This window comes from Hibiscus syriacus, unplaced genomic scaffold (genome assembly GCF_006381635.1).
Source record: "Hibiscus syriacus cultivar Baekdansim isolate YM2019G1 unplaced genomic scaffold, ASM638163v2 tig00110944_pilon, whole genome shotgun sequence".
Classification (NCBI taxonomy): Eukaryota; Viridiplantae; Streptophyta; class Magnoliopsida; order Malvales; family Malvaceae; genus Hibiscus; species Hibiscus syriacus.
Window position 1 is genome coordinate 782,638 of NW_024062925.1, and position 72,089 is coordinate 854,726.

Consider the following 72,089-nt stretch of genomic DNA (forward strand, 5'->3'; position numbering starts at 1 on the left):
CAAAATCGCATTGCGATTTTCATTTCGCGTTGCGATTTTAATTTCGCGTTGCGATTCTCTCGTTGCGATAGTCATTTCCGCGTTGCGATAGTCATTTCCGCGTTGCGATAGTCATTCTCTCGTTACGATTTTTATTTCAACCAAAAGACAAAACAGTGTTACAAATTTTAGTTTCAAGAATAAACTACTACTCTTTATGTTTATTGTTTTTGGTATATCTTCACAGTGTAGTTTTTGGTATATCTAACTTGGTATGTTTATTGTTTTTGTAGAAAATTTTTTCGGCTTCATTGACATTAAGGAATAAAGTTAGCCTAGCCACTACAATTGCTTCGAAGCTTTCACCTGCACAAAGAAAATTGTTTGAGGAAACCTGCTTCGGGCCATGGCTGAGAGTACATCATCCGGGTGGAGATGCTAATTTGACCCATTTGTGGCTTCAGACCATGACTAGCGATCTACCCGACAATATACAACATGGTGAGGAAGAGATATGGTTTCATTTTCCACCGGCGTATACTTGTTTTGGGCGGAAGGAGTTATGCTTAATCACTGGTCTACGATTCGGACACGATGATGTAGATCGGTACACTCGTCATAGCACCCGCCCATCATGGTTATCCCGGGTTTTTCCTGATGAGTCAATAGAGAAGCCGAACTTACACGTCGACGACCTGAAGAAATTGTTTAATAAGAAAGATGGTTTTACTCGGATGAATGACGTCGATGTTGTCCGAGTATACCTTCTAGTACTTTTGTATGCCGGCTTTTTAGGCAGAGAGGCCAGACAACCTATTGCTCAGGATACGCGTTGCGATATTACGTATTGTCGTTGCGATTTACGGATACGCGTTGCGATTTTACGTATTGTCGTTGCGATTTACGGATACGCGTTGCGATTTTACGGATACTCGTTGCGATAGTCAGAATCGCATTGCGATTTATATGTTCGCGTTGCGATTTTCATATTCGCGTTGCGATTTTCATATTCGCGTTGCGATTTTCATATTCGCGTTGTGATTCTGGAAAATCGCAATGCGAATTTGTACTATCGCATTGCGATTCTTCATAATCGCGTTGTGATTCTGGGAACTGATTTGCGATTCTGGAGATCGCGTTGCGATTTGTATTTCGCATTACAATTTTGTTGGTCATTTTGGCAAATCCAAAAAAAGTTGGTTAAAATCGTATATTATAAGGCATTTTTGGTCACTGAGGTTATTTTCTCTTTTTATATTGCCAAGGCTTCTTTTGTAAAGGCTCCAAGTAATGACGTTAGTGGGAGGGTTGTAGGGGCCGTTGAAGGTTCATCCTATAGTGGGATTCCATGTGGAAAGGGCAATTCGGTGGAAGCTTTAGTGGAGTTGATTAATGCTAGTTCTAGTGCCAAGGCAGTAGGGGGAAGTGTGTTGCTTTCAACGTGGGTTCTGCTCTCTTTAGTGCTAATGGAAATTCAATTAATAAGAAAAAAGAAAAATCTGAGCATGTTAGGTGTGATTTTGAGGAGACGTTGGTCTTGACATACCGATCCTCTAGCAAAAATATTAAGTTGAAGAAATTTGGATCTATGTTGGATATCCAGGGCAAATTCCTATATAAAGTTGAAAGAAGAAGAAGAGATCGAGCACTAAAGAAATTTAATTTGAATAAATCGGATCTTTTATACTCTGAATTATCAGATTCATCTATTTCAGATTCTGTTTTAAAGAAAAGGTGGGTTGAGGCTTTTGTTGAAGTGCAGGAGGCAGTGTTTTTAGGTTATTAAAACGGTTTTGTTTCTTCTTTTAGCTTTTCTGGTTGTTCCTTCTAGAGCTGTTGGATTTGTAGATTGGAGTTTTGGATGATACATTTGTGGCTAGTTTAGCTACCTTGCTATCCAGGATTTTGTTTGAAGTTCGAGGTCGTTCTTTTAGTATGTTAATATTGTTGAGTTTCGCTTTGGGCCTCTCCACAGTAGGTTATGTGGCTAATTGTATTGCTGCTCTTCCTTATGTGTTCTTCTCGGTTGGTTGCTGTCTCTGTGTGTAGTTGTTTTCATAATAGCAGGGTAGATGTTTATGTATTGTCTCTTGTATCCCAGGCAGTGTTGTATCTCATGAGCTAGTTTCCGGCTTTATGTTCTTTCCACCTTATGGTTCACTCTTTTTCCTCCAATAGGTTTAGGGAGGTTTTTTAATGAGGTTATCAATACAAAGTACTCATCTTACAAAAAAATAATGCATATGTAGAAAGATGATAAAACCTTTAAATTTAATTTTGAAATTATATTATTACTTTGAAAGTTCACAATTTATCATACGTCTTTATCTTTTTTTTTTGTTATCAGATAATAATCTTAATTGAAAACTAATATAAAAGTTATATTTTTGACATCCAATGGAGACTACAAGACTGGGGTCTGGAGAAGATTAAGATTCTGAGAATAGGGGGAAAAATTCTTAATTTCAATAGAAGATGAAGACATGTTCATCATGCTTGAGGTCTTAAATTGCTCCTATCTTAAACAGATCTTCGTTGATATCAGTATGTGGTCGGAAATTTTAATCAATGTGGAAAGGGCAACATGGGTGGAAATTTCGGGGATCCCTTTGCAGTGGGGTGTACAAAAAAATCTGATTTTGACCGACTATATTCGTTGATCTATTAATACGATCCGAGAATTCGAATATTCAATCCGGTTTTTGATTTTTGAATAATTCAGATTGGATATAAAAAAAATTGAATAAGAGTATACAAAATTTCAATTTCAAATTATCCGAAAATCCAAAAAATCAGTCCTTTTAATTTTATCCAACCCAACAACCTCAGTCCCCAACCCCCTTCTGCCCCAGTGCCTCTACCTCCTTCCCCATATGCCTCACCCTCTAACCCAGCGCCAGCAAACATGATTTTTTTTTTAGTTTTTTTTTTTCAACTTTTAAATTATTTATTTTTAAGTCTATAAGTGAGATATTAAATATTTATTTTAGAATTATTTAAATATATTTTAATAAATATATAGTGTAATTATAAAATATATTGTATAAAGTTATAAACTATTAACTTTAAATTTATTTATTTTATCAAATTAAAGTTTGTATTTAGATAGGATATTTGATTATCTGGTCTAAAATCTATTTTTTTAGATCGAATACGGATCATAATTTTAATGGTAAAAATTTTCGGATATCCGAAAATGCACACCCCTATAAAGCTGGAATTCATAAACACTCAAAAGAATAGTAGAATTCTGGGGTTCTATGTAGAGATGCACAGAAGCCGGATTTCAATCCGATCCGGATCGGATAAAAACCGATCCGGTTTTTTCTCCCAACCCAAAAACCGGATTTTAAAAAAACCGGTTCGGATCCTAACCGGTTTAGAGGGTCGGATGGTGTAACCGGTGTAACCGGTTTCGATTTGCAAAAAACCGGTTTAAAAAAAAACGGATTTTTTCGGATAAAAAACCGGTTTTTTATCCGGTTTGAAAAAAACCGCTTTTTAATCCGGTAAAAAAACCGGTCGTTCAATTTTTTCTCAAACCGGTTATACTATCCGGTTCTTAAATATCCGATCCGGTTTAAAAAAAAAACCGGTTTTTCCAAAATCCGATTTCGGATATTTTTTACCAAAAATCAGATATTCGGATTTTTTGTGCACCTCTAGTTCTATGGATGCTCTTAGGGGAAAACGCCAATCAAACATCAATGAAGAGAATAAATTTGTTGATCAATACGAACCAGGTTGGGAGGATATATGAAGTGGTTGAAATCGTGGCAGGAGATAAAAACTTTAAGGCAATGGCAATAGAAAGAGGATTTTCGAACATGTTGGCAGATCAGAAAAATCAGTACAAGATCACAACGATGGTGGAGGAAAGCTCGTCGTCGTCTGAAGAATCGAAGAACTTAAAGCGGGCTAATCGAAGAAATGGTACGAAGATTATGAAGAACTCACTGGAAAAATTATCAGTCTCAAAGCCGACCGAGAAGAGGAACAGTCGGGAGAGAAGTCCCTTGGAAGCAGACAAAGCAATTAATGTAATTTTTCCTAGGAAAACCACGCAATGATTTGGAAGCACAAAAAAGTGAAGGCTTGAATATAGGGCGTTTTTTTTATGAAAAATCACATTTTCTATTTAATATTCCCGATCAGACATCGTTCAGACTATATTTCTTGATCTAACACTTTTTGCAGAAAAGTGCGCCCCTTACAACGCGTTTTACGTTGATTTGGTGCCACGTGGGGTAAGGCGCCCCCTACAGCGCGTCTTATACTGACATGGGATACACGTGTGTAAAGCGCGGCCCCTGGAGTGCTCCTTAGGCCACGTAAGGGAATAGCGCGGGACAGGAGCCACGCCTTACCTGTAAATCTGCCATGCGTCAGAAAGGCGCGCCCCCTGTGGCGTGCCTTAGGTATAATTACCCACCTACCCCGACTCTTCACACCCCAATCTCTCCCTATAAATACTCCCATCCTCAATCACTTTCATTACACCAAATTCTCTCAATTTCTCTCAACTTCTCTCAAATACTCTTATAATCTCTATCTAAGGTATATTTTATTATATTTTTAATATTTTGTATTTAATTTATTTAAGTATTTAATTTATTTAATATTTTACTTAATTATTTTTTTTGCAGATATAAAATGGAAGACAGTCTACTTCGCTTGGATGAAAATCATATATCTCAACACTTTGCTGATACGGTAACATTTTAACGTTTTAATTTAATTTAAATTATTAGTAATAATTTGTTGATTTATTTAATGCATGATTATTAGATTAAGAATTAATTTTTGTAATTATTTAATTTTAGGAGAATTGCTGTGTATTAGATCCTTTTATTAGGAACCTTAAGTTAGTGATACTTAGCCCTGTCTTGCCGTATTTAGTAGAGGCTGGATTCAGTTACATAGGTAGATATCAAGGTTACTGTAAGATAGAACCAGACCTTATTTCTGCCTTAGTAGAGCGGTGGAGGCCGGAGACCCACACTGTAACATCCTCAATACCGGGTTAGTGATCAAATCGTAAAGTTTCATAATTTGATGACTAAAATAGAAGAATGAAATAATTCAATGATTATTTGAATATATATATTGAAGGTTATTGGGTAATTATTAAAGGAAATTAAGGGTATTATGGTCTTTTCCTTTAATATATATTTTATAAGAGTGAAAAACGTAGGAAGAGAGCTATCTGGAAGCTTTCTTCTTCTTGCTTTCTCTTCTTCACGTGGGGCTAGCTACAAAAGGTAAGTTTAATTTCAGTGGTTAATTCTTAAGTTTTAAGCTTAGTTTTGATTCTTTGGGTATTAAATAAGCTTAAGGAAAGCTTATATGGGATTTAAACAATAAGATAAAGGAATTATGAAGGAATTTGCAATATGAGTTTTGAGATGAAATTTTGATATGGTATGGTTGTTGAAGTTTTATGGATGAATTTGACTTGTCATCAACCTAATTAAGAAGTAGGAAGTGTTAGAATTGGAATTAGAACACATTGAAAATTTGGTATGATTTTTGAATCTTATATGGAAGATAGAATTTTGAGTTTAAAGAAGTAATTATGGAGTAGAAATGAGTTTAAGTATGTGTATGAAAGTTAGGAACATTAAAGGGAATGAAGTATGATGTGTTGAGCTGAAAATGAAGGATTTTCGAGCTCAAAATATGATTTCTGGGCAAGGGGAATCGGTACCCATTCAAGGGGAACCGATACCCCTTCAAACGACAGAATTCCAGAATGTCTGGAGGGAATCGATACCTCCATAGGGGGGAACCGATTCCCCCTAAAGGAAAATTGGGAATATGGGTTTAATAAGTTCGTTTAAGTTGCTAGTATCCAATTACAAGGTGTAGGTATCTAATGATTGTCTCGAAATGTATATTTATGTAGATTCTACGCATAAAGAATTCCGGAACGTTTGGCAAGTAAGATCGATCAATGGGAAAGATAAGAGATTGGAATTGACTAGTGAGGCCAGGTGAGTACATATTAATTAGTTTATGGTGCTAAATGGAAACAAGACTTGCGACAAGTCTATTTCCTCTGTTAGAATGCATGAATATATGATTATACGTATATGAATGACATGAATTGTATGTATGCATGATTATATGTGTTAACATGCTTTTGAATGTAATGTTATGAGAAGTATGTGCTATGTAATGTATATATATGAACATATGTGAAACTTAACTATGTGACTGCATGAGAAAGATATGAGCCATATGACATGATATATGTGAACATGAGAAAACAAAGTATAAGATATGAACTATGTGATCCTATGAGAATATGAAAATAAGCTATGTGACTACATGTATATGTGAAAGAAGATATGAGCTTATATGGCATGTGATATGAAAGTGTATATGTGAAATGATATGAAATATATATATGTGAAAACAAAGTATATGTTATGAGATAAGATCTATGTGATTACATGCAACATATGATATTAGATATATGTTTACACATACATGTAGTATGTGACAGAAAAGAAGGAACATGTGGTTATGAGATTAATGATTACACGTACATGTGATACGTGACTGAAAAGAAAGATATATGGTTATAAGAGAAAGAATATGAATAAGTAATGTGAACTGTTATAAATGATAATGCCCATGTTATGTGATATGAGAGCTAGGGGTATAGTTGGCATGCCAAAGGTCGAGGGTTTACCTATGTTCTTCGGGACATATGGACTGTTTACCTATGTTCTTCGGGACATATGGACTGTTTACCTATGTTCTTCGGAACATACGGACTGTTTACCTATGTCCTTCGGGACATATGGACTGATTACCTAGGTTCTTCGGAATCTATGGACTGGTCCTTCGGGACATTGATCGAGCTGTGGTGACAGCATATGTGTGCACAACCTCAATGTACTCACATACCTTAAGTTCTCACTAGTGTACATGGGCTAATAAAGTGATTAAACAAGCATACTGAATGTGATATGTATACGATGGGTTTATAAGTGGTTTGAAATGTGTTACGTGAACCATATGATGTGGTGTGTGTATAGTGTTTGATTGAAAATGTTAACAATAAAAGTATGTGATTACATGATAAACTGTTAAGGATGAATTATATGTCTGTATGTATTTACTGTAATTAATCTGATATGATTTTATATGATACGAAGAATGCATGGAATTGCTATAACATGATAGAAAAGAACATGCATGTATCGATATATGTTTTAAAGTGCATTATAAGTCGTTATGCCTCACTAAGTCTTCGACTTAGCGTGTGATTGTTTCACACGTAGGTTTCGAGAAGAGTAAAGAGTGATGCGGAGCAAGACAGGTCAGTTTCCTTACCAAAAGATCAGATCAGAAATATTTGACAAAGTATGTATTTGTTTATGTATAAAGGGTTGGCATGTAATAAGTCATTAAGTACGAGCACTCTGATGAAGTCTGTATTTTTTTTAAATAAAGTTTTAAATTTCCCGGGATTTTTCTTAAGAGTCAAGGTTTGAAAAGTCAATGTGACACTTCGGACTCGTACCCGGGTCGGATACGGGTTGGGGGTGTTACATTTAATGGTATCAGAGCTAAGGTTTAGCCGATTCTCGGCATAAACCGAAGTTCAAAGTGTCATAAAAGGTGTACATGCCAACATAGATTGAAAAATTTCTGATCTGATTGTGTAAGGAGTATGTTGTCTTGCTAATAGAATAAGAATAGTTTAATACAGTAGAAATCCGATCGTGATAATTTCGAAGTAAGTGAAAGGTGATATTCCTGATTGTGATAGCTATTCACTTGCCCTGGCCAGGCAGGATGAAGAGCGGACACCTCAGGAAATGCCTAGTAAGATCAAAAGTTGATTTCAGAAAGCTGAAATCATATCTGAATAATGATAGAAAGTTTTCATCGTTTGGAATCAGAAAAACGATATAGAGTTATTATGTGGATAAGATAGAATATGGTGAACGGGTGTCACCATAAGAATGTTAAAAAGATCTAAGGACGTGATGAGTGCGTATAGAAGAAATTAAGGATAAGTGCATCAGTGACAAGTGTATAAGATGTATAAAGTCAAAGTTTATGAGTTTGAAACGAAGTGATAGTATGGCGCATAAACAAGAGTATGTTTATGATAAGGGTTTGCAGTTAAGATGAAAAAAGTTAGCATTGGCTAACTAGAGTATGTGATAAAAATGTACTGGAATTATAAGATTTTAAGATATTGTCAGGATATGACAACCAAATCCGCAATGGATCTGGATACAGTTGCATATTTGGATCATAGTAATGTGGTATATTAAAGGAAAATGAAGTAAGAATTGGTATATTTAAATAAAGCTGAGGATTGATAAGAAGAGTTTGAGAATATGTATATCGATGATCAGATTATAGGACACAGGAAGTCAGAATGTTGAGTTTGAATAAAAGAAATTTCGGGATATATGAGAATAGAGGTGAAATTGATAAGTTGAGTTAATTAATTATGATGTGAATTTGAATAGGGTTGTATATTCTGAGTAGATGGCTATGATGTAGAAACTGAGATAAGTATTTGCATGGAACCTTCAGGAAGAAAAATACAAGTATAAGAATGATAAAGAATGAAGTTATGTATAAGAAAGGGGTTATCAGAGTAATGAGGATGCAATGAAGATTGGTACATACAGATGAGTATAAGTGATAAGACAAGAGTGTGAATATGAAAGGAAATATATGATTTATGTATAAGGAATAAGGAGTAAAGAAATGAAAGGGATTGATTTAAAAGAATCAGATACGACAAGTATGGAAGTACAGAGAACAGTTTTGATATAGAGTGATGAGATGAAAGTTACTGTCAACGTGATGAATGACATTATATGGAATTTTAGGAAGGTCAAAGGAAAAATGCATAATTGAATGAGAGAAAAGACAACAATGGATTGGTATTACTGGTTATTGTTTATATAATAAGCAACAGAAGATGAATGTATAAACGAAAAAGATAGTTGGAAAACTAAAGGATTGAAAAGTAAGTTTCTGATGATGACAAGAAAGAATAAGTTAGGGAAGCAACATAAGAACATTAGAAGATATGTTCCTATTAAGATGTGCAGTGAAAATTCGAGGACGAATTTTCTTATAAGGAGGGGAGATTTGTAACATCCTCAATACCGGGTTAGTGATCAAATCGTAAAGTTTCATAATTTGATGACTAAAATAGAAGAATGAAATAATTCAATGATTATTTGAATATATATATTGAAGGTTATTGGGTAATTATTAAAGGAAATTAAGGGTATTATGGTCTTTTCCTTTAATATATATTTTATAAGAGTGAAAAACGTGGGAAGAGAGCTATCTGGAAGCTTTCTTCTTCTTGCTTTCTCTTCTTCACGTGGGGCTAGCTACAAAAGGTAAGTTCAATTTCAGTGGTTAATTCTTAAGTTTTAAGCTTAGTTTTGATTCTTTGGGTATTAAATAAGCTTAAGGAAAACTTATATGGGATTTAAACAATAAGATAAAGGAATTATGAAGGAATTTGCAATATGAGTTTTGAGATGAAATTTTGATATGGTATGGTTGTTGAAGTTTTATGGATGAATTTGACTTGTCATCAACCTAATTAAGAAGTAGGAAGTGTTAGAATTGGAATTAGAACACATTGAAAATTTGGTATGATTTTTGAATATTATATGGAAGATAGAATTTTGAGTTTAAAGAAGTAATTATGGAGTAGAAATGAGTTTAAGTATGTGTATGAAAGTTAGGAACATTAAAGGGAATGAAGTATGATGTGTTGAGCTGAAAATGAAGGATTTTCGAGCTCAAAATATGATTTCTGGGCAAGGGGAATCGGTACCCATTCAAGGGGAACCGATACCCCTTCAAACGACAGAATTCCAGAATGTCTGGAGGGAATCGATACCCCTATAGGGGGGAACCGATTCCCCCTAAAGGAAAATTGGGAATATGGGTTTAATAAGTTCGTTTAAGTTGCTAGTATCCAATTACAAGGTGTAGGTATCTAATGATTGTCTCGAAATGTATATTTATGTAGATTCTACGCATAAAGAATTCCGGAACGTTTGGCAAGTAAGATCGATCAAGGGGAAAGATAAGAGATTGGAATTGACTAGTGAGGCCAGGTGAGTACATATTAATTAGTTTATGGTGCTAAATGGAAACAAGACTTGCGACAAGTCTATTTCCTCTGTTAGAATGCATGAATATATGATTATACGTATATGAATGACATGAATTGTATGTATGCATGATTATATGTGTTAACATGCTTTTGAATGTAATGTTATGAGAAGTATGTGCTATGTAATGTATATATATGAACATATGTGAAACTTAACTATGTGACTGCATGAGAAAGATATGAGCCATATGACATGATATATGTGAACATGAGAAAACAAAGTATAAGATATGAACTATGTGATCCTATGAGAATATGAAAATAAGCTATGTGACTACATGTATATGTGAAAGAAGATATGAGCTTATATGGCATGTGATATGAAAGTGTATATGTGAAATGATATGAAATATATATATGTGAAAACAAAGTATATGTTATGAGATAAGATCTATGTGATTACATGCAACATATGATATTAGATATATGTTTACACATACATGTAGTATGTGACAGAAAAGAAGGAACATGTGGTTATGAGATTAATGATTACACGTACATGTGATACGTGACTGAAAAGAAAGATATATGGTTATAAGAGAAAGAATATGAATAAGTAATGTGAACTGTTATAAATGATAATGCCCATGTTATGTGATATGAGAGCTAGGGGTATAGTTGGCATGCCAAAGGTCGAGGGTTTACCTATGTTCTTCGGGACATATGGACTGTTTACCTATGTTCTTCGGGACATATGGACTGTTTACCTATGTTCTTCGGAACATACGGACTGTTTACCTATGTCCTTCGGGACATATGGACTGATTACCTAGGTTCTTCGGAATCTATGGACTGGTCCTTCGGGACATTGATCGAGCTGTGGTGACAGCATATGTGTGCACAACCTCAATGTACTCACATACCTTAAGTTCTCACTAGTGTACATGGGCTAATAAAGTGATTAAACAAGCATACTGAATGTGATATGTATACGATGGGTTTATAAGTGGTTTGAAATGTGTTACGTGAACCATATGATGTGGTGTGTGTATAGTGTTTGATTGAAAATGTTAACAATAAAAGTATGTGATTACATGATAAACTGTTAAGGATGAATTATATGTCTGTATGTATTTACTGTAATTAATATGATATGATTTTATATGATACGAAGAATGCATGGAATTGCTATAACATGATAGAAAAGAACATGCATGTATCGATATATGTTTTAAAGTGCATTATAAGTCGTTATGCCTCACTAAGTCTTCGACTTAGCGTGTGATTGTTTCACACGTAGGTTTCGAGAAGAGTAAAGAGTGATGCGGAGCAAGACAGGTCAGTTTCCTTACCAAAAGATCAGATCAGAAATATTTGACAAAGTATGTATTTGTTTATGTATAAAGGGTTGGCATGTAATAAGTCATTAAGTACGAGCACTCTGATGAAGTCTGTATTTTTTTTAAATAAAGTTTTAAATTTCCCGGGATTTTTCTTAAGAGTCAAGGTTTGAAAAGTCAATGTGACACTTCGGACTCGTACCCGGGTCGGATACGGGTTGGGGGTGTTACACACACATTCCATCTTCCGTGCGGAGAGTGCACGATTACACTTGAGGATGTTGCTATGCACCTGGGCTTCCGGTGGATGGAGATGTGATATCAGGGATCGCGTAGGGTTCTTGGACTACTTTGTGCCGGGAAAATCTAGGATGTGTCCCGAAAAATTTTAACGGTAGTCGGATACCGTTAAATTGGTTAGATGTCAATTTTTGGGAGTTAAGCGAGGACGCCTCTGATGATGAAGTTAAAATGCATGCACAGGTATGCATACTACAGCTGATAGGAGGGTTGATGATGCTGGACAAATCGCGCAACCAAATTCACTACATGTGGTTGCAACATCTTGGCGACTTTCATCTGGCCGGATCACTTAGTTGGGGCTCGACAGTTTTGGCTTTATTGTACAGAGAGATGTGTCGAGCCACTAACTACAGGAGAAATGCTATCAGTGGATGTCTGTTGCTGCTGCAGTCTTGGGCATGGTATCGATTGCCCTTTTTATGTCCCGTTGTCAAGAACCCATTCGTATTTTAACTACTATTGAGGTAATTATAAAATTGATTTCGTTTATTAATCATTTTATACAATGTATAATAAATTTTGTTTTCCTTGAATAGGTGGTCTACTAATAGGAAAAATCATCATGAGCTACCTGATGATTTAGAAAAAAATAGGGTGTTAATCGATCAGAAGGCTGGCATACAGGTATACATTTTAATGTTTAAAAATCGATTTTAGATTATAGTTGTATAATTAGATTATTATTTTGATAAAAATATATATATATTTATTTTAGTTTGAATGGGTGTCATATTCTAATGATGATGTGAGGATGGTGATCCCACCTGAGTTGAGGGGCCCATTAGATGTTTGGATGGTGATGGTCTATTTGATCTGTTATGCGATCTTCGAGTGGCACTCCACTGATCGCGTGCTCCAATAATTTGGTTGTTTTCAACCAATTCCGGAAGCACCTCGCAATATGGACGAGTTACATAGCACAAATAGACGCGGCAAGACCGATACATATTGGTTGGTGAGGCATCATGAGTGGGTCGTGCTGTGGGAAGATCGACATCGGTGCCTTCCCCGTAGAGAGCCCATTTTTACTGACCTCTTAATGGTTGCTGACGGTTATTATGAGTGGTTCAACAGTAACGGGAAACCATTTCTATTTCCTGAGGATGCACGAGGGCGGACCTTTCCACGACATCGACAGAGACATTTATCGACACAGCACCATCGTCCCCCAACTTATGGACGGAGAGCAGGTGCTTTCGGTTCATCCTCAGCTGCACCAGCAGGACCTTCACAGCAACCACCGTCTACAGCGACTTACATACCACAACCATATGTTATGCCGCCATCGCCATTCCCTTACCCGATGCTGCTGCCGCCACCATCACCTGGTTTTATGACCCTGTCGTCGCCACCTTCACAAAGTTATATGACCCCTCCTGGAGGCTATTATGGGTCTATGTTTATAGATCTGACTTGGGGTTCATATACTGGATATTTGGCGGGTTCAACCTCATCACCCATGGCCGCAGCACAGACACCTCCTGTACAGTTTTCACACTCAACGATGTCTAGGTTTTATGAGTTTTCCCAGTTTTCGCAGGCCGGTGGAATAGTCAGTCATACACCTCCAGAATCCTTATTCTATGGAGGTGCTTTATCGTCATCAACTCCTCATCAACAAAATTTAGCTGCTCAAGAAAAGGACGATGATGACAACGAGGATGACGACGACGACGATGATGATGGTGATGATAATGAAAGCAAGGAGTCACAACCAGTGATACGAAGAAATCCTCCTCGAGACCGACAACCACCGCCCTGCGGAACACATTCGCGTCACATGCATCGATAGATTTTGTTTTTTATTATATTTGTATTTAGTACTTTTTATTGTAGTTGTTTATTGGACTTTTTTATTGTAATTTTTTTATTTATCATTTAATACTTACTTTAATTCGTTAATATGGTTGGATTTATTTTAATTTATTTTGTTAAATTTGTTGGACTTTTTGTTAATTTATTTTGCTTAATTTTGTTTATTACCATTTAATATTAGTTATTTTAATTTGGTTATCATTTACTATTTAATACTTATTGTATCGTTAATATAAATTATTCGCCAACGTCCAATCTCATATAATTGTATCGTTTTTGTAATCTTCATCAAGGGTTATCGAATAACATTAACTTGAAGTAAATGAAAATTAAAGTACAATAATTATTATTTGAAAATCAACTACATCATTTCCTCATCAATTGTTACTTGATGACAATAGAAGTGGACATGTTTTTCTAGTGTGTCATGGGTTTCTACAATGCCCACATCTTCTGTCTTGTCTAGATCTTTCTCGAATATCCATATCGCAATGAATTCGATTGGATTTTGGACGACCACGTTCCCTCAATAAACTCGGATTTGGTACAATCAGAAGCTAATCTTGAACCTCATCAGGGTCTTTTTCATTACCTATGGGGGAAACTCAAATTCGTATACCTTAAAAACTTCAAATAGTAGGTATACGAGATCCACAAAATGGTTATAGTCTTGACGTGTATGCGAGCAAGCTGCTATCACATGAGAGCATGGATACTTCAGAGCTTGAAAAAACCAGCATTCACACGTTCTATCCCTTAGATTTACTCTTAACGACACAACTTCAATCCCTTGAAGAGGTCGCGGCAACTCTGTAACACGAAACATTTCATGCCTTCTAGAGAAGCTTGTTAAAGACATTCTATTTGATGCAACAATTTTTTTCTGTAGATCTACAACTAATCTAGGGTGATAGACATGACCGTCTTGCATCCAGGTTTGAGCTTGTCCCTCGAGCTTCGTAAAAAGTGCCCCCAAACAAAAATATGTAGTCTTTACCAAAGCCGCTATAGGTAAGTAATATGCACCCTTTAAGGTTGAATTGATTGCCACTACCAAATTGGTCATCATGTGTTCATATCGATATCCACCATCATATGCGTTCGTCCATATTTATTTAACGATGAGGCTGATGTAATCGTATCCTTCCTCATTCTTCCCCCGTAAATCTTGAAGCATTGATTCAAACGTTTGAGGAAGAACTTCGTAACCCGATCAAAAAATGTATAACTTACTAACCTGATAAAAATGATCGAAAGAAAACAAACTACATCAGTTTCACTTACTCATGCGCACAAGTAATTGACGCTCATCATTCTTCTTGTATCTTCTATGGTAGTTCGCAGTAATGTGTCGGAGACAATACCTATATTGGACAAAGGGTGGTTGCCACATTGGACCCAAAGACTCCATTGCTGCTTTGATCCCATCTCCGCTATCTGAAATGACACAGATTTTTTCCCTCGTGATAATATGTGCACGTAAATTTTGGAGGAAAAAAACCCAAGAATCTGTATCTTCTCCTTCGACAAGAGAAAAAACAATTGGAAGAATGTTGCGATTGCCATCTTGGACAACTGCTAATAATAAAACTTGCTTGTATTTTCCATACAAGAAAGTCTCGTCGATCTGGACCACATGCTTGCAGTATTTGACAGCATTAACGCACTGTGGGTAAGTACAAAAAACCCGGTAGAATTGGCATCAATCGCGGAGAACTCGATCATTATGGTATGCATAGGAGGTTTTGAAGTCCACAATTATCCTAGGATTCAACGTCCGCACCAGCTTAAACCAACCTGGAAGTTCATTGTAAGATGCATCCCATTCGCCATAAAGTTTGACAATGACATTTTGTTTTGCCAACCAAGCTTTTTTATAGGAGACAGTGTACCTATACTGCGATTGTATAGCTGAAATCAACACTGCAACATCTATATGAGAGCTTGTTTTTACCATGGGCATGATGGCTTGACATATCATTTCAGAGTCCAAGTTGGGATGATCTTGGTTGACCCCTCCAACACAACATGTGTGAGGACCGTTGTATATTGTTAGTTACCATATGTTATTTTTCCTCTTCCTCTTCGATACGCGAACCATCCAATTGCATCCGTTTTCGCGTCGGGCACAGTAGCATACATATTTTTTCGGTCGTGGAGCGGTCGACTCTGGACTGAACAGATTATGGATATTGTAATTTTTTATAGCCATCACCGCTTCTTCTTTGCTTGAAAACTCCATGCCTAAAGATAACTCACCATTATTTATTGATGAGTAATATTCATAGTCACCGAGATGAGGCATATCCGCAAATTCTGGCCCGTACATTGCACCATAATCAGCTTAATACATGTGTGCTGGAGGGTCACTTTATGCCACATTTCCTGGAACTTCATCTACATCATCATCATCATCGGAGTTGAATTGCGGTGATTCTGGGTGAATGAATAGTCTAGTCTCAGCACCATCCACACCAGGCTCACGAAGCGGTTCTTCTGGTGGAGATGATGGTTCCTTCATGCTCTCCACATTTAGGTCAAAGAACCTACTACTTGCACACCTTCCCCTTGAACTGGAAGGCATATCGACATTGAGATCAAAAAAGCTCGCAGTCGAATGCCTCCCCCTGGAGCTTGAAGTCATCGTGTCAAATGGAAACTACATAGATTGTTGCGTCGATGGCATCTCCATATTAAGGTCAAAGGGATTTGCAGATAAATGCCTTCCCCTTGAACTGGACGCGATGTTGCCATACGGATTGTTCGTTGACCCACCTCGGTACATATTGTAAAGAGTTACGGATGAACGTCTCCCCATTATGGCATTAAAATCATTACACATTACTGTCGTCGGGCTGTCAACTTGATCAACTTGTTCAACCAGCCTATAGTGGGAGCTTAATGATTGACCCCGAACAGCACGCACTTAAACAAAATTTGCATACATCTCAATATCAGCGTCTGAATAATTACTTTAAGCTTCAACCATCATTTCAAAATCATCATTATTCAAAAGTTCGAACGCTGTAGAAGTTAATGGAAACAATGATGTTGGAAATCTATACTGCAACGACGATATTGTTCTACTACTTCCAACATTAATCTTCCTTAAAATCTTCGTTATCAGCTCCTCAAGAGTTATGTTTCTCTTGAATGATATTTTAACACTCTCATTTGATACGAAAACAACGCCGGTTTCATCTTCTCGAATTTCACCATCATAATAAACAATAGCTGAAAATCGCGCCATTCTTTTAGTTTAAAAATGCGACAATATTATATCTGCAAAAAAAACAACTGAAACAAACCTGATTAAATAAATAATATATGAACAAAAATATAACACAATAAAATTTTTACATATAAACGTAAATAATTTAAATAATATAATTTTATATTATTACATGTACCGCAAAACTATTTCGACGTATGCTCCCGCTTTCTAATTTTACAAACACATAAATTAATTGACAACAATTAGTATAATATTTTTTCAAATAATCATAATAAGTAATAAGTATATTAAAACATTATCACAAAATTACCTTATAATGAAAAATCGCACGAACTTCTGAATCAAATATGAGAAGATTGTCGGATTGTTGTATTAATTTTTTTCTGTTGAGAGATGTGAGGAGTTACTGGGGGGAAAGGATATTTATTGCCGGGAAAAGCTACAAGACGTGGTACCTGCACCGTGCCTTACATAATTATATCAGATAAAGCTAAGACGCGGCCCCTGCCCCGCGCTATACTCCTACGTGGCCTAAGGCGGGCCCCAGGGGCCGCGCTTTACACACGTGTATCTCATGTCAGCATAAGGCGCGCTGCAGGGGGTGCGCCTTACCCCATGTGACGCCAAATCAGCGTACAGTGCGCTTTAGGGGGCGTCTTTTTGCAGATGGTGTTAGATCAGAAAATATAGTCTGAATGGTGCCTGATCGGGAATATTAAATGGAAAAGGTGATTTTTCGGGAAAACAAAAAAAGAAAGCAAAAAACCTAGGTTTTTTGGCCCATTACAGACTTTTTATTTTGAGGAATACGACATTTTATATAGTGTCACTAGAACTTGTCACATCGAGATGACAAGTTCATTGGGATATATTTTTAATGAACCCCGGATGAGTGGCCCACGTGGGCTATTAATTTAATGTAATTAATGAGATTTTTCACTTCGAGGTGTCAAGTCCATTTAAAAAATATGTTTTTAAAATTATAACAGTAATTTAAATTTTAAATTCTAAAAAATATTAAGGTGACCAGTTCATTCAAATTAAAAAAAGTAGCCATTTTGTAGCCATTGGTCAACAGACAACAGTAACGGTTAAGAACCAGTCATCATAGAACTTGTCACCTAGTTCTATCAAATAAAATTTAAAAAAAATTCAAATTCAAAGAAAAATAATAATTGTATTAAAAAATAAATACAAAGTAAATTAATAATTGTGAAAAATAAATTGTCTACAAAAAATTACAAAGAAAATTACAAAGTAGCCTTAATCGTGGTCGTCATCGTTGTCTTCATCTTGGTTTCGTTGTTCAAAAGGATGTGTACTTAACACATTCTGATATCTATCATCAAAATATGGTGATGAACTTATGGTATTTGACGCCATCTGTAACACCCCCGATTCGTACCCGACCCGGATACGAATCTAAGATGTCACATTGACTTTTTAACGCTTGAAAACTTTAAAATTCTGACTAAAATTTGACTTTTTACTTATATTTAACAAAGAAAAATGAAAACTTAATAACATATCAAAGCATCTACAATTTAAAACATTATTAGTACATGTCAATAACATTTCAACTAACAAAAACTCATACCATTTAAATCATTATGATCTGATATTCTTCAAAGATATGTTGTCTTGCCTTTACTTACTCTGTTGTCTCCTCTGAACCTACATGTGAAAACATTCACACGCTAAGTCTTTGACTTAGTGAGGCATAATGAATATAATAAAACAATAAAACTTGATATAAACATTGAAGAGAAAATAATTAATACGAAAATCAATTTACATTTCATATAAATAAAATATACTTTTAGGTACTGTTCAATTCATAATCAATTTATGTTTCATAAAAACTACATATACAATTATACACTTTTTAATCTATATCCATTAGTTTAATTAGCCTAACATATATCACTGAGAACTCAAGGTATCTAAGTACATTGAGATTGTGCACTATAATTGCAGTCACCACTGCTCATATAATTTGCACCAAAGTGCCACGTAGAATATGCATCGAAGTGCCACATAGATTTATCCCGAAGGACTGCGTAGAATTTGTCTCGAAGGACCACATAGAATTTGTACCAAAGGACCACGTAGAACCCTCGACTCTTGGCATGCCAACTATACCTTTAATTCTCATAACATATACTTTGGGCTTTAACCATTTAATTATTTTACATCTTATAAATCAAATTGTCATTTGTTCACATCAAACATATACTCATTGCATTTTCACATAGCCTTTCTTAACTTATCATTTATTCACATAGATCATATACTCGTAGTATTTCATATTCCATTCTTCAAATTATTATTTCTTCCCATAGAACATATTCACATAATTTATATACTTATAATATTTCACATAAAATATATATAAATATACTTGTCGCAATAAAATTAAAACATTACTATTAAAATATGATTTAGCTAAAACCATAAATAATATAAATCATTTTGTTTAAAAACATTTGAGGTTGGCTCCTCACAAACCATCCTTTAATATTATATAGAATAAGTAAGTAGAACACACCATTGCCTCACTTAAACCCTAGGCAACTCCTTTTCACTTACAGTCTGTCTTTATACGTTAATTCGTTCAGCACTGGTTTTCGATCGAATCTACACGATAACATGACCACGATGAATATCAAAGCTTACTTAACTGTTAACCAATCAACATTTACATAACTAAATAAAACACATAATTCTCAATTTCAGACTGGATATTATCAGTACTCTACACCCAGTACTGATACTTCCCTTCTATGGTATCGATACCTACTTCAGTATCGATACCTAATATGCATTATGTATTTTCATTTTTTAATTACAATATCGATAACTTACTATTGGTATCGATACCCCTACCAGTATCGACACTACTACCATTCAATATCGATATTGTTCTTCTGATTCATATAATTTCATTCTCTTTAACCTTATAGTATTGGTATTGTTCTTTCGGTATCGATACCCTTACCCAGATTTCACTTATTTCATTTCAAAATTTACCCAAAACTCACCTAAATCTCATATTTTTAACCCCATTTAAACCCTTAAACCCAATAGCATTATCACAACCAACTTATATCACTTAAATCCCCTTTAACATCCAAAATTCTCCATAGAACACTTGAAACTAAAAATCATACCCAATCTTCAACATTGTTCCCAATCCTTTCTAACACTTTAAACATCTTATCATACATTTGACAAGTCAAATATATCTTTAAAATCCAATTACTAATCAATTTTCATCAATTATCTTAGAAACCCACTTTACTAAATCACCATTAAATCCTTAATCACTTAGTTTCTACACATCTTTAAGTTTTCTTAAGCTTCTATATCACCCAAGACCTCAAGACCAAATCAAAAATGAAAGAAACAATAAGCTTTGAAATCTCTTACCCTAGCATGGAGAGTCACGGTGGAGAAAGAAAGAAAAGAAGATGAAGAGAAGAGTTTCCATATTTTTCTTTCATTTTCTCTATTTATCACATGTTAAATATTCTTAAAAATGAATTTTAAATCCATTCCATACTAAAAGGCCATAATGCCCTTTTATTGTTCAATCTTTGATAATAAGTCCTAGACAAAAATTTCCAAAATCAGTCCTTAAACTTTTCAATTTATTAAAATTTAACCACTAAAATTTAAATCCTTACATTTTAGTCATTGATTCAATGTTTAGGGTATTACACCATCATTTCCATTAATGAATCGACTTGGCTGCTATGTTGTTGACCATATACGATATGATCTCATTCACTATCATCTGCATGTTTTGTCGAATATGCTTAAGTGTCTTTCATTACATCCCATAAACCTCCAACCCGAGTCGACTGAGTCTTGGTTGAACTATGATATGCAAGATAGAAATCGAAACTAGTATGAGATGCATAATAGTAATCTTCTGTTGTAGATGCTAAAGTAGAAGAAGAAGAAGAAGAAGAAGAAGAAGAAGTCGATGATTTCTTCTTAGACTTGGCAAATATGGCCTGATGTTGTTCCCATTCTCCCCTATGTTGCGTTGTCTTGAGATATGGTTTCCCATTTTCTTCATAATTTCAGAGATAGGGAGAATGGTCAAAATCTAGGTCCAACGGTATAATCTCGTAATGCGGGGGACCGATTACTAACGTTGATACAATAGCTCAATGTAGTAAGCGTGCTTTATTGGTCAATTTTCAGTGTGTTTTCCACGTATATCAATTCTATGAAGTGCATCCATATCAATGATTTGCGTAGGAATCGGCTGATGCGACACAAAATGTCGCAATACTCTATCAGGGACGTGCCACTTAACAATCGAAAAATTTAATACAAGCGTCGAAGCACACCATAAATTAGACCCCTAAAAAAATCACACTGGTAATAACTGGTAGATCTCATCATTAGCATACGAAAGCCAATAAAACTGTAAATATTAATTATCAACGGAAGTATATATAAAGTTAAAATTTCAAAAAAATAAGAAAAAAATTAATATATATCGCTTGATTACCTCGTATGGTAAAACCTTTCCCAAAACTTGGTAGCTCAACATCGTGGGGTCGTAATTGTTCTGCCTGATCACGGGCACAATTCAGAGGAACACTGAGTTGGTAAGTGACGTCTTCCAAAGTAATTGTCGCTTCACCAATTGGGAAATGGAAAGTGTGCATCTCAGGCTGCCAACGTTCGATCAAAGCCTTAATCAACACTGGGTACACCTTGAAACCACGTACAAATATGGCTAGAAATAAACCGGATTGCTGAAGATATATAAACATCTGCTGATACGAATTTCTCAATGCCATCATGTGCTGATGAATGCTTCGTTCTTCTTCTGGTTGGAGTTCAATTGACGAAATATGGACATTATCGAGGTGCAACATTTCTTCTCGATAAGCCGTTTTTTGGGATTTTCAGAGAAAGTATGATTTTCTATAATTTTTTTGAAATAGTAGATGGTGAAATACCAAAACCCCAAACCCTTATTTATAGCCCTAATCCCAATGACTACAAATGGTTAGGGATTTCAGAAGTTCGACTGAACTCGTTATCTCGAGGTAACGGTTCCATGATGATTGTTGCCCAAGTGACCGTTATAGCTGCCCGTTAACCAATGGCTATAAACGACTATATTTTTTTAATTCGAGGAGGTGACAGGTTCCCTTAATTTTTTAAAAATTTTAAACTTAAATTATTTTTATAATTTAAAAATTTAATAGAGGTGACAAGTCCCATTTATTACAATAATTTAATGCCCATATGGGGCCTATTAAAAAATAATATCCAAGGGAACACATCACCTTAAGATGACGAGTTCCAGCTACACTATAACATTTGTCGTATTCCTCAAAATAAAAAATGGGGTGTCCTATAACCCTAAATTAAAAACTTGAATGGCTTATTAGGAAAAAAACCAAAAACTATTAAAAAAGAAAAGAAAAATGGGCTCACTCGGAATAATTTGGAAGGGAAGGGCCTAGGAGAGCTCATTGTCAACATTGTAGGAAGCCAGGAAAAGACCTTAGAGGACCTGAGTTAGATGGAATTTAAAAGAAATGAAATCCAAGTCTCATTGGAGGAAGAAGTTGAAATGGTACAAGCCCGCTTATTGAATGGGCGGGAGGATCCACTATTCAACTGGGCCGCGAGAGTGTATTTTCTAAATAATAGCAAAGACTTAGGCAAATCAAGGGCTACGATCCAAAGAAATGAACTACCAAATGATAACAGTGAAAAGAGGCATAAAGTGATTGAGGCATTCAACTGTGACCTGGAGAAGGATCCCATAGACACATCCTTTCCCGTTCTTGTCAATTTTGGTGGGAGAAAAAAGTGAGGAAATTTGGTTCTCTTCTGTCTCTTCAAGACAAAGTTCTATCCAAGGCTAATAGAAGGAAAAGGGAAAGAGCATTAGAGAAAAACAAATTAAGGGGTTGGTTCTAGAGTGCTTGCAAATTTCAGAGCAGTCACTCTCTGACTCTGATCTTAATAATAGATGGCGAGCGGCAAAACAGGAGGCGGAGATACTCTGGAATTGAGAAAGATGCTGGGTATTCAAGTAACTGGAAAAGAACAGGAGTTTGTGAATAAATTGATTAATCTAGACGTAGACACCCATTTTTTTAAAAGATAAAATTAGTAAGAGTTCCTCTATTATGAGGATTTTTTCACAACTATATTTTTTAAAGCAACAACCACACCAACAAACGTACAACAACCGAGTAATGAGTCTAGTCGCATTAGGATTCTATTGTTAATAGGATACTAAAAATAGTTAGTTTTTTCACTATAAATACATGTAATCCTCCCCATTTGTAACACACGATTTACATACAACATATAGAGGAAAACACGAAAAAAATACAAAGGCAAAGCTATTATAAACGATTCGAAAAGGAAATAAAAGATAGCATCTTTTTTTTACATTGATTCGTTCATTTCTCGCATGTGCATGTTATTTTTATTGAGATTTGGTATGAATAACCCAAAGCGTGGGTTGCGCCAATGACCAAAAGGGGGTGGGATTTTGAAGTTTCGAACCTAGATCTACTCCCGAGGCATGTTCATTTTTTAAAGTATTTAATATTCCCCTAAGTCAATTTTAATATTTAATTTACCTTGAAATTTGCCTTTTAATTTTACTTTTATATTAATTTCGTCTCATATATATAGATTTTTAATTATATTTTTTATTTATTTACTATATTCCTCTTTTTTTATTTATATTATATTATTTTTAATATATATATCTTATATCATTATTTATATATATATATATATATATATATATAGACGTATTAATTTTTTTACATTTACTATGTATATATTTTTTTTCTTAATATTATATTTTTTATATATATTTTCTTAATATTCTATTTTTGTTTTATTTATTTATATATATTATATTTTACTTTATTTATTTTTTCTATTATTGTTTTCTCAATATCATGTATATCTTTATTTTTTATTTGTTTTACTTAGTATTATATATTTATTATTTTTATTTGTTTTAGTAAATACTACTTTATATGTACACATTATTTTTATTTTTCTTAATTTCTTTTATCTTTTTTAATTTTTTTATTCCATTAATTTTTTTCCTTTATCTGTGTCTTTGTTTTTTAACATTTTATTCATTTTTATTATTTTTATTATTTTTTACGTGTTTTGTTATTTTCCATTTTTTCTTGTTTTATTTATTATTCTCTTGTTTGCACACTTGCTATCCTAATTCGATTTTATACTCCGCTATTTATCTAACGTTTTTATCTTTTAAGGGTATTCAAATCAATTAATTGTAAGTAATTTGAATCGGGTATGTTAAATTTTAATTTTAATTTCGAATTTTCGCAACTAAGACAACCGGCAAATTAATTGGTACCGAAAGGGCGGTTCAAGGGTGCTAATCCTTCCTTGGTCGTAACTGACTCCCGAACCCGACACATTTCTAGTAAAATCGCAGATCAGGTAAGATGGTGTCCGACCCACCTAAATTCGTTTTAAAATGGTCGATGGCGACTCCAATCCACATTTTTCAAGTCGAAGCCCAATTTCGGGGCCCAATCGAAAGACGGTTACGACAGTTTGGCGACTCCGCTGGGGACAGGTAAGTGAGTCAGACCGAAATTATTTTCCGGTTGTCTCTTTTAGCGAAAATTACAAGTTTAAATTTTAATTTATTTATTCGATTCTAATTGTTTATCTTTGATTATTTTTCAAATAAATAGTTGTACTGACGTTTTTTAATGATTTCAGATTTTTCAAAATTTCCATCTCAGGCTCTATACCTGAGCTCCGAACCCTTTTAAGTGGGGGCGAAAACGACGCATTCGTGGGAATTTAATCTCCGTATGGGCCTAGCAAGTAACCTTCGGGATTCATATAACTTATGCCTTCGTGTGAATTTATTCTCCGTATGGGCATAAGGGAATGTTTCCTCTCGAGTTTAACTTAGTCCACTCGAGCTTGTAATGGGCTTAGGACTAAGGGTCTGGTAAGCCTAAGGGGGCACCGGCAAGGAGAACTTGGGTACCGTTTTTTTAGAACCTTGTTGAAAACATTTTGTATTTCGATATAACAAATTAAGTTAAATGAATTTTAAGATTTTCCAAATGATTTTCTAAGTATATTCGATAGAATTATTCGAATATCAAAACATTACTCCAAATCTTTCAAAGATCATTTTAATTCTTACTAAAAGTGTAAAATTAAGTTTTAATCTTAAAAACAATTTCAAAATAATTTTACAAAGTATTTCGAACCATTTCAACATCAAAAATTCCAGATTGCTCAGAGGGAACCGATTCCTCCCCAAGGGGGTACCGATTCCCCCCTGAACGGTTTGGTTCCGAGATTTACAGAATGCTCGGAGGGAACCGATTCCCCCATAGGAGGTATCGATTCCCCCCCTGTTCAACGGTCGAAATATTTGAATTTTACACTTAGGGAACCGATTCCCCCCACGCTCCAAGCTGTTTTATTAATTGTTTTCACACTAAAACGGCTATATGATCTTCACTAATCATCCCCAACGTTCAGAAGTGATTCAAGGTGTATTTAAACAAGTTCTGAAGCCCTTGATCAACAAGAAATCATAGAGAAACAAGAGAGAAAGCATCAAACACCAAGTTTGATCAAATCAAGCCAATTTTCCTTTCAATATTCATTTTGCTTTCAAGAACACCATTTGTGCTCATTTGTAATTATCTTTGAGTGTTCTTTTCTTGTTCTAGAATTGTGCAAACATCTTACCTTGTGAGGTTTTCGTTATAAGTTTTCAAATTTGTAATCTTCTCTTTGGGAAAGAGTGTTCTCAAGAATTGGGGTATATTCTTGAGGGTGTTGTAAGGTTATCTCTTTGGCCTCAAAAGAAAGAACAAATTAGTGAATTTGTTGGAAAATCCTTAGTGTGGATAGCTAAGGTAGTTGACGTAGACTTTGATTGAGAAAGTAGAACCACTTTAAATCGTTGTGCAATTACTTTCAATTTTCTGCAAAAGCTTCCACCAAATTTTTAATTGCCAATTCACCCCCTCTTGGCTAATTCCGTCAATCGATTAACTCAACAATTGGTATCAGAGCCTAACTCATTTGAAGGATTAATCGCCTCTTGAGTCGATTCGGGAAGAGTTATATCGATAATCAAAGTCATCAATGGCCTCCGCTTCAAACTTCGACTCCGGTCTCGACTCGATGCCCGTCAACAAGCCTCCTTTCTTCAATGGAGCTAACTATGCCTATTGGAAGAATAGAATGATGTACTTCATTCAAGCAAGTGACATGGGAGCATGGAATGCTGTAGAAGAAGGATACATCAAACCTCTCACTCATCCAAGGTTGTGGACTGAAGGAGAGACAAGAATATTCCAGCTCAACTCCAAAGCCATCCATATCATTTTTTGTGCTCTTGGACCAGATGAATACGGAAGAGTTTCATCGTGTACAACCGCCAAAGAAATATGGGACAAACTTCAAGTCACTCATGAAGGTACCGATGAGGTAAAGAAATCTAAAATTAGTATTCTAACGCATAGCTATGAAAATTTCAGGATGAAACCAAATGAAGATATCAAAGCTATGACGGATAGATTTTCAACGATTGTCAATGGTCTCAAATCATATGGAGAGATCATTTCAAATGAAAAGCTTGTGAGGAAGTTAGTCTACTCCCTCCCAAAATCGTGGCAACCAAAGAAGACGGCGATCATCGAGTCTAAGGATTTAACGTCCTTAACTCTTGAAGAGCTAATTGGGTCACTCCTCACTCATGAAATGATGCTCGAAGATGAGGTGGACCTCGACAAAATTGACGAGACAGCAAAGGAGAAGGAGAAGAAGAAAAACATTGGAGTTGCTCTCAAATCCACAAAAGATGAGAGTGATTCGAATAACGATGACGATGACGAGGAAATGGCATTGTTTGTCAAACGGTTCAGAAAATGATGAGACCTTATCAAGGAAGAAAATTCAAACGAAATGAAGGCCTAAAAAATGAACCGAAAGAGAAGGACCCAATCATTTGCTACGAATGCAAAAAGCCAGGGCATGTTAAATATGATTGCCCACAATTGAAGAAAAAGGGTCAATCAAAGAATAAGCACAAGGCTCATGTGGCTACATGGAGCGATGAAGAAAGTTCCGATGAAGAGGAACAAGAAGTAGCTAACTTGTGCTTGATGGCATTTGGGGAAGATTCTAAGGTAACCTCTAACTCATCCGATTTTGATGATTTATCCTATGATGAGTTATTAGAGGAATATAATGGGTTGGCTTCGGATTATGAGAAATTATTTTTAAAATATAAAAACGATGTTTCAAAATTGAAAAATGAAAACAAACTCATATCCAAAACCAACAACGATCTTGAAAGTAAAATCAAAGATTTGCAAATCAAACTAGAAGAGTTTTAAAAGAAAAATTTAGATTTGCAAAATTTACTTTCAAAGATCAATGATGATCATCAAAATAAAATTGATGATCTTAAAACTTGTTTTGATAAAGTTGGAACAAAACATTTTGAAAAAGGTGGAAATTCAAAATCCAACTTTGTTAGAAAAGGTTTTAGAAACTACAATCATAGAGGTCCCCAAAGAACCTCTAATGGAAAAATCGTTAGAAGTATGTGGGTTCCTAAAGAACTCATTACTACTAAAGATAAAAAATATCCTACACAAATGGATACCTAAGGGGACTAGGATTTTGGAAACTAATGAATATGGACCCAAAAGAATTTGGGTACCAAAAATCAAAAATTAATCTATGTTTGTAGGGAAAGGAGCATTGCTACAAGGCACGGGAAACAAATTCAAATTCATGGTACCTTGATAGTGGATGCTCAAGACACATGACCGGAGACAAAAGCCGGTTCATTGAGCTTAACGCCAAAAATGGAGGAGAAATGACTTTTGGAGACAATTCAAAAGGTCACATTGAAGGTATTGGTACAATAGGTAATACCTCTTCCATACAAATTAAGAATGTTTTATATGTGAATGGATTAAAGCATAATCTATTGAGTATTAGTCAATTATGCGATAAAGGATTCAATGTCTTATTTAAAATTAATGGTTGTAAAGTCATTGACATTGCATCTAATCGGATTATGCTTGTTGGTCATAGAATAGGGAACATTTACATGGTGGATTTAGATTCTTTTGATATGACTAATTTATGCCTAGTTGCTAAGGATGAACATGATAGTTGGTTATGGCATAGGAGACTAGGACATGCTAGTATGAGTGTTTTGCAACGGCTAATTCAAGGTGATTTAGTTCGAGGGTTGCCTTAGCTTAAATTTGATAATGATAAAATCTGTGATGCTTGTGCTAAAGGAAAATAAAAGCGTGTTTCTTTTAAATCCATTAATGACGTATCAACTAGTAGAGTATTACAATTGATCCATGTAGATCTTTTTGGGCCAACTAGGACTACTAGCTTGGGTGGAAAACAATATGCATTTGTCTTGGTAGATGACTATTCTAGATATACTTGGGTTTTATTTTTAAGTACTAAAGATGAAGCATTAGAACAGTTCATCACATTTTCAAAAATAATCCAAAATGAAAAGGGTTACTCTATAACTAGTGTTAGGAGTGATCATGGCACTGAATTTGAAAATCTTGGATTTATTGAATTTTGTAATTCTAATGGTATTAGTCATAATTTTTCAGCACCTAGAACCCCTAAACAAAATGGAGTTGTTGAGAGGAAAAATCGAACTTTAGAAGAAATGGCTAGAACCATGCTTTGTGAAAATAATTTGCCAAAATATTTTTGGGCGGAAGCCACAAATACTGCTTGTTATGTTGTTAATCGAGTAATGATTAGGCCAATTTTAAAGAAAACTCCATATGAAATTTTCAAAAATAAAAAGCCTAACATTAGCTATTTTCATCCTTTTGGATGTAAATGTTTTGTTTTAAACAACGGTAAAGAAAACCTTGGCAAATTTGATGCTAAAAGTGATGAAGGAATTTTTCTAGGTTACTCCTTAAATTCTAAAGCTTATCGAGTATTTAATAAAATAACTTTAGTTGTAGAAGAGTCTATACATGTTGTTTTCGATGATAATCCCCTTCCAAGGAAGGATTCTTGTGTGAATGATGATGTAGGTGTTATAAATACAAATGATGTTAGACATGAAGTTGGAGAACCATCATCAAAGGAAGAAACGAAAAATGAGGAAACTCATTATACTCTTGAGAATCCAACCATTGAAGAAAGGGAAGTATCTTATCCAAGAGAGTACAACTATGTCAAGGATGGTGAAATTATAGGTGATCCATCAAAAGGGGTAACAACTCGATCTTCTCTTAGAAATATTTGTAATTATGTTGCATTTATCTCATGCATAGAGCCTAAGAATATTAAACAAGCATTAAATGATGAACATTGGATTATGGCTATGCAAGAAGAGTTAAATCAATTTGAGAGAAGTAAAGTATGGACATTAGTTGAAAGGCCTAGTAATAAATCTACTGTAGGTACTAGATGGGTATTTAGGAATAAGCTTGATGAGAGTGGTAATATAGTGAGAAACAAGGCTAGAATTGTTGCTCAAGGGTATACTCAAGAAGAGGGCATAGACTATGATGAAACATACGCTCCCGTAGCTAGGATGGAAGCAATTAGAATGTTATTAGCATTTGCATGTTTTCATGAATTTAAATTATATCAAATGGATGTTAAAAGTGCATTTTTAAATGGTTTTATAAAAGAAGAAGTGTATGTGGAACAACCTCCAGGTTTTGAAGATTCAAAATCTCCAGATCATGTTCTTAAATTGACAAAAGCTCTTTATGGTTTAAAACAAGCTCCTAGAGCTTGGTATGAAAGATTGTCAAATTTTTTAATTGAAAAAGGTTTTTCAAAAGGAAAGGTTGACACTACATTGTTTTTAAAGCATAAAGGTAAAGATTTATTAGTAGTTCAAATTTATGTTGATGATATAATATTTGGTTCTACTAACAATGTTCTTTGCCAAGAATTTTCTAAGCTAATGCAAAGTGAGTTTGAGATGAGCATGATGGGGGAGCTCTCATTTTTCTTGGGACTCCAAATCAAGTAAAGAAAAGATGGCATCTTCATTAATCAAGCTAAGTACGTCAAAGATATGCTCAAGAAGTTTAGACTAGAAAATGGGAAACCTCATGAAATTCCAATGAGCTCTTCAACAAAGCTTGACTTAGATGAATGAGGTAAATGTGTAGATGTTAAATTATATAGGTCAATGATTAGCTCTTTGCTTTATCTAACTGCAAGTAGACCGGATATTATGTTTAGTGTTTGCTTATGTGCTAGATTTCAATAATGTCCTAAGGAATCACATTTACTAGCTGTTAAGAGAATCTTTAGATACCTTAAGGACACTCCTAGTTTAGGACTTTGGTATCCTAGAGACTCTAGTTTTAGCTTGCATGCCTTCTCTGATGCGGATTATGGAGGATGTAAATTAGATAGGAAAAGCACCTCCGGTACTTGCCAATTCCTTGGAAATATGTTGATTTCTTCGTTTTCAAAGAAACAAAATTGTGTTGCATTATCTACCACTGAAGCGGAATATATTTCAGCCGATAGTTGTTGTGCACAAGTTTTATGGATGAAACAACAACTTTTTGATTATGGAATTGAAGTAGGTACTATTCCTATCAAGTGTGACAATACTAGTGCTATTTGTCTCACTAAAAATCCCATCCAGCATTCTAGAACTAAACACATTGAAATTAGACATCACTTCATTAGAGACCATGTCACTAAGGAAGATGTAGTTCTAGAATTTGTTGATACTTTGCATCAATTAGCGGATATTTTTACAAAACCCTTAGATAAGGAAAGGTTTTGGACACTTAGGAGAGAATTAGGTTTAACTGACCTATCTTCAGTTAGGGTTTAAAATAATTTAGCACTTTTAATAAATACTGAAAAATGCTCATAATAGTAATTTTTGATTGCTTTCATTGCTATTAGTTAGGGGGAGTTTATGATTCTTGATGAAAAATTAATTTTATGTTCAAATATCGATTAAAGATTAATTTAATTGTTTGAACATAATTATTTTTCAATATATGAGTTGCCTATACCACTAGAGAAGATTAATTTAGCATTTTGTGTACTTAAAAATCGGATTTTAGCATTTTGGTGCAGAGGGAATCGATCCCCCCCATGAGGGAACCGATTCCCCCTACAGGGGAATCGATACCCCCCTGGGGTTCTGTTAAAATCGGGCAGAATACCCCAAAACCCCAAAATCCTCTTATTTTTCTTGCCGCCGTTCCCTCTCAACTATTTTCCCTATCTCCATTCTTGCCTCAAATCAACGATATTAATCGGAATTCGAATCAAATATCATCTTCTAAACCTGTTGGAATCATTAAATCCGTGCAAACAACATCTAAATCCCCTCAATCTTCATCTTTCAAGGTAAATTTTTCTAAACTCTCTATTCCATTGATTTTGAACATAGGATTAGTTTTTAATTAGTTCTAGGTTGAAATAGTGATCGGGCATTGATTGTTTAGTGATTAGAAACTAGATGTTACAACTAATTTCATCAAAAACACAAGAATTTTCCAAAAAATTAAAAAAAATGTTAATTTTCAAATTATTGTGTTTTGATTAAATTATGTTGTTGTTATGAAAACTATACATATATTGTTTCTCAAAACCATATTTTTCAAAAGTTTTTTTTTAAAAAAAAAACTTTGCCCATTAGGATTGATTTAGAGAACCTTGAAATATTGAGGACTCAATTGAGTTTTGGGATTAATTGAATTGCATACATTTGCTTTTAAAATTGCAGGTTATCCAATCTATTCCGATTTCCTTCACCATGTCTAATCCTAAACGTGCTAGGTCTTCATCTAGTCGTTCTAGTCGTCAACCAAATCCACCTCCAAATCCTCCTCCTATTCCTCAAAATCCTATTCCAAATCTTGATCCTAACTTGACTATCCAAAATTCTTGTTTCAATCAACCGGGTCCTAAAGATTATCGTTATTGGTTTTACCAATATTTTGACTCGTATAAGATTAGGGAAGAACGTATCCCATCTCTTCAAACTATGGTTTCTATTAACTTTAAATATCTCCCTATCTTGCACGAATGGAAATTTGATAAACTTTTCGAACTTGAACCCGTTGTCTATCATCAACTTGTTCGTATCTTCTATTGTAATGCCGTTTGTATCAAAAACCGTGACAAAACCAAAACATAGGAGTACATTCCTACCTCCTAGGACAATATTTCCATCTTGATCCGGCTTACATAGCCAATGCCTTAGGCTTGGATAATGAAGGTCTATGCCTTAGGCTTGGATAATGAAGGTTTATCAAATGAAAAACAAGTTTTAGGCTCACGATATAAATGAAATGATAGTGCAAGTGTTCTAGATCTTCATGAGCATTTTCTTCATCTCATGATCACTTGGTGGTTTTGACCATCCAGGGGTCGTTATTCTACTCTCAGAGCTTTAGATCTTTGGTGGTTGCATTGTTTTGAACACAATATAAAAATAAACCTTTCCGAGATTATCTTTGCTGAGATTGTTGAAACCGTTAACCTAGTGCCAAATAAGAAACTCTGTTCTTCACTAGTTTACGGTTGTATCCTTAGTAATCTCTTTTCTAAAGTCGAGCTTCGAGTTGGTCTAGATGCCTCCTTTCCTCTTAAGAAACAAATCAATCTTCTTTCTTTAACAAGAGCGGGATGGGTCAAAAATAAAGAAACCGGTGAATGGGTTCGATCTTCTGCAACTACTTTTGGAGCTAGTTCTTCACAAGCTCCACTCGAAGCTGACGAAGATCCAGAGTTTGAACAATTAATGAGGGATATCGATGAAACCGAGGATGAGCCTGAGCAATCCGAGGAGCACGCACAACAATCGACTCAAATGCCTCCATATTTTCAATCTTTTATGGAGACATTTGATTTCCGATATGCGACCATGGATTCGTGCTTTACTTCTATAGAGTCTCATTTATCCACAATGGGAGCTCCACAATTAGAAATTCTTCGGGAAATGCGTGCAAATAATGAAACAACCAATGCACGTATTAATGATCTCACTAACGAAATGGCCGCTATGCGAGCTCGTTTTCCTCCTCCTGATCCGGATATGTGATTAAATGTTTTACTTTGAAATCCAAACTTATTGTTTTAACATTTTGAATATTTTGGAATGTTTGAATTTGTGAATTGATTGATTGTGAATTTGTTTGGATTTATGGATGGTATGAACTTATATGTTTTGTGTGATTTATTCATTATTGCATCATTTACTTCATGTTAAATATATGGCCAATTTTTCCATATCACATTAAATATGAATATTGATTATGAAACTAATGGCTAACGTTTCTCTTGCTTGTGATCTTAGCAGCTTATATTATATATAATCAATTGGCTAACTGATTTCAAAACCTTGTTTAAACTCTTTAAAATGTCTTTTTGATTTAACAAAAAGGGGGAGAAGTGTTAAAGTGTTTTTAAATGATAAATGGGAGAAGTTTTAAAGTAAGGGGGAGTAATTTCAAAACTTGAAATACTTGATTTCAAAATCTTAAAATTACTAAAATGTTTTTGTTATATCAAAAAGGGGGAGATTGTTGAAAACATTTTGATATTTCGATATAACAAATTAAGTTAAATGAATTTTAAGATTTTCCAAATGATTTTCTAAGTATATTCGATAGAATTATTCGAATATCAAAACATTACTCCAAATCTTTCAAAGATCATTTTAATTCTTACTTAAAGTGTAAAATTAAGTTTTAATCTTAAAAACAATTTCAAAATAATTTTACAAAGTATTTCGAACCATTTCAAAGTCAAAAATTCCAGATTGCTTAGAGGGATTCGATTCCTCCCCAAGGGGGTACCGATTCCCCCCTGAACAGTTTGGCTCCAAGATTTCCAGAATGCTCGGAGGGAACCGATTCCCCCATAGGGGGTACCGATTCCCCCCTGTTCAACGGTCGAAATATTTGAATTTTACACTTAGGGAATCGATTCCCTATGAGGGGAACCGATTCCCCCCACGCTCCAAGCTGTTTTATTAATTGTTTTCACACTAAAATGGCTATATGATCTTCACTAATCATCCCCAACGTTCAGAAGTGATTCATGGTGTATTTAAACAAGTTCTGAAGCCCTTGATCAACAAGAAATCATAGAGAAACAAGAGAGAAAGCATCAAACACCAAGTTTGTGCAAATCAAGCCAATTTTCCTTTCAATATTCATTTTGCTTTCAAGAACACCATTTGTGCTCATTTGTAATTATCTTTGAGTGTTCTTTTCTTGTTCTAGAATTGTGCAAACATCTTACCTTGTGAGGTTTTCCTTGTAAGTTTGCAAATTTGTAATATTCTCTTTGGGAAAGAGTGTTCTCAAGAATTGGGGTATATTCTTGAGGGTGTTGTAAGGTTATCTCTTTGGCCTCAAAAGAAAGAACAAATTAGTGAATTTGTTGGAAAATCCTTAGTGTGGATAGCTAAGGTAGTGGACGTAGACTTTGATTGAGAAAGTCGAACCACTCTAAATCACTGTGCAATTACTTTCAATTTTCTGCAAAAGCTTCCACCAAATTTTTAATTTCCAATTCACCCCCCTCTTGGCCAATTCCGTCAATCGATTAACTCAACAAACCTAAACCGAGAGGATATGGAGAATTAGAGCCCGCCCCAAAACCTCATTCCAAACCCTAGGTTGTTTTGTTTCATGCTTTACTTTCTGTTCAAAGTATGTGAACTAGAAATTTATGCGGTTAGGACTTGTTCAAAATCAACTTGCAGGATAGAGATCATGTCCGGGTAGGAATAATAATCATATGGGGTAGATATCATGTAGGGTAGGACTTTTATTTTCATGATTGTTTTGATTATTATCTTTACCTTACTAACTCTTTTCATTTTTTTCTCTCTTTTATTTTTATTTCAATCATCTGTATCATTCAAACGAGGTGTTGATCCACACAAAAAATGTGTTCGTTAACCATAAATAATTTGCATTAATGGACAAAGGGGTTGTAATACAAGAGATAAGAATGCAGGGGTCCGACTATGGTCAGAAAAGACTCAGAAAGAAAAGGAGGACAATCTGCAAGGCAACTATGTGTCATATTCGATCAAGAAGACTGTGGTGCCCACAATCAAATACATCAAAAGTTAACTTTTCAAAAATGGGTTGACAAAGGTGGTAGGGGCAAGACGAGAAAAAGATTACTAACCTCGAGAATCCATTCAAAGACAACAAGAACAAGATGGAAAGTCATTGTCGACAAATTCAATGAACTTCAGATAATCCCTTTGATGGAGGATTTCAATGACGTTTCCGTTATAGAACAGGTTTAGCAAATGATGAAAGCCAGAGATGTAGTCATTCAATACTTCTGGGAACAAGTACAAAAAACAGCTCGTCACTTGCACGATTTAACCAGAGAAGCCGGAGCGGTTCGGCAGGGTATTCGACCGGTGGCAGACGAAGGTAGAAGACTAGTTAACTTGTTTTAGGGTCTAGAGGATTTAGTCTGGATGTACCTTTAAATATGTTTATTGTCTCTTAAAAGATAAAATACTTTTGTCCCAGTAAAGATTATTTATAATAACAGACATGTTTTTGGATCAATGCCTCGAACATTTCATGTATTTTTTGCATTTTGCATCTACATTTCATTTTTAAGTATTTTCATAAACATTAAAATTTATTCATGGACGATTCGATGAAGTAGTCTTAACCACGTGCCACCACATGTAAGCAAGCTTTTAATAATTAAAGAAAAACTGAAATCAGTACAGTGAGAGCTTGATCAGCTGATTGTAAGGCAAAATCTGCCAGGATGATCTGAGAAAAGAATCCACGTCCTAAGGGCTACGATGTTGAAGTTGTGTGCAGTTTCCACATAGGAAGCTTAAGACACTCTCCAAAGAACTATAAGGCACCGAAGCGCAAAACTTGATGGATTCAGGGGTGTGGATAGCCGAAGAAGGGGGCATTGCATATATCATTAGCACTTAGAGGATTGTTTTGTTTGAACAGGACTTTGATCTTTCATGTTTGCTTAATCTTTTAAACGATTGAATTTATGCTACTTTCTAAGGTGGAGCAATTGAACAAATTTTAATCTTTAGTTCTTCAAATATTAAATGAATTAAGGATTCTTTTAATTCTTCAAGAATAATAGATTTTTGACATATGACAAGATTAGACATTTCTTATCCTGTCTCAAACCCCAAAATAAAATACCTTGCTTCTTTACCCAAAATAACTCATGGTCATTACCAAAAAGACCAAAATTTGACATTACATCCTTTTGAATTTTTTTAAACAATACCTTTATCTTTTTGATACACCCATACCTTTCTTTGAGTCAATAAAGTCACACCATTGTCTTTTTAGACTCAAAATTGACATTTTTATACCATTAAAACCCAAGGCATTGAGTTGTTTATTTGAACATGGGCATTCTTCTAAGACACAACTTGGGGCATCTCGCAGGGAGCCTGAACATTGAGACATATTGGGGGCAAGAAGCAGAAAGAAGAATTCACTCGAAATAATTCTACCATGCATTAATTACACTGTTTTCATGTGAATAAAATTAATCCTGAAAATCTATCCCCCTGGGGATACCTCTTCTATGAAAGCTTTCATGTATGAAACGATGAACGGCTTTCTTTCTTTACCCCTTTACAACAGGAGAAAATATATATCTCTTGTGTCCCCTTTTGAGCCTATAGTATTTTTCTTCTGATTCAACCCTAACCAAGGATCACCCTCCACACTAGGGGGCTAGGTGGAGAAAATCTGCTCGCATGAGTGAAGACATTGATTCAGATGAGATACCGAAAGGTGAACCAAATGCCAAGTGTGAAGATTCAATCAGAACAAAAAGAGAAAAAAAGCAAAGAGAAAATAAAAAGAGAAAAAACATTGGAAAATTGAAGAAAAAAGAAGACAAGATGCATATGCAAAGATTCTCTCGATTCAAACGACGCATCGAGATTCAAACTATGAGATTGATCAAGCACAATTATTTCTGAATCACTAAATCACTCCACTCGAAGATCATAGAGCATCAAGAGAGAGAGACATACGAGCAGATTCAAATTGAGCAAGATATGATTGAAGACATCAGAATGAATTGATCATTGGTTCAATTACCCTGAAACACTTGTTTGGACCTATTTATCCTTTTCTTTCATAACCATGAACCATGGCCTACATTAAGTGCCTTAAAAGTCCATTCTAATCATACATGGATTTCTAAACAGAAGAGACTATCTTCATATTTCATCCCGCCCATCAGGATTAATCTTTATTTCCAAAAAACAATGTAATTAATGTATGATAGAGAAAAATAACAAAGGGGGGTTCAAGACGTAAATTCTGAATGAAGTCTTGAAACCAAAGGAGGATTTGAGTTGAAATCCTGAAAAGGCGACTCGAATACAAAAATTGGGCAGCTGAGGCGATCGCACAAATTCCTTGATAAGGCATCGCATAATCCGAACGTGACCATAAAAGCTGGGAATTGGAGAACACTTTCAATAGAAGAGCATGCAAGCTACCCCATCAAACCTTTGATCATCAAATAAACAAAAATGCCAAACTTTTGACCAAACACAATAACCTGAGACTTTTTTATCCTTTCCTTACTTAACCATTTACCAAAAATAGATTTGATCTTGCCACGTGTCAAATAGCTATAATTTATTGAAGGATTAACAATGTAATTAATTCTTTGATATCCAATGAACTCTAGTTTTATGATTTGTCTCAATTGTAAAACCGTGAAAGAGGCAATATTTTCAAAACTTTTGGTTAAACATTTTTCGAAACTCTTTTTTGATATTTTCAGAACTTTGAAAATAAAAAAAACATTTTTTTTTCAAAACAAGACAATCTCTCTAGAGTGGATCATGGTAAATGACATGTGGCTCTCAAACACAAAACTCATGCTTAGAATCAATGCTGAAGCAAGAAATCAGGAACAATGAGGGCATCTTTGAAGATTCAACATCAAATGTTGGGGCATTTTTTTAGATTTAACATCAAATGTTGAGGCATTTTTTGAGATTCAACATCGAATATTGGGGCATCTTTGGGAATTCAACATCCTGATGCAAATTATCAGACTTTTTGAAGGTATTTCCTCCATATGCAGGAACAAGCACACAAAGCACGAGACTCCATCCAGGGGATAAAATAGATCTAATTCATGTTGCATGCATCTTAGACATACTTAAGAGCATCACATTTATCATTTTTTGTATACATAAGTTTTTGCAGCTTTTAGAGTCAAGTTTCAACTTCAAGATGAAGGATGCTCGATTCAAAAACACATGGTGGTTGCTCGACCTCACAGCGAAGGGGCGACTGTCTGACAACAAAACAACTTTCCAGTTTCAGTCAGAGTCAATTTCAACTTCACGGCGAAGGATATTGAACTCGAAGCGACACAATTTGCTCGAGAGTATATTTCAACTTCAAGACGAAGGATATCTAGCTCAAAGTCAAACTTCACAATAAAGGGGTTATCCACGGTTTCAACTTCACGACGAAGGGAATCGTGTCCACCCGCAACATACAATACTCCACGGTTTCAACTTCACGACGAAAGATATCCAAGTCAAGGCTCAACTTCACGACAAAGGCCATCTGCGATGTCAACTCCACGACGGAGGATATCGTGTCATTTGAGGCTCAACTTCATGACGAATGGGCTTCCTAATTTCAGAGCCAATTTCAACTTCACAGCGAAGAATATTGGACTCGAGATAACACAAGTTCAACTTCACAGTGAAGGGACGGCTGGTTGTCAACAAACAATTTTTCAGTTTCAAAACCAATTTCAACTTCACAGTGATGGATATTGGACTCGAGACAACACAAGTTCAACTTCACATCAAAGTGATGACTGGTTGTCAACAAACAATTTCCCAGTTCCAGAGCCAATTTCAACTTCATGGCGGAGGATATTGGACTTAGAACAATACAACTTACATGGATTTCAACTTCATGACGAATGATATCCAATTCCAAGGCTCTACTTCACAACGAAGGGGCCATCCACGGTTTCAACTTCACGACGAAGGGAATCGTGCTCACCATTGTCTCTCTTGAGACAGTTTCCAAGTTTTATCTCTCTTGAGACAGTTTCCCTTGAAACAAAATATTTGAATATCTTTTCCTTGAAACAAATTTCGTCTCCTTTGAGACATTTTCTTTTGGAACTAAGTTTTGTCTCTCTTGAGATAGTTTCTCTGGAAACATAAACATTGAAAACATTTCCCTTGAAATGAATTTTGTCTCTCTTGAGATAGTTTCCCTTGAGACAGTTTCTCTTGAAGCATATTTTGTCTCCCTTTAGGCAGTTTCTCTTGAAGCATAAACTTTGAAAATGTTTCCCTTGAAACACAAAATATTTGAATCAGTTCCCCTTGAAACAAGTTTTGAGAGAGTTTCCCTTGAAACTTCAATCTTTGAATACAATTTCTCTTGAAACACAAAAAAAACCTTTGAAATTGTTTCTCTTGAAACACAAAAAAAAACCTTTGAAGATGTTTCTTTTGAAACACCAAACCCTCAAGTTCGATTACATTCAGCTTTGAGGGCACATCATTTACAGCATAACTCAAGGCTAGAAGGGTTATCTGCCAACCAAAGACCTTCGAGTTCGACTACGCTCAGCTCCAAGGCACATCATTTACAGCATAGCTCAAGGAAAGAATGACAATCTGTCAATAAAATTATTGAGTTCGATTCCATTCAGCTATATGTCAACGAATACTTTTCGAGTTCGGTTTCATTCAGCTCGATGGCATATCAACCACATTGTGGAGTCAAGAGATTACTTTCCAGTCGAATTTTTAGCCAAGGTCTTTAAACCGAGAAGAAGACCAAAGTGGACTACAACGAGAAGCCACATTCTGATTCAAGTCATTTCAAGATGGACTCGACTTCGCGACGGAGGAGCCATCCGCAATTCAATTCGACATGGAGTTATTCTTCAACTCCACTGAACGAAAATTTGTGTCTTTTTATCTTTGTCCTATTTTTCGTTCCACGAAAAAGGACAAAGAGGGGCAGCTGTAGACACCCATTTTCTTAAAAGATAGAACTAGCAAGAGTTCCTCTCCTATGAGGACTCTTCCACCACCATATCTTTTAAAGCAACAACCACACCAACAAACGTGCAATAACCGAGCAAAGAGTCTAGTCGCATTAGGATTCTATTGTTAATATGATTCTAAAAATAGTTAGTTTTTTTCACTATAAATACATGTAATCCTCCCCATTTGTAACACATGATTTACATACAAGATACAGAGGAAAGCACGAAAAAAATACAAAGGCAAAGCTATTGTAAACGATTCGAAAAGAAAATAAAAGGTAGCATCTTTTTTACATTGATTCGTTCATTTCTCGCATGTGCATGTTATTTTTCTTGAGATTTGGTTTGAATAACCCAAAGCGTGGGTTGCGCCGATGACCAAAAAGGGGTGGGGTTTTGAAGTTTCGAACCTAGATCTACTCTCGAGGCATGTTCATTTTTTTAAAGTAGTTAATATTCCCTCTAAGTCAATCTTAATATTTAATTTACCATGAAATTTACCCTTTAATTTTACTTTTATATTAATTTCATCCCCTATATATATATTTTTAATTATATTTTTTTATTTATTTACTATATTCCTCTTTTTTATTTATATTATATTATTTTTATTATATATATCTTATATCATTATATATATATATATACGTATTAATTTTTCTCTATTTACTATGTATATATTTTTTCTTAACATTATATTTTTTATATATATTTTCTTAATATTATATATTTTATTTATTTATTTATATATATTATATTTTTACTTTATTTTATTTTTTCTATTATTTTTTTCTTAATATCATGTATATCTTTATTTTTATTTGTTTTACTTAGTATTATATATTTATTATTTTTATTTGTTTTAGTAAATACTACTTTATATGTACACATTATTTTTATTCCTTTTTAATTCCTTTTACATTTTTTTATTTTTTTACTTCATTAATTTTTTTCTCTTTATTTGTATCTTTGTTTTTTAACATTTTATTCATTTTGTTTATTTTTATTATTTTTTATGTGTTTTGTTATTTTCCATTTTTTCTTGTTTTATTTATTATTCTCACGTTTGCACACTTGCTATCCTAATTCGATTTTATACTCCGTTACGAATCTAACGTTTTTATCTTTTAAGGGTATTCAAATCAATCAATTGTAAATAATTTGAATCGGGTCTGTTAAATTTTAATTTAAATTTCGAATTTTCGCAACTAAGACAACCGGCAAAATTAATTGGTACCGAAAGGGCGGTTCAAGGATGCTAATCCTTCCTTGACCGTAACCGACTCCCGAACCCGACACATTTCTGGTAAAAACGCAGATCAGGTAAGATGGTGTCCGACCCACCTAAATTCGTTTTAAAATGGTCGGTGGTGACTCCAATCCACATTTTTCAAGTCGAATCCCAATTCCGGGACCCAACCGAAAGACGGTTACGACACTATAATTGCTTGAAAAATAAACTTGAGAAATTGGTCTGTCTAATGAATCATTGGCCTGAGAATGCAAATCGTTTAGTGGAGCGTGCGTGGATTAGGAGCAGAGGCTTGAGAATTCGTGCAAAGAGTTGAAAGCGATTTTGGCTTCATCAAATTTAGATACGGTTCTGGAAAATATTTTTACGCCTTGTGAAAGACGGGGACAGGTGATTATTTGGAATAATTTTGGCGTTGTTGAGAGGGTCAGGGCATTCGAGATGGATAATTGGTGGAGATGTCAATGCTAAAAGATGTAGGATTGACCGAAGCAATTCTCTATTAGGTTTAGTTGAATTTAAGAATTTAATTATTTTTATTGAACGATGCAATTTAGAAGTTGTGGAGGCTTAGTGTAGAAGTTTATGAGAAGGCTTCGATTTGGTTGAAAGAAGTTGGCAAATCTGGAAAGTAATGAGATTAATAGGTGGATGGGGTCTAATCTTTTTAGATGGCACTTAAGAAATGGAATGACGCTGAGGATTCTTCAAACTTATATTTTGGGTGCAACTTTGTAATATTCTTCTGGATTCGCATACGCTATTGGTGGAATATCAATTAAAATTTGGTGAATAAAGTTGATGATTACTTTGAGTTTTGTATCTCAGATTCGTTTTTAGGAGTGACAAAAAGGCTTATCTCGGTAGCGACTGCCCTTTGGAGTGCTTGTTAGAAATGATAAAGGTTTTTAGTCAATTAGAGATGTAGGAATGGTGGGTGACTATGTTTTCAGATTGGGCTTATCAACATTGAAGAAATGTGATTTGTGTTGTTGATGGTTAAGATTTACGAGGATGAGCCGGAGAATTCCGACGAAGCTAATGCGGAGCTCGCTAGGATATTGCAGGAAGCGGAAGGAAATCCACCGGAAATAATAGATTTATCCGAGTGGAAGCTCCGGAGTTTGGGAATATAAGTAGCTTGCTTTTGCTTAATCTTTCCTCTAACGAGCTTAAGGCATATGTTGCCTTTTTCTTTCTGTATGAACTTTCCTTTCATCTGACTCACCTATTATGAGAAAACAGATTATTCCCGAGTCGATCGCTCGATTAGAAAAACTGGAAGAGCTTAATCTTTCTTCAAATCTTCTGGAATCACTACCGGAACCGATTGGAATGCTTCGGAACTTGAAGAGCTTGAACGTTTCTGGAAATAAACTGAATGCATTACCTGATACCATTTGTCTTTGCAGGTAATTTTAATTTTATTGTTAAAATCAAACATTGTTTTTGAACATCACCATGAATTCAGATCTTTGATAGAATTCGATGTCAGCTTCAATTCCCTGTCATGCTTGCCAACTCATCTCGGCAGATACTTAGGAAATCTACGGAGGCTTTCGATTCATTTGAACAAGATCCAATCCCTGCCGGCTTCCATCGGTGATATGAGTGCTTTGTGTTTCGTCGATGCTCACATGAATGAACTTTCTGGCCTTCCCGATGAGATCGGGAGATTGACGAATCTTGAGATCCTCAATTTGAGCAGTAATTTCACTAATTTGTCGCAACTTCCAAACATGATCGGTGGATTGATCAACCTTAAAGAGCTTGATCTCAGCCACAACCAGATTCAGGCTCTCCCCTATACACTCGGCCGTCTCGACAAGCTTACGAAACTCAATTTGGAACACAATCCTCTCGACATTCCGCCTCCGGAAGTGATAAACGAAGGTGTCGAGGCGATCAAGACTTTCATGCACGACTTACCTGTTGAGGAAGAAAGAAAGAGCAGCCTAGAGGGAAATGATCAGACACAGACCGGGTGGTTGATGCGCGGTGGCTCGTGGTTGTTGAATTCGGCTTCGTTCGTCGGCGGAAGCATCTCGGGCTACCTTATGGGAGGTGCTCCCAAGAACGCCGCCTATCTTGAGGAAGCACTATGATTTCGTAGTCCATATTTAATGTTCAGTAGAAACAAATGTAAAAGTCTCGTGATACTTTGATAAAATGAAACAAGAACAAGTGAAATGGTATATTTCTCGGATAGGATTTACCAAAAATTTAACCTATTCGGCCTCCTTACTTGTGATGTCTAGACTTCCAATGTCAAGCATTCAACGAGTAAGAAAACTGGAAAAATAAATGCATCTAGTTGTGTATTTGGACTGCTTCAAAGCGTATAAATCGAGACAAATACTTGTTCAAAGCAAACGTGATCGATTATTTAAGTTAGTCCAATAAGAAATTTATTTCCAACTACTAATCCATAAAATTATTTTAGATCTGTATTTAATACATGTTGTAATATCATAACGATTATTGACAAACAAATAAATATGATTGAAAAAAGAACAAAAAAAATCAAAATTTACGTAAAAAAACTAAAAAGAAAAAACCAACCACGACAGAGAAAACTAATTTTACTAATATAAAAGAAAAAAATATAAGAAGAACAAAAGATACCAAAATTTTCGTAAAAAAACCTAAACAGAAAAAACCAACTACACATAGAAAACTAATTTTACTAATATAAAAAAAAATACAAGACGTTGATGAAAGAAAATTTTGATATCTAAAATATAAATCTATCTTAATAAAATTATCTAATTTTAATTAAATTAAAATTCTTCATTTTAAAAATTAAATATTAATTAATTTAAATCACTTTAAATTAAAGTCAAACTTTAACAAAAATGTAATTTAACAATAAACTGAAAAGAACATTAGACACCACGATTTCCCATTTACACGCCATCCACAATCATTTCCCATGTCTCGAAAGTCATAACCATTCTATCTACCGACTTCCATTATTATAATTATATTCGATCATCTTATAGTGGCCTATTTATGGTTTTAGTCCTTCTACCATGATTAATTCTTAAATTTCATCATAATAAAGGGACTAAATACATAATTATAATTTCTTTGTGCTACTACCCCACAAAAAAAATCTTTTTTCTCCCCTTTCCTTTCAACAATATCAAAAGGAAATTCAACTACCAAAACAAACCCTCCACCAAGCCACCGATTTCCTTAAAGAATTCTCTCATCTGAGTCTTCCATCAAACTTCAATGGAAGATTACGGCAGATCAAGATCGTACGGTAATGGAATGATGCAGCTGGAATTCTACCAGGAGGCACCACCACCAATTTCAGGTTCCTATGAGCTCAGGTCATATAGTGTTTCCTATGCACAGTCCCAGATGGCGGCTAATGGCTATAATAATATTGGAAACAGCAACAGGGACTTGAAGTTGAAGAAAGCGAAGAGCACTTCTGGTTCAGCTTCTTCGAAATCATGGAGCTTTGCATCTGACCCAGAGTTTCAAAGGAAGAAAAGGGTTGCTAGCTACAAGATGTATAGTGTTGAAGGTAAGGTCAAAGGGTCCTTGAGGAGGAGCTTTAGGTGGCTTAAAGATAAGTACACACAAGTTGTCTATGGCTGGTGGTAATTCTTGCAGTTTGGTTGAATCCTTTTCCTTTTTATATTTTATCTTGCTTGTATCCAAGGTATTTGTTGGGGTGGGGGGGGGGGAAGAAACAAAGTTCTAGTTTTAAAAGGAGGATTTTTTGTTGATGATTGATGTGGTTTACCACATGTGGAGTAACATGATTGTAAGTTTGGTTAATTCTGCTGTATTACCAGAGAGGAAAAAGCTTTCTGGGTGTATCTTTACGTGTTAAAATCCTTTTAAATTCTTGATGTTCTTAGTTTTATTGTAGTCTTTATTTTTTTTTAATATGGGTAAGTACAAGACAGTCTATCAACCTCTTCAGATTGAACTATCATTCTCTATGCTTGAATCCGATTCTTTTAAAATGACAGTAATTCCTTTATCAAGGAGACCATTTAGTTTGTGCGTAGTCTTTATTCACTAGGGGAAAGGAGGTATTTGAGTAGCTTAAACAATAATAATAGTGAGCATTTGATGATGGATATTGTTCCTAGAGAATAAATCTCCCTTGAACCTTATTGATCTGTTTGAACTTCTGGGTATTTACTAGTGATATAGTTCTTGTACCGTTAAAATTCTGGTTGACATAAGATTCCGTGTTCAAGTCTCGTGATCAAAGAAAACAACCTATCTTATAGGGTACAGCACTTGTAACTTAAGTATTGTGTAGGGATATTCCAAATGCCATCAATCTCAATCATATTCATTGAATTTCTTCCATGGTTGTGAAGGACATTTGTGTATCAGTGTATGTTACTCATTGGCATTTAATGCTCTTGTTGCAGAAACCCTGTAGTACATATAGTTGATTTCGATCTTCTGGTTTGATTTTCATAATGGTTTGCTTCTAAAATTAGTAAGACTGTAAGTGAATTGAAGGCAAATTTTGACAGAAAATACTGATTATTTTATCCTCGGTGTCATGTCGAATGATGCTGACTGCAATGGGAATCGACATTAGTATGCAATAGAAATTGGCATTATCGAATGTACCATCACTTGAATCATTTTGCCTTCTGCTCTGCCGTTTAATCTCCTTTTTGTCCATGCGGAACTGTTGCGTGCTTGAATCATACAAATCATTCTCTAATTTAATTATTTTATCAGTTTTTTTGGGGGGGGGGGGGGGGGATGTCAAATGAAAGGAGGGTCCCCATAGTCCTTCCGAAGGGTACCCCAACCCGAAACCTCTGCAAGTCACTCATAGAATGTCTGGTAAACAGATGATGGCTTTTGGGTTGTTGCAGCAAACCATTTAGGAACAGGCAATGGAGAGAAGAAGATGGACCCTGGGGCCAACCAACAACCAAGGTCCACCATTACTGAAATGAATGTTCCATAAGCAAAAACAATAACCCATTATCGAGAATCGAACCAGGCAATAATGGGCTATTCCCTATGAAGTGGAGAAATATAAAAGTGGTAACTGAGATGAATGTTTGCTTGGGCACTAAGGAATAGCTCTCTTTAGATATTAGACCTAAAGATGACCCCATGGCCTTATGGTCGATCATTATTGTAGAAAAACATTGTCAAAAGATGTATGAATCAGCTGTCAAACAAGCAATTTTACCCTATGCCCCATTCCCTTCGGTAAATGTAAATGAGTTTCGACTTTAGTTTCCCTCTCCTTAAAGAAATGCCTTATAAAGCAAGATTTTGCCTTTAAATACCTACAACTATCACCAAGATACCCAGGTAATCTTTAAAGTTAACACAAATTCAGGTCCTTGATGTCCCAAGCAAAGGCATGGTGGGGGGACGTCGCACCGTACCTTATAGAAGAATCTGCAATAAACTTATTGCATTACAAAGTAGTTTTGTCTTCAAAATGCAGTAATAGTTTTAGTAATAGCATAATATGACTGCAAAATGATATCCAATGGCAACTTGGTTGGCCATAAATCAGTGCATGTCTGTGAAAAACAGCTAAGATGATTTAATATAATCAAATCCCATTGTTATGGTGATAAAAATACATGGTAAATGACCAACATGTGGCCCATTCCAAGAGAATTATGTCTTTCATAACTCGATGATTATGCATCACATCAGAAACAAAAAGAAGGGGAAACCTACCAGCAATGCTTCACTGTGCATTTAGTTGATTGGGATATTTGTCGAGTTTCTCCATCTGCAAGCTTTCATGAGGAGCCACATGTTCGTTGCAAAGTTTGTATAGCTGCAAAAATTAAGTTACAAATTTTAGATAATCGTAATCCAAGGCCTAGGCAGATAACTATAACAAGTACACCTCGTTTCGCTATGTGTTTCTCGGAAAGTTTCGAATTGTTATGATTGGTTGTGTCATAATCATTTTTTTTAAAAAACAATTAAATATTATTTAAAAAAAAACAGATATGATTTTTATTTGGAAAAATTGAGGATTTTGAATTAATTAGAATTAAGTTTGATGGAAGTCGTCATCGACCTTTGGTTTATGTAGGTCGAATACCTAAAAACGTTTTTTAAAAATAATTTTAAGAAAAATCATTTTTAGACAAAATTTGGCATGTTTTACCAAAGATTCGATTAAAACGGGTTCGGGAGTCGGTTATGTGTGGGGTAGGATAAGCACCCAAACAGCGCCAAAAAATTGGTACTGAATCGCTTACACGTTGTCTTAAATGTTGGAAATCATAAATTGGATATAAAGTTAAATTGAGACTCATTTATTAAAATTTGATTAATTTGCTTAGAATTAACTATTTAAAGAAAATCTTTTAACTCAATCAGAAATCTTGAAATTTGCAATCCTCCGTCCGGAAAGCTATTTCAACCATTTCTCATTTGTAAAATAATATTCTACCTTCGATTATGTAAAAAATGTGAATCGAATATAAATAAAAAACGATGTTTACATACAACAAAATAAATTGATTAACTAAAAACGTGAATTGAATACAAATTAAAGAAATTTGAAATTTACATTCACATAAAATAAAACAAATTGTCACTTAAAATAACACACATTACATCATTTGAACAAATTAATTAGTAAAATATATCCGACTTATTTCAAGTTCCCATGTCGTTAAAATGACGTACCGGATCGCACCACTTCGACCAAGTGGTACTTTCCACGCTCATTCTACGCATACGTGTTCTTGAAAATAAAATCGAATATTTCATACATACATAAAAAATATAATGGAAATAAATGTAATTGAAAATACAAATATTTACATTAAATGGAACTAAACACACTATTTACATAGTACAAATAACCAAATAATATGCAAAATACATTCATACATAAATGAATAAAATAAAAATAAGTGAACATTACACACCAAAATGAAATCATCAAAATATAAGTATTTACAGAACTAAAATAAAATTAACAGAAATTTAAAGGGCTAAATTAGCAAAACCAAAATTTATGAGACTAAAATAGAAAAAACAGAAGCTTAAGGAACTAAAATAGCAATAACAGAAAGTTAAAGGGTTGAATAGTAACAACAGAAACTTAAAGGATTAAACTGGTAAACTGGAAAGACCTAATAAACAAATATGAACAAATCAGAGCCCCAATAATCAATTTAAAATAAATACAAGTACCATAAACAAAATAACCCACAAATCATATACAGGACTAAAATAAAATAAACCATAAACCTAAAGGATCAAACAATAATTAAACCAACTGCCAAAAAGTGACTAAAATAGAATATTTACAAATGTCATGACCAAATTCAAACATCCACAAAATACATAACACACCAAAATCGGTGACCAAAAATGAAATAATAAAACATATCTTGATTAAGTATAAATAACATTAAAGTACAATGACCTCAGTATAAATATATACATACACATATTTAAAGGCTAATAAGGACTAGATTGCAACATATACAAAACGAAAGCTAGAATTAAAAGAAAATAAAGTTATATTAATGACTAAAATAGAATGTTACAAAATACAAAGGACCTTTATGGAGAATATCCAGGCACAAAAATGCTCACCAGGTCCCCCTTAAAACGGCGTCGTTCGATGGTCTCTATAAAGTTAGAAAACACGCCCAAATATCCCTCAGCCTCATTTGCTTCTCTTCCTCATGCGTGAAGGAGAGAGAAAAAGAGAGAGCTCCCGAGAGCTCTCTTCGGAGTCCAAGGAGTCCAAGGATTCCCAGAATTCGGCAAGAGTCCGCCGCGTTAGCTGTCGCTGGCCGACAATGACCGCCGTTCATCGACGCCGAAGAAGAGATAGAAGGGCACTATTCGAAGCGCCCTTTCGCCCTAGCCACGGATCCAGAGTTCATTTTCCCTAAAAAGGGCTCAAAATCCACGTATCTATGAAGAACTCTTCGTATTCTTCGACTCTGACGACCCCTAGTGCTCACGAGATTCGATCAGGAGGTAAGCCACTGACCTTCTATCCCTATATCTCCCCGAATCTCTTGATATTTTTCCATCTCTCTCCTTTTTCAAACCCGAATAGTTCTCTCCCCTATCATCTCTTTTTTTTTCTCTTTTTATGTTGATCTCTGTGATTGGCTTGGTGATTAATGTTGCTACCGAGAAGATAAGCTTCTGCCAGAGCTAGATTCACACTGGGATATCATTTAGATTGCTTCAGATTTCTTTTCATTTCTTTATTGGGTTTTTCTCTGATTTTGTTGACTAATGGGGTCTCGGTCACTGTAGGTTGTCACTGTTGGTGACAACATCGGGCGGGACGTTCAGCGGCTCGAGAAGCAATCAACTTGAGCGGCGGCTGGAGTGATGGACGATGTTGGAAAGCCAAGAGGCGGCGGCAGCTGGTAGCCATTAGGGTAAAACCCTATTTTCGGGGTGATCTGGACTGTTGGGATTCTGGGCCTAGATCTCGGGTTGGTTCGAGTCTAAAACTGGGTTTACTGGGTTGGGTTGAGTTGTAGTGGGTTGTTGGGTTGATGGGCTTCGTGTATGTTTGTGACTTGAGTCACTGGTTGGCTTGTAATGTGCCTGCAAAAGATGTTGTAAACATAAATAATAATAATAATAAAATAACGATAATAATAATAATTAATTATAATATTATTGGTAGTGTAACACCCCAACCCGTACCCGACCCGGATACGAGTCCGAGATGTCACATTGACTTTTTAAAACAATTTTCTTACAAAATAACAGAACATTTAACTCATATTAAGAAAATATGATAATATATTATTGAATTATGCTCGTTATAACCAATTTAAGAAAATATACATTACGTGCCCTAAGAAAATTACTTCATTTAGCCAAAATTCACATTTGGACAATTTAGCATAAAGCTTCTTATCCCTGAGAATTTGCAAAACTATTCTCAGATTTACGCCATGCTCTTCTTGAGATTTCGAATACACTAATATGTCATCAATAAAAACAACAACAAACTGGTCCAAATAGGGCTAAAAAATTCTATTCATGAAGTCCATGAAAGCAGTAGGTGCATTTGTCACTCCAAATGGCATCACGATGAATCCATAATGTCCATATCTCGTTCGAAAAGTTGTCTTTGGAGTATCTTTATCTTGAATCTTTAATTGATGATAACCCGAACGTAGATCAATCTTTGAGAACACTGAAGCTTCTTTTAATTGATCAAATAAATCGTCAATTCGGGGGAGTGGATACTTGTTCTTGATGGTCACCTTATTAAGCTGCCTATAATCAATGCAAAGATGCATTGAACCATCTTTCTTTTTAACAAATAACATTGGAGCTCCCCAAGGCGAGACACTTGGTCGAATAAATCCCTTCTCTAGCAACTCTTGTAACTGTATCTTTAATTCTTGCAACTCTTTTGGAGCCATTCTGTATGGAGCCATGGCAATAGGTGCAGTTCCAGGCATTATTTCAATCTGGAATTCTACCTCTTTGTCTGGAGGTAAACCCGGTAATTCTGCAGGAAATACATCAGAAAATTCTCTGACTATGGGAATTTCTTCTATTCTTTTCTCCTAAGTTCTAACATCCAACACATTAGTAATAAACGCTTGACATCCCTGTAGTAGTAATTTCTTTGTCGTCATCACTGAAATTACATTTGCCAATGGATTCCACCCTTCACTAAACACCACGACTTCTACCCCTTCCGAACTTCTCAACGTTACTCTTTTCAGTCTTCAATCGACATTATCGTAATAATGATATAGCCAATCCATTCCCAGTATCACTTCAAATTCGTCAAAGGGTAGTTCCATTAAATTAGCAGGAAATTCCATTCCCTGAATTCTTATAGGACATCCCTTACAGACCTTATTTACCCGAGCACTATGCCCTAAAGGATTAGTTACTATCACCTCATTACTCTTAGCTTCTAATGGAATTCTCAATTCCTTTACTAATTTACTAGTAATATAAGAATAATTGGAACCCGAATCAATCAACACCAATACTAATTTATTATACAACTGGAAAGTACATGCTACAATATCGGGATCATCACGGTCGTCACTTGTCTTTAAATTGTATACTCGTGCAGTGGAGCGAATTTTAGGTTGTGTAGAGGATTCAGATTGATTCCTCCCCTACCTCTTCCTCGTCCTCGCTGTGAGGTAGAAACATTTCTTTCAGATGGTGCAGACTCACCCACCATTAATGGGCAATCTCGAATAAAATGTATGGCATCTCCGCATCGAAAACAGACTCCAGAAGCCATTCGATAATTTCCAAAATGATTCTTCCCATAATGCTGACATTGTCTCGCTTGACCTTGAGTATCTCTCCCAATACCGGATCCCACTGATTACGTCTGTCTAGCTCTCATCTGACTTGCTCCTCTTACTGAGGATGCAATTGATTCCGATCTAGCTTGAGGTCAGAATCTTGAATATCTTCCTCTTTTTGGTGGTGTTGTGCTTGAAGAAGAACCAGTCCTCTTAGATGTCTGAACTCTTGAATCCCTAAATCTCTCATTCTGAGCTCTCTCAAGAGCTTTAGCACGATTAATCACCTCTTGGAACGAGGACAAGTTCAGTACTATTAACATCTCTTTCAATCTAGGGTGTAAGCCCTCCACAAACCATTCACAAGCATCTTTCTCCGTAGTCACAAGCTCCGAAGCAAATCGAGTCAACTTATTAAATTCACATTCATATTCATATACAGAGCGATTCATCTGCTTGAAATTCATAAACTCCTGCTTCATTTTCCGAATAAACTGGTCTCCAATATACTTATGCTTAAATTCTTCCAAGAACAGAGACAAAGTTACTTGATCACTTGACATTCTCATGGTGACATTCGTCCACCATATTCTAGCTTGTCCTCTAAGTAAAGACACAGTTCCATCCAATTTCTCCACGTCGGAACAGTGGAGACCATCTAACATTATTTTCAAATCATTTAACCAAAAATCCGCTACAACCAGACCTTCTTCAGCTTCTCCCTTAAATTTGGAAGCTCTCAATCCTCTCAAATCCTTTTCTACATTTACTCTGGGAGTTGATGGAGCAGGAGGTTGGAAATGTGTCAATACTGCATATAATGTTCTAAAGAACACATCTTAATCAGCTACAGACACTCCAGAAGGTGTCTGTTCTTCACCTTGCCTGGCCAGGGTAGGTGAATTACTGCTTTCAGTGGGCCGATCATCTCCCGCTTCACTTCTAGAACTATCATGTCCGGACATCTATTTAAGACACAACCATATCATTCTATTAGCAAAACATCATACTCCATACTACACCAGATCAGAAGTTTTCACTATTTTGTTTGCATGTATACATTATAAAACACTTTAGACTTCGATTTATACCGAGAATCGACTAAACCTTAGCTCTGATGCCATTAAATGTAACACCCTAACCCGTACCCGACCCGGATACGAGTCCGAGATGTCACATTGACTTTTTAAAACAATTTTCTTACAAAATTTTTTTTAACACATATTAAGAAAATATGATAATATATTATTGAATTATGCTCGTTATAACCAATTTAAGAAAATATACATTTTATAAACAGTAAAATACGTTATGAACAGTACGGTGAACAGTGTTACAGTGCCGTGAACAGTGCTACAGTGCATCGATGCATTACTACAGTGCATCGATGCATAAAAACTTCAAATACAAATTATGTATCGATGCACTGCTACAGTGATTTCGTAAAACTTACATAAAACTCGTAAAAAATTTAACCGTTCATTACTTTGCATTTATTTTTACATAAATACGTTTAAAACATTACAAAAACTCGATCAGAGCATAAATACTTAATTTACCGACTTTGTTTACATGCCAACCTATTTTCACATAATAAGACATACTATTTAATCTACTTCTGATCTGACCTTCAAGTGGAGTTATGTTGTTCTGCTGAGCTTATAATAGATCTCTCTGCTTTTCGGTACCTATGTGTAAAACACTTACACGCTAAGTTATCGACTTAGTGAGGCATTATAATAATAATTAAATATAATAATGATGCCATAATAAGATGAAATGTAATGAAATCATCTATGCAATCCATGTAACAAGTTCAAAAGGTTCAATAGCCCATGATACAATACTGAGAACCCGAGGTATGTGAGTATTGTGAGGTTGTGCACTATGTTTTCACCACAGCTCGTATAAATTTGCACCGAAGTGCCACGTAGAATTTATCTCGAATGACAGCATAGAAATGCACCGAAGTGCCACGTAGAATTGCACCGTAGTGACATATAATATGTCCCTAAGGACCACATAAAAATTCCTTAAGAATCATATACATATACCAATGATCAAATAGGTGTCTCAAAAGACCTCATACATGTTCCAAAGAATACATATATGTCCCGAAGGACCGCGTAGACCCTCCACTCTTGGCATGCCAACTATACATATAGTTCTCATCTACATAACATGGGCTTTCACAGTTCACATAGTTCATATCGCGTAGACATATTATTTCCATACCTTTATCACATAGACATATCATTTCCATACCTTTATCACATAGCTCATATAACTTTTCCTGTATATTCATGTCACATAATACATATAATATGAATTCATGTCATGTATCATAATATGGAATGTGATTATGTGTCAAAATATTGAATCTAGACTTATCACAAGTCTAGAACTGAATATACTACTATATTCATGCTATGCATATGCACTCACCTATATTTCCTTGCCTTTTCCTCGATCGATCTTACTTGTCACTTGTTCCAGAACTTGTTTAGGCTCGATATCTATAGAATTATAATTTTCAAGACCATTATAAAAAGCCTAAACCTTATCATTCGATACTAATAACTTGAACTAATTTAATGAACCCAAAATTCAATTTTCCTTTAGGGTTGTACCGATGCACTATGGATGCATCGATACCAAATTTAGGTTCAAAATTCCCATGCATCGATGCACCGCTTAATGCATCGATGCACCTTCAAATTTGGTCTTAGTGCATCAGTGCTCATTCTTAATGCATCGATGCACATGTCAATAATAAACTAGTTTCACCCGAAAATCCCACAACTTTTCATTAAATTTCCTTATATAAAACTCCTTTCATACTACTAAACTCAACTACAACCATTTTAATTAACTTTTATCATTCCAACCCTTTAGAAATTCCCATATATCATTCAAATTCTTAAAACTAAGAAGCATACTAAAATTTCCATGTAATACAAACTTGTTTCTAACACTTATAACTTATTATTCACACCCATGACAAGTCAAATTCAACTTCTAAAACCATTTATACATCCTTATTCAAAATTTCACTAATCCACTTCATATCTTTAATCCTCCATAACTTACAAATCTTTGAGTTTTTTATGATCTTTTTCATCTTCATCATCTTTCCTAAAGCTTCATGAATCAAACCCATGCTTTAATTTGAAGGATTAACCAAAAGAAATCAAACTTACCTTATCTTAGCTTTGGTTTCACGTTGGAGAAGAGAAGAAGATGAAGATGGGAGAAATGTCTGGAAGCTTAATTTCCTAACATATGCTCCACATGGGTATTATAATACCCACTATCAAATTTTTAATTATTTTCCTGGTTTAAAGACCCATTTACCCTTTTAATTCTCTTTCATTTGTTAATTAATCCTACATCAACATCTTTCATTTAAATCCTTAACTTTTCAATTTATTTAATCTGGTCATTGAATTTTAAAATTTCACACTTTGGTCACTAACCTAGTATTGAGGATGTTACAGGTAGACCCGGACAAAAACGGGTGTCTACAACTGCCACTCTTTGCACATTCTTGTGTTAACAAGAATAGGGCAAAGACGAAAAAGACAACTAGTTTTTTTTCCCCGATTCTCATTTTTTTATTTTTTCTAAAATTTGACAGTGTTTGATTTTGGACGACATGACTCATACGTGATGAAGAGTTCTGGTCATCTAAGGGGATGACATGGTTTCTACGCGATGAGGACGACATGCCATCTTTAAGGGGTGATAACATGGTTCCTCTGTGATGAGGACAGCTGGTTATCTGGGGTGACATGGCTTCTACGTGATGAGGAGGTCTAGTCGGGGGATGGCATGGTTCCTACGTGATGAGAACGGCAAGCCATCTTTAGGAATGGTGATAACATGGTTCCTATGTGATTAGGACGGTCGTTATCTGGGGTGACACGTCTCTTACGTGATGAGGAGATTTGGTCGGGGATGACACGATTCCTACGTGATGAGGACAGTAGGCCATCTTTAGGAATGATAACATGGTTCCTACGTGATGAGGATGGTTGGTTATCTAGGAGTGACACGGCTCCTACATGATAAGGAGGTTTGGTCAGTGGATGACACGGTTCCTACACCATGAGGATGGCAGGCCATCTTTAGGGATAATGTCTCAAGAGAGACTCACTCAAAGATGATACTTCAAGAGAAGCTGTAACACACCCAACCAGTACCCGACCCAGATACGAATCTGATGTCTCACATTGACTTCTCAAAACTTTTACTTTTACAAAAGCTTAAGGAAATTTAAACTTATATTAAATAAACCGAATAATTTACATAAATTCAATATAAAAAGTTTACAAACGGACCAGAGCATATACACTTAAACCTTTAATTACATGCCAACACTGATGACTATAACAAAAGAACATACTGTTTAAGTTGCTTCTGATCTGATATCTGAAGGAGTGATGCTATCCCAGCTGCCCACTCTTGCTCATTTGATTCCTCGATCCAACGTGTGAAACACTCACACGCTAAGTCATCGACTTAGTGAGACATATAAACAAATAATATCAATTATAACTATTTAACGATGCATGTACATTTCCTATAACAAAATGTTGATATGCACATACACCATCCTTATCATTTTTAAAACTCTTATCATTAGTCCTTATAATCATATATTCTTATATTAGCATTCTTAACCATCATATGACTCAATTACCCAAACAATACACACAATATTACATATATCCGGTAATACTTTTTCACATAATAAAACATATACATCATATACAATATATTTGTTTCTTCTCTTTATTAGCCCATGTATACGTCTGAGAACTAAAGATATGTGAGTACAATGAGGTTGTGCACATATACTGTCACCACAGCTCGGATAATTCCCAGTAGGGGCACATAGATTTTATCTCGAAGGACCACATAGATGTCCTGAAGGACCACATAGATGTCCCGAATGACCACTCTATAAGGATCACATATATATTCCAAAGGACCTAATATGTGTCCCGAAGAACCGCATATATGTTCCAAATGATTGCAAATATATCCCGAAGGACTACATAGAACTCTTAACTCTTGGCATGCCAACTATACCCCTAGCTCTCATATCACATTACATGGGCATTATCATTTTTGTTTGTCACATATACACATTCATATCACATAGGCATATAAGCTTATAGCTTCATATCACATATATCATGTAATATTCTCGTAAAGTCTCATATCTCATTATCATATATATATTATATCACATATTCTTGTATTCATATAGACATATATTCACATAGATCACTTTCACATATCTCTTGTCAAATGTCTTATCTCTTATGATCATATAATCATATAACTTATTATCACACATAGCACATAGTCACATAATTTATTACACATACATACATTCACATAGATCACATATATAGATGCATTTATCATCTAGTCATATGCATATTCTCATGTACACATAAACATCATATCACTACATGCTTTTATTCGGATACTCATATAATCTAATATCGGAATTAGACTCATTGCAAGTATTAATTCCCTAACATAACCTATACTTAATATTATGTACTCACCTTGGTCTCACTAATTGATACAAATCTCTTATCGCTCTCTCGATAAATCTTACTTTGTCGACTTGTTAAGACTTTACTTTCGATCGATATCTACACGAATACACAATCCAATAAATATCAAAATTCAAATTACTAGAAAAGATTCTTGCCAATGCAAACTAAATAAAGCACTAATTTCTAATTTCCACGATACCCTTCTACGGTATTGATACCTATTTTCGATTCTGTAATTTCCTTGTAAGAATGGTATCGATACCTCCTTATTGGTATCGATACCCATGGTATCGATACTATCCCTTCAGTATCGATACCCCATGGAAATTTATTCCCTTTCAGCCATATGGTATCGATATTGTTCATGCAGTATCAATACCCTATGCATAATTATCACATAATTTACTTTGTAGTATCGGTACTTACTCAACCAGTATTGATACTAATAACCTATAATATATTTCTTTAACCCGAAATTAACACCACTTTACCCAAACTCTACTTATTTAACTCTCTTCATGCCTTTAAACTCAACTATACATACTTAAATCATCTTTTAGCACTATAACACCTCATCATCTTCAATATCTCACTATAACTCTTGAATTTAAGAATTTTACTAAACTTTCAATGTGTTCTAAACTCATTTATAATACTTTAGGCTTCTCAATCCTTCTTATGTCAAGTCAAATTTATCAATAAAACTTCAAAAACTTCATCATACCAACAATTCACTTCTACACCCTTTTTACAATTTCCTTTCTAACTCTCTCTTCTTGTTATTTTAATCTTATATAAGCTTTCCTTAAGCTTATATAAGTTTTCCTTAAGCTTATATAACACACAAAGAACAAGAACCAACTTACAAATTCAAGAAATAAATAACTACAATTCAACTCACCTTTGGAAATAGGCTAACGGGAAGAAGAAAAAGAAAAAGAAGACAAGAGAAAATAAGCTTCTAGATAACTCTCTCAATCCCACGTGTTTATCTCTTAATAAAGAGATAAATATCCTTTAAATGAAAAGATCACATTACCCTTCATTATTTATTTTCTTTTTATTTAATCCAATACAAAAATATTCATATTTTAGTCCCTAAACTTTTAAATTTTTCCTAAATAAATAACCAAATTTCAAAAACTTTCATTTTAGTCAGTAGCCGTATTTTTTGGGATATTACAAATCTCCCCCTTTTAAGAAAATTTTTCCTCAAATTTTCACTTCACAACAAGATAGAGCAATCCTCTATATAATACTCAACTAATCTTATATTACTTTTACTACTAACTTTTTACTCATACACAATCCTCATTCGAAGTTCAATACATATAACCTTAATAGTCGCCATTACTTGCACAAAATCTTGTTTTATACTTTTACTTATTAATAATTATCTAGGCTCCTTATATTTTTCAGAATAATTTCTCATACCACATACAAATGCAACACAACTCATTCACCTAAGAACCATGCCCTACTAGTTAATCTCTATCAGCTCATTACTTATCGTTTCAAATCAAATCTTTCAATTCTTCTTCTAATTGCCACTAGTATATAACTATGTTGATCCCAAATCTAATAAAACCAAAACTACTTTACCACCTTATTGAAATTTACCTGGAATAATCTCTGGATCCTTGAAATCTTCTTCGATCCTTAAATTATAAACTCGTGCAGTTGTATGCATATCATGTTGAGTGGATGACTCGAACTGATTTCTTTCACGACCTCTACCTCTACTTCTCTGAGATACCATAGCAGATTGCTCTCTGTACAGTCTCATCAGTCATGAACGGACAATCTCGAATAAAATGTCTTATATCACCATATCTAAAGCAAGCTCCTGAAACCACTCGACATAATCATGTATGATTCATTCCACAATGTGAGCATTGTCTTGATTGACTCAAATTTGATCTTTTAGCAGGATATGCAGTTGATTCAGACATAGTCTGAGTTTGAGAATCCAGATCTCAACTTCTCTTTGATGGTGATGAACTCGACGAAGTACTATCTCTCTTAGATTTCTGGACTTTATGCTCTCTAAACCTCTCATTCTAAGCTCTAAACCTCTCATTTTAAGCTCTCTCTAGAGAATTAGCTTAATTAACTACCTCTTGAAATGATGACAAATACAGAGATAGGAACAACTCTTTTAGCCTAAGGCGCAAGCCCTCTACAATCCAATCACAAACATCATTTTCAGTCGGGATAAGCTCAGTAGCGAAACGACTTAAGTTATTAAACTCACATTCATGTTCATACACCGTATAATCCCCTTGTTTCAAGTTCATTAATTTTTGCTTTATTTGCCTAATAAATTGATCACCAATGTACTTGTGTTTGAATTCTTCTAGGAAGAATGACCATGCCACTTGATCACTTCTCAACCTCATGGTGACATTTATCCACCATACTCTAGCTTGACCACGTAAAAGTGAAACTATTCCATCTAATTTCTCTACTTCAGAGCAGTGGAATCCATCTAACATTATCTTATAAATCGTTTAACCAAAGGTTTGAATCCACGGGATCTTCCTCAGCTTCACCTTTGAACTCGGGTGCTCCTAAACTTTTCAATTCCTTAGCTATATTCACTGTAGGAGTTGAGGGAGCATGAGGTTGAAAACGCGACAAAATAGCGTTTAACATCCTGAAAAACAACCCTTGATCTTGTACTGGTACTACCGAAGGTGTTTGATCTTCACCCTGTCTGGCCAGTATATGTGAATTGCTACTATCTTCAGGTCTACCACTGCTCCTTTCACTTCGAGAACTCTCACAATCAGACATCTAAGACATAATCATATAACTCTATTAGAAAACAACATACTCATTACTTTATCATATTAGAAGCTTTCACTTTTTGTTGGTATGTATACTCTTTAAAACACTTTTTGTTCCCCTCCAAACACCCTCTTATTCCTCTCCTTACAAATACAACTAATATAAGCACCCCAAGTAACTCTCAGCAAGAACGATAAGAAGGCCCTACCCTTGAGTTTAAAAACTGCCCAAGCGAGCTCGTAAACCCAAATACCCACCTTTTTAGCTAATTCACTTTGGTTTAAGCCTAGAATCGGTTAAACCTTAGCTTTGATACCATTAAATGTAACACCCCCAACCCGTACCCGACCCATATATAAATCTGAGATGTCACATTGACTTTTCAAAACTTTTACTTTTACAAAAGTTTTAGGAAATTTAAAATTATATTAAATAAACCAAATAATTTACATGAATTCAATACAAAAAGTTTACAAACGGACTAGAGCATATACACTTAAACCTTTAATTACATGCCAACACTGATTATTATAACAAAAGAACCTATATTTAAGTTGCTTCTGATCTGATATCTGAATGAGTGATGTTATCCCAGCTGCCCACTCTTGCTCGTTTGATTCCTCGATCCTATGTGTGAAACACTCACACGCTAAGTCATCGACTTAGTGAGACATGTAAACGAATAATATCAATTATAACTATTTAACGATGCATGTACATTTCCTATAACAAAATGTTGATATGCACATATACCATCCTTATCATTTTTAACACTCTTATCATTAGTCCTAATAATCATATATTCTTATATTAGCATTCTTAACCATCATATGACTCAATTAGCCAAACAATACACACAATATTACATAAATCCGATAATTATTTCATATAACAAAGCACACACATCATATACAATATATTTGTTTTATCTCTTTATTAGCCCATGTATACTTCTCAGAACTAAAGATATGTGAGTACATTGAGTTTGTGCATATATGTTGTCACTATTACTCGAATAATTCCCACTAGGCGCACATAGATTTTATCCCGAATGACCATGTAGAGATGTCCTGAAGGACCACATAGATGTCCCGAAGGACCACATATATGTCCCGAATGACCACTCTTTAAGGATCACATACATATTCCAAAGGACCTAATATGTGTACCGAAGAACCGCATATATATTCCAAAGGATTACATATATATCCCGAATGACCACATAGAACCCTCGACTCTTGGCATGACAACTATACCCCTAGCTCTCATATCACATAACATGGGCATTATCATTTATGTTTGTCACATATACACATTCATATCACATAGGCATATAAGCTTGTAGCTTCATATCACATATATCATGTAATATTCTCGTAATGTCTCATATCTCATTATCATATATATCATATCATATATTCTTGTGTTCATATAGACATATATTCACATAGATCACTTTCATATATCTCTTGTCAATTCTCTTATCTCTTATGTTCATATAATCATATAACTTATTATCACACATAGCTCATAGTCACATAATTTATTACACATACATACATTCACATAGATCACATATATAGATGTATTTATCATCTAGTCATATACATATTCTCATGTACACATAAACATCATATCACTACATGTTTTTATCCGGATACTCATATAATCTAATATCGGAATTAGACTCATCGCAAGTCTTAATTCCCTAACATAACCTATACGTAATATTATGTACTCACCTTGGTCTCACTAGTTGATACAAATCTCTTATCGCTTTCTCGATAAATCTTACTTTGTAGACTTGTCGAGACTTTACTTTCGATCGATATCTACACGATTACATAATCCAATAAATATCGAAATTCAAATTACTAGAAATATTCTTGCCAATGCAAACAAAATAAAGCACTAATTTCTAATTTCCAACTTAAGTAGTATCGGTACTTGTCCGCTTTTTGTGAGTACTATAAATGGGTGCGGATATGTGTGCAAGTATACACAATCGAACAAGTAATAAAGTGATAAGTCGAGTATCATCTCCACAGGGAATTGGGGAAATCAAATAGGTTTGTCAAGGCACTTTACTTTGTCACCTAAGTAAAGTTAGTGGTGGTATGTACAAATGAGAATGCTGTGGAAAAATGGAATAACTGATGTGGAAATGGAATGATGGTAATTGAAAATGTTGTGGCAAATTAAATTGTAATACGTGCAAGCAAATGGAAATGTCAAGGCAAAATAAAATGTAAATATACGATTTAATAAATATAGGACTTTAGCTTTCTCAAATGACAAGCAGCAATGGGATGCTCAGAACGCCACTCCCTTCGGCTTGTCAAGGAGAAATGCCACGGTAAGTGGGATTGACGGAGAAAGATGAGACCTTCTCTCTCTAACTTTTTAAGCTCAAAATAGTGGGGAACTAAAGTCTTCTTCATTGTGGCTTCCTCCTTTATTTATAGGGGAAAATTAACCTTAAGACTTGGTGTTAATCATCTTAGGAAACCCTAAAACCATGGTTGATTTACTAAGAAGTCGGGCAAAGCATAGCAGTGATCCAGCCTGGGTTGCTGGCTGAGACCATGCATAATCCCGTTGCAGGCGCCCAAGGACAGATAAGATCTACAGGGTCAGACGGCATCATCAGTAGGACCGACGGTTGCAGTGTCGATCCCTCCAGGCATATCTTCGAGGTGGATTTCTCGGGCAGAGGGCACGGAGAGTTGGGGACAGCTGGCTAGAAAATATTTTCTTTCACCTTTTACGTTCTTGAAATACCAGTAGAACTTGGCATTTTCATTTAGCTCAGTAATCTCCTTATGCCATGGTATTTTCTTTCCTCTTTTCCCTGCTTTCAGCTTTCAATACCTGCACATCATCAGATAAGTACCTTTCCCATAAAGCAGCACCGCTTGTAAAAATAAAATGACACGGCAAACCGGAATCCACCACATGCAACTAAATGCTTCTAAATGCATCTATATGGTTCTAAATGGGCCTTTAGACATTCAATAACTTAAGTAAAAAGGTACAAAAATGTGACCTTTTACGGAGTTATCACACCCCCCCAAACTTAAGCTATTGCTTGTCCTCAAGCAATGGATAATAATAACAAAAAAAATACCATGAAAAGTTCAGAAGCAAAATAGTTTTACGGAATAAAATTTCAGCCCTCAGCATTTGGCTTCAACAAGTTAGACTAGGTTTGAGAATTCAAGCACTTCCCCCTAGAACAAAACTCTTTGTGTGGGTGTGTGCGTGCTTGTATCCAATCCATGCTTAACAAACCTACAAATTTTCTAAGCAAGCTTTCTCAATTTGCCATGATATTTTTAAAATCTACTCCCACATTGCCTTTCTTTTCTTTTATTAAATCTGCTACGATGGGAGTCAGCCCATCACTCTACCATTCCACACTCTAGGTGAAAGGGAGCATACCTTCCACCCCCGAGCTAGTCAGGTTAGAGTCATCCTGTGGCATCTTTCATTCACTCATATGCCATGGCATAGCGGAGTGTCCCTCTACAGATATGCTGAGGCATTTATTCATACTTTATTCATTTTTCAATATTTTTTAGACATATAACTGTGGGGTTTCATCAGTCAAATTTTTATGCCACGACTTTTTAAGAATTTTCTTATAAAAAAATTTCTAAGTTTCTCAATCATGGAAAGCATACAATCGTGTATTCAAGGGTTTCAAAGAAGCAAGTCCTAGAGTTGGTCCTATCATCCTCAACCAGTCATGAACATTCTATCCTGGTCATCCAGAATTCATCATCATCGGGCATCCTTAACTAATTCCAGAAAACTATTCAGCAATTATTAATGTCATGGCATATTTATTTTACTACTACTATCTTGCAGTGATGCGAGAACCCTACTTCCCCCAAACCTGAGAGAAGAATTATCCCCAATGCTTACTAAATCTAAGGAAAATGAAAACTACATGCTATAAATGCAATGCAATGCAAGGTACCTTGGCTTTATGATGATGGTACAGCGGTTGCGCGGCGAGTGCGCTTGCGGAGTTTGGCGGGGCTGGAATGTTCGGAGTCAGACGCGGGTGCGGCTGGAGGAGTGCTAGGTCCTTCGGGAACAACTGGGAGCGGGGGTTCCTCACGCTGAGATGCCTTCCTAAGGCGACGTCTGCTCCTACGCAAGGGAGCTTACCGTGGCATCTCTGATTGTGACTCCTCGGTTGACTCGGTGGGCTTTGGTAAGGTAGGATTATCGGCTTCTATTGGTGCTGTCGGTTGCGGCATATCAGGACGTTCAGTTGCCAAAGGTTCAATAATTTGTGCGGGTTCTGAGAGATTAGCGAGTTGGAGGTTGGCTTCTCTGTCTACATCGGGTGACACTTCATGGATTGGATTGGGATCGACGGGTTCTTCTGCCACAGCTGACTGGTGACTGTCTTTACTAGATGAGTGTTGAGCAGCCACTAGAGCAGGGTGAGGTACTTCTACAGATTCCTCGGTATCTTCATTCGGTGGCACAAGCACGACAGGAAAGGTAGGAATGGTAAAGTTAGTGTGTGGGAGGAACTCCATCAAGGCGCTGGTGAGCAATGCATCTCGTCGTTTGGCATAGGCAAAATAGACCATCAATTTGTCGGACAGCTGCCCGACATGCTTTTGAGTGCGCTGGACTGCCTGCTCCAGGGCGTTTAAAGTTACCCTGATATGTGGAGATAGTGCAGCGCGAGATGTGGTTGCCTCACGTTCCTTTCCTTTGGCTTCCTTGTAGCCCAACAACAGAGGGATTTTTGCTTTATTGAGTCCAGCAATGCCCGGCAAAATCTCATCAAACATTTCTTCTCGAACCTTCTTTTTCTGGCATAAAGCAGTGATGAGATTTGGGAATACTAAGGCACTGGCCGCTAGCTTCAGGCATAGATGAGCCTGTTCCACGATAATCTTCCCTACATCGATGGTTCGTCCAGAAATGATTGAGTGTAGCAAAAGCATCCGCTGGCACGACACGGTTGTATTGTGGGAGGTTGGTAGAAGCTTGTGCTTCATGAAATGGTTCCACAACTTTACATGGGGGAGCAGTCTATCCCTATCCACGGTCTATCGTCTCAGTTGCTGACCGTTCCACTAAGTATCGAGAAGACACATGTCTTCTAGGATGCCTTGGTAAGTTTCGTTGTCAACGTCTTGGGTGAAGCTTGCATGGTGGTCATCAGCAACCTGCAGTTTAAAACATCGGTTAATAGCGTTAGGAGTAAAACGAATAGAAATGTCGTGAACCATCACGACATGCTGATTGGGCTCAGTAATATTAGAATAAAACTCCTTCACTAATGTTGCGTTGACAGCGGCAGGGTGCTTGGCAAATTTCTTCCACTTATGCCTAGTGACCACATCGAGCACCTCCCTGCCCAAGTCGGCATCCTCCTTCTCAGAGAAGACAAAACCCAACTCAAAAAAGACTTGCCGGTTCTTGATTGTTTGGTACCGTTCCTCAGCGGCTTCATCCACAAAGCGTGGTGGTGAGGGCGATGGAGGGGGTCGTGAATGAACCATTGTGAAAATGTAAAAAGAAAATAAGGATGCAAGTTTTGAGCTACAGCGGCAATGGCAGTTTTCGTCAAATGAAAGGGAGAAGAAAATGATAGAAAGTAAAAGTAAAAAGATAGAAAGTTAAAGGTGAAAACGTGGGGTAGGGGAGATAAAAGGAAATGTTTTGGGGGGAAATGTTAAGGAAGGTGGGGTAGGGGCGGGAAAGAGACAAAATAAAAAATTAAAAATCAATTCCTAAGTCAAAAGTCAAAATAAAATTTCCCTCATTTTCTTTTCGTTTTGCCGCCCAAAATTTACTCATCTTCCTTAACACGCTTCACGTGCCTCGTGCATGGGATCTCCTTTGCAAAAAATAAAATGAAAATGATTAATTAAAATGAGAAGTATTAAAAATAAGGATAAGATAAAAATATTTTATGTACAGAAGTGAGTTAAAAATGCCACGGCATCCTTAAGATGCCGGACCAATGTCAACGTCGTGCAAAAGCAACGCCGACTTGTCACGCGCAGGTGGGACTCCCTGGTAAGCCTTCAGGCGTTGTCCATTGACTTTAAAGATGGATCCATCATCCATGTTCTTGATTTAAACAGCGCCATAAGGGTAAACATGGTGAACTTCAAATGGTCCTGACCAACGTAACTTTAATTTGCCTGAGAAGCGTTTGAGCCTGGAGTTGAACAACAGAACTTTCTGACCCACATGAAAATGTCGTGGAAAAAGCATTCTGTCGTGCCACTTTTTGGTTTTTCCTTGTAGAGCTTGGCCTTTTCATATGCTTGCGCTCGAAACTCCTCCATTTCATTCAGATCGAGCAATCGTTTCTCCCCAGCAAGTTGCTCGTCGAAGTTTAATTTTTTTATTGCCCAGTATGCCTTGTGTTCTAGTTCAACCAGTAGGTGGCAGGCTTTTCCATATACCATCTTAAAGGGCGACATTCCCAAAGGTGTTTTAAATGTCGTCCGATACACCCATAATGCTTCATCGAGCTTGGGGGACCAGTCTTTCCTCCGAGGGTTCACCACCTTCTCAAGGATTTGCTTGACTTCTCTATTGGAAACGTCAGCCTATCCATTCATCTGCGGGTGATATGCCGTGGCAATTTTATGTCGCACTCCATATTTCTGTAATGCCTTGGCAATCAGCTTGTTGTCAAAGTGAGTGCCCTCATCACTGACGATGGCTCTAGGGACTCCAAAGCGAGTGAATATGTTCTTATGAAGGAACTTGAGAATCGTCTTGGAGTCATTTCATGGCGTAGAAATTGCTTCAACCCACTTTGAAACGTAGTCCACCGCAAGCAAAATATATAAGTCTCCAAAGGAAGATGGGAATGGTCCCATGAAATCAATGCCCCAAACATCGAAAAGCTCAATCTCCAGAATATTTTGCAGCTGCATTTCATGGCGTCTGGAAATATTTCCAGTGCGCTGGCATCTGTCACACGCTCTGTAAAATGCGTGGGCATCTTTAAATAATGATGGCCAATACAAGCCTGACTGGAGGACCTTTGTAGCAGTCCTCGAATAAGTACGGCTCATCCCAAAAATAGAACTTGGCATCATGAAGAAACCTCTTTTTACCCTGGATGTTTAGTTCATAAGGAAAAACACCACTAACAAGAAAGTTAACCAAGTCAGCGTACCACGGAATTTCCGTGGCATATAAAATTTTCTCGTTAGGGAATTCTTCTTTAATATCAAATATGTCATGGCATTCTGAAGTGTTCTCTAGCCTAGAAAAATGGTCTGCAACCTGATTCTCAGTACCTTTCCTATCAATTACCTCTAAGTAGAATTCATGCAAGAGTAATATCCACCTAATCAGTCTAGGCTTGGCATCTTTCTTGTTAACTAGGTATTTTATAGTTGAATGATCAGTGTGAACTATAACTTTGGTACCCTATCAAGTATGGCCTAAACTTGTCAAATGCAAATACCACGGTAAGTAATTCTGTAACACCCCAATTTAGGGGCTAAATTTTAAGAAATTATAAAGTGGTGGATTTAATTGGTATTTTTGAAAGAAACGGGGGATTAAATTGTAAGATTTTAAAGTTGGCAGACCGTTTTAAGAAGTACAGGAAATTCAGTGGCTAAACCCATGATTTAACCATTTTTTTATATATGTTGAAATATAATCCCCCACCCGTGCTCAGTTTCTGGAAATTTTTCCAGTTTCCCTCTCTCGTCAACCCCTCTTTGAACTCCGATCTACTCGCCGTCTGACCTCCAAACGACGAGCCGAAACCACCATCGTGTTCGTTGTCAATCGAGGAACAAAACCCCTCAAACCTTTCATCGTGAATCATCGCCGTTCGTCGTGAATTTCAGTCGGAAGTATCGTCGGTAATAACTCGGTTTTAGTTGGTTTTTCATCGATTCACGATAATCGGGTCATCCGTTTACGACACCTCCCGCACCATCGTGTTCGTTGCATCGTTCCGAGTTTGCCGGTGTCATCCTTGGTCTCCGTCGACGGCGGCGCGTGAAGAGGTGAAGCGGTCAAAGTTTCCGATTCATTGAAACCGAGCTTTGTAAGTATCTCGAAATCGCTCAAAATAATTTTTAGAAATTTTTCCGGGATTTTAGCACTGTTCACGCGCCCCCATGCGCCGCCACTGCGCATGGGGAAGACAAAAGTGACCGGTTTGACCGGTTTTAGTGGATAGTTGACCGGTTTGACCGGTCATAACCCGACCCGTTTACCCGACCAGTTGACCCGACCCGACCCGTTGACCCGACCCGTTGACCCGACCCGTTGACCACTGTTGACCAAAACTTTGACCGGCTTTGATCGGGCATTAAACGACCTTTGACTTCGACCGAGTATACCTATCCTGACATTTTTCGACGTTCTAAATCCGATTCCGCTGTCCGTTTTTCGAAATTCGAACCCGAAGACCTCGAAATTGCCGGTCAAACCCGTTGACTTTGATTTTGACCGAAAATTCCAAATTTCCGAAAAGTCATATTTTATGCTTTCGACGTCCTGAATTCGAATCCGAAGTCCGTTTCACCAAATTCGAACCCGGTAAGCCGTCTTTCACTGATTTATCACCCGATTCGATCCGTTTATCGTAATTAGGCTCATTTTCTTATATAATTTCTGTTTATATGGATCCGAGGAAATATTAGAAGTTGAATTGAAGATCAAAGATGTTCGAATGGAATTTTTATGGTCGATCAATATTGCACGGAAATCGAGGTAATACTTTACTACCTCTTTATGCTTTATGGAACATGTTGATATTGGTAAATGCATGAATAAGATAATGTTGGTCACTTTTGTGGAGTTGAATAATTTATTCACTCGATATGAATGTGGTAGAAATTCTGTAACTGAATACGGATCGAATGACTAATATATGAGATTGAAAGATTGTTAGAATTAAATTACAATTTTGTGAATAGTGATAAAGAAATCAGACATGGATTTGTAAATTATATTTTATATCATCAAAGGATTAAATGTTAAAGGTACTTGGATGGGAAATTATGAGAATACTTCTGTATGGTAAAAATAGGAAATTACCCTTATATTGGAAAATGATAAGAATTGTCCCTGGAAGTGGACTAATAAATCTGAAAAGACATATTGATACGATAAATATATTGATGTGCATAAGAAATGATAGTTATACTTAGAAATTATGGATAACCGGTTTTTAACCCCAAGAGGGTTTATACAAGATACTAGAAGTGTGTTAAGGGAATTATTTCAAGATCAGAGAGTGTTCAAGAAAGCAATTAATCATAGGATCTCTAAATTATATTATTTTCGTTAAGAGCTAATATCGAACTTATCTGGTTAAGAAATTACGGAAATGCCCTTAAGAGGTAGAATAGTCTGAGATGACTCTGAATGAGAAAATACTTAGAGGATTCATACTTAACTCGATTAAGTACGGATTTAATTGTTAAGATCCCGACTTAGTGCAGGAAAATTTATGATATTCCGTTTGTAAAGTCTGAGAAGACACTTGACCTGAAAATATTCAAATAATGAGTAAATACTTGAAGAGTAATTTATCGGGGGTATTCTGCTGTCAGAATTGTTCGAAAGGACTGAAGTAAATGATAAGATTGAATTAAATAATAAGATCGGATGGCAGGAAAAGATTGAAATACCGTAGATCTGTAAAATGACCAAAATACCCCTGTAATGTAAATGACTCAAGAATGTCACCAAGCTCAGGAATGATTGGATATCCTCGAGCTCTGAAATGAATAGAATAAAACTGAACACTAAAATTACCAAAATACCCTTATGACCTATATTAAGTAAATGTATTGGATTAATTAAGGAATCCAAATAAGCATAGGTGTTGGACTACCTTTAAAAAGTTATGGAGCACAACTTAAGTAAGCCGATCAACTTTAATGATATGTCAGTACCTGAACGACATAGATATTACTTGAATGTGTGTTCGTCTACTCAAGTTTAGCTCGATGATAATTTTAGAAGTATTCAGCTCGGCTCAACTCTAGATCGCATTCAGTATTAAGAATTGGACGTTTGTTCGACAAATCAACCAAGAAGACCAAATTGAATGGATCTGAAGTACAATATATATCTGAAATTCAGGAACGTTTGTATTACTATAGAAAATCCCAAAGTAACTGGAATGGACTTGAATGCTAAATGAACTAAGTAACTTCAATGATTGAGGATTAAGTAAGTGATTAGGATAAGCCTGGAAATTCGGATGAATTTACATGATGTATCGTCCTTATGGAACATGAACTACAAATCAAGCACATCAGTATTTCATGATATCATGGAAGCTTGGAAATGAAATAAAGACCATTGGAATATCTATTCAGCGATGATTCTGAAGATGATCTATGGACAAGAATGTGTGGTATTAAAGAGTAAATACCCTAGAAGGAAAATGAATTAACCAGTCGACATAGATTATTAAGGTTCTGAATCTTCGTTCTCAAGTTGTTCGATTATTCGATCAATTGACATGGATGTAAAGGATTCTGAATACCCTTCTGATTACGTACAACTTCTGAAAACTATCCGAATAAGATATGATCCTGATAATTCACATTCTGAATAACTGATGATTCTGTCAGTTAATGAACTCTTCCAATAGTGATTCTAAATTCCAACATTCTATCGACATACTAAAGAACTATGTTTCTCTGCCTGATACAGTACCTCTAAATAATACCTGTAAACTCTGGTGTGTTCCCTAATTACATGAATATTTTATCTGATTTCAAATTTGAATTCTGTTATGATATTGACCTGGATTCTGATCTGATATTGACATGGATTCTGATCTGATACATGACCTGAATTCTGATATGATACTTGACTTGAATTATGTTTTGATTTTTGCTATATCCGTTTACGGACGGAACATGTTTTATTGGGGGTATTGTTGGAGGAAGATTACTTGAGGCTCCTCGGCTGTGTGCTCAGGGCCTTACTTGCAGGCTCCTCGGCTTTGTGCTCAGGGCCTTACTGTTCGTGACGGGGTTGTATGGTTCTGGGGAACCTACACATTTTGTTCGTGATGGATGGGGGTATATATATATGTTTTAAAAAGATCTGAAAAGTTACATGATTTTTGGGAACACACTAGAAAACCTATTCTGATCTCCTGAACTCAGTCATCCGAAATATTTCTCTGAAACGAAAGCTCATTGTCCGTTACCACCTGAAATATCAGTAGGATCTCTGCTCAACATAAAAATCTGTAAATATCTGAACCAATAAGGAAAATATGTTTATCTATATCTGCACGTTTTTCAGCATCATCTGGTAGTTCTGTATTACTGAGCTTTCCAAAGCTCACTCTATTACTCACCTTTTCAGGTTAAAAGAATTGTACCAGTGCATCTATCGACTTCAGTAAGGGAGTTCTTCCGGCGTTGTTGCAGAGTATGGTACATGTGATTAGGGGGCATGTAATTGTATTTTGTTTTAAATACGAGTCTGAAATCTATTTTATTTCTGAATACTAATAAATGATTTTATGAGTTTACATGTTCTGATAAAAAGTTTTAAATTTTCCGCTATTTTTATAGAGGGTCGCTCCAGTGGCCCTAATGTGACTTCCCGGATCGGATCGGGTTACCCGCATCGGTCTGGGGGGTTACAAATTCTTTCTCAGTGGTTGTGTAATTTAATTGTGCATTATTTAAGGTACGGCTAGCATAATATATGACGTGAAAGATTTTACCTCTGCGTTGCCCAAGCACAGCTCCCACGGCAAAATCACTTGCATCGCATATTAATTCAAATGGGGCCGTCCAATCTGGGGGAACTACGATCGGCGCAGAGATAAGTCTTTGCTTCAGCTCTTTGAATGTGCCATGGCATTTCTGATCGAACACGAATGGTTGGTTCTGTTGCAGCAGGGTACACAAGGGCTTGGATAGTGTGGAGAAATTCTTGATGAATCGCCTATAAAATCCAGCATGTCCAACGAAACTCTGAATGCCCTTGACAGAATTTGGTGGGGAAAGCTTTTCGATCACTTCGATCTTGGATTTATCAACCTCAATGCTCTTCTCAGATATTTTATGGCCCAGAACAATGCCTTCTGTCACAATGAAATGGCATTTTTCCCAGTTTAGCACAAGGTCGGCCTCTTCGCACCGCTTTAGTGCCTTTGCCAAATTGCCGAGGCATTTTTGAAAGTCGTCACCAGAAATAGAAAAATCGTCCATGAAAATTTCCAGAAAGTCCTCAACCATGTTAGAAAAGATGGCTTGTATACAGCGCTGAAAAGTTGTCGGGCCATT

General features: G+C 35.7%; 2 protein-coding genes across 2 annotated transcripts; both read left to right on the top strand.

Annotated features, from left to right (window-relative positions):
* The first annotated feature begins 42,404 nt into the window (after window positions 1–42,404).
* Window positions 42,405–43,288, top strand: LOC120147859 (plant intracellular Ras-group-related LRR protein 3-like). Its single transcript, XM_039161126.1, has 2 exons — window positions 42,405–42,583; window positions 42,643–43,288. The coding sequence occupies exons 1-2, from the start codon at window positions 42,405–42,407 to the stop codon at window positions 43,274–43,276; spliced, it is 813 nt and encodes a 270-aa protein (XP_039017057.1). The 3' UTR covers window positions 43,277–43,288.
* A 1,040-nt stretch (window positions 43,289–44,328) lies between these two features.
* LOC120147825 lies at window positions 44,329–44,855 on the top strand. Its single transcript, XM_039161112.1, has one exon. It carries the CDS (start codon window positions 44,409–44,411, stop codon window positions 44,787–44,789), a length of 381 nt encoding a protein of 126 aa, XP_039017043.1. The 5' UTR covers window positions 44,329–44,408; the 3' UTR covers window positions 44,790–44,855.
* Window positions 44,856–72,089: the final 27,234 nt, after the last annotated feature.

Excerpts from the sequence above, each read along its gene's own strand:
- LOC120147859 (XM_039161126.1), top strand. The coding sequence starts at position 42,405 with ATGAGAAAACAGATTATTCCCGAGTCGATCGCTCGATTAGAAAAACTG. Across the intron at positions 42,584-42,642 it reads GATACCATTTGTCTTTGCAG|ATCTTTGATAGAATTCGATG; the intron begins GTAATTTTAATT and ends CCATGAATTCAG.
- LOC120147825 (XM_039161112.1), top strand. The coding sequence starts at position 44,409 with ATGGAAGATTACGGCAGATCAAGATCGTACGGTAATGGAATGATGCAG.